Genomic DNA, 72,089 nt, shown 5'->3' with positions numbered 1-72,089 from the left:
TACGTTTGTTAATGGGCCAATGCATGCATTTCACAGCAGGGCTGACCCGAGATCAATGTGTGCATTGTGAACAGGACAGAAGCTTTGCTGTTGTGCTTTGGTTTTGTAACGCCTGCAGAAAATGCCTGTTTTAAGGGCCACAAAGGATTTTATTGGTTGTTTGCGGATTGGTGAATCAAATCAAATCAAATCGTATTTATTTATAAAGCCCTTCTTACGTCAGCTGATATCTCAAAGTGCTGTACAGAAACCCAGCCTAAAACCCCAAACAGCAAGCAATGCAGTTGTAGAAACATGGTGGCTAGGAAAAACTCTCTAGAAAGGCCAGAACTTAGGAAGAAACTGTGAGAGGAATCAGGCTATGAGGGGTGACCAGTCCTCTTCTGGCTGTGCCGAGTGGAGATTATAACAGAACATGGCCAAGATGTTCAAATGTTCATAGATGACCAGCAGGGTCTAATAATAATCACAGTGGTTGTCGAGAGTGCAACAGGTCAGCACCTCAAGAGCAAATGTCAGTTGGCTTTCCATAGCCGACCATCCAGAGCATCTCCACCGCTCCCGCCGTTCCCAGAGAGCTGAAAACAACAGGTCCGGGACAGGCAGTACGTCCGGTGAACAGGCCAGGGCTCCATAGCCGCAGATTGGCCTATATGCAATTATCATAATTCATAAAGGATCTGGAATGTCTATGAGTGATATCTTTTAAGGCCATAGATCTTTATGTACCCCCAGACACAAACAAATCATCATGCTACCCATTTATGACAGAATTGAAATCGAACCAAGTACAATTTGATGATTGCATGGCGTGAAGGTTTTGGGACTTTAGTCCCCAGCTGGTTGCACGAAGTGGACATGGGAGGAGATTCTGGACGGCAAGGGACCCTGGGCACAGGCTGGGGAATATCGCCGCCCCCAAAGTAGAGCTGGATGCAGCGAAAGCTGAGCGGCGGTGGAATGAGGAGGCAGCACGGCAGCGTGGCTGGGACGAGAGGCAGCCCCAAAGTTTTCTTGGGGAGGAACACCGGGAGTGTGGCCAAGTCAGGTAGGAGACCTGAGCCAACTCCCCGTGCTTACCGTGGAGAGAGGTGGACTGGGCAGGCACCGTGTTATGCCGTGAGGCGTACGGTGTCCCCGTTGCGCAAGCACATCCCGGTGCGCAAGCACAGCCCGGTGCGTTATATCGCAGCGCCTCGTATCGGCCGGGCTAGAGTGGGCATCGAGCCAAGTGCCATGAAGCCGGCTCAGCGCATCTGGTCTCCAGTGCGTCTCCTCGGGCCGGGGTACATGGCACCAGCCGTAGGGTTCTCCAGCACAGCCAAGTGAGGTCTATTCCACCTCGCCGCACTGACCTGGCTACGGGGAGTGTCCAGCCATGTAGGGTTGTACAGGCTCGGTGCTCGAGACCTCCAGTGCGCCTCCACGGTCCGGTCTATCCGGTGCCTCCTCCACGCACCAGGCCTCCGGTGGCAGCCCCCCGCACCAGGCTGTCTCTCCGTCTCCTCCCTACAGGTGCTCCCGCCTGTCCTGAGCTGCCAGAGTCTCCCGTCTGTCCTGAGCTGCCAGAGTCGCCCGTCTGTCCTGAGCTGCCAGAGTCTCCCGTCTGTCCTGAGCTGCCAGAGTCTCCTGTCTGTCCTGAGCTGCCAGAGTCTCCCGTCTGTCCTGAGCAGCCAGATTCTCCCGTCTGTCCTGAGCTGCCAGAGCCGTCCCTCGGTCCTGAGCTGCCAGAGCTGCCCGTCTGTCAGGAGCTGCCAGAGCTGCCCGTCTGTCAGGAGCTGCCAGAGCCGCCCGCCAGTCAGGAGCTGCCAGAGCCGCCCGCAAGTCAGGAGCTGCCAGAGCCGCCCGCCAGTCAGGAGCTGCCAGAGCCACCCGCCAGTCAGGAGCTGCCAGAGCCGCCCGCCAATCAGGAGCTGCCAGAGCCGCCCGTTACTCAGGTGCTGCCGGAATCGCCCTTCACTTCGGAGCTGCCGGAGTCTCCCGCCTGTCCGGTGCTGCCGGAATCTCCCGTCCATTCGGGACCCGTTGCTAGGGTCCCCAGTCCGAGGTCGGTGACGAGGGTCACCGCCAGAGTCGCCACCGCGGACAGACACCCACCCAGACCCTCCCCTATAGGTTCAGGTTTTGCGTCCGGAGTCCGCACCTTTGGGGGGGGTACTGTCACGTTCTGACCTTAGTTATTTTGTTATGTCTTTGTTATAGGTTGGTCAGGGTGTGAAATGGGGTGGGTTGTCTATGTTCGTTTTTCTATGTTGTGTTTTGCGTTTGGCCTGGTATGGTTCTCAATCAGAGGCAGGTGTCGTTAGTTGTTTCTGATTGAGAATCATACATACTTAGGTAGCCTTTTCCCACCTGTGTTTCGTGGGTGATTGTTTTCTGTCTTTGTGTATGTCACCAGAGGACTGTTTCGTTATTTTTGTTTTAGTGTTCTGTGTTTAATAAGTTCATCATGAACACATACCATGCTGCGCATTGGTCCTCCGATCCTTCATACTCCTCAGACGAGGACGACGAACGTTACAAGGATGTCTTGCTCCTAGACAGACTAAACAACTTCTTTGCTCGCTTTGAGGACAATACAGTGCCACTGACACGGCCCGCTACCAAAACCTGCGGACCCTCCTTCACTGCAGCCGAAGCAAGGCTGCAGGCCCAGACGGCATCCCCAGCCGCGTCCTCAGAGCATGCGCAGACCAGCTGGCTGGTGTGTTTACGGACATATTCAATCAATCCTTATCCCAGTCTGCTGTTCCCACATGTTTCAAGAGGGCCACCATTGTTCCTGTTCCCAAGAAAGCTAAGGTAGCTGAGCTAAAAGACTACCGCCCCGTAGCACTCACAAACTTCTACAGATGAACAAGCGAGAGCATCCTGTCGGTCTGTATCACCGCCTGGTACGGCAACTGCTCTGCCCACAACCGTAAGGCTCTCCAGGGGGTAGTGAGGTCTGCACAACGCATCACCGGGGGCAAACTACCTGCCCTCCAGGGCACCTACACCACCCAATGTCACAGGAAGGCCATAAAGATCATCAAGGACAACAACCACCCGAGCCACTGCCATGTTCACTCCACTATCATCAAGAAGACGAGGACAGTTCAGGTGCATCAAAGCAGGGACCAAGAGACTGAAAAACAGCTTCTTTCTCAAGGCCATCAGACTGTTAAACAGCCACCATTAACATTGAGTGGCTGCTGTCAACATACTGACTCAACTTCAGCCACTTTAATATTGGAAAAATTGATGTAAAACAATGCCACTTAATATAATGTTTACATACCCTACATTTCTCTTCTCACGTGTATATACTGTACTCTATGCCATTTACTGCATCTTGCCATCTTTATGTAATACATGTATCACTAGCCACTTTAAACAATGCCACTTTTATATGTTTACATACACTACATTACTCATCTCATATGTATATACTGTACTCGATACCATCTACTGCATCTTGCCTATGCTGTTCTGTACCATCACTCATTCATATATCTTTATGTACATATTCTTCATCCCTTTACACTTGGTAGTTGTTGTGAATTGTTAGGTTAGATTACTCGTTGGTTATTACTGCATTGTCGGAACTAGAAGCACAAGTATTTCGCTACACTCGCATTAACATCTGCTAACCATGTGTATGTGACAAATAAAATGTGATTTGATTTGATTTGAAGTTGGCACATCAGCATTGACAACTTCAGACAAGTCTCGTGGGGCTTGTGGGGGTCGTAGAGCAAAACTGAGAACACCATCGTGTTCATGAGAGTCTCATCTTTCCATAGAGTGAATTTTCGGGATGTCTCATGGTCTGTCAAACATCGCTGTAGCTTGGATGCAGTGAATTGAGATGCAGCTCATGCAAATAACCAGATGCTGTATCTCTAGCTTCAACTGACTTCTTTTGAAGGAGAGTTTTTTTTATTGTCTTACTTAGATTGACTTACTGGTACCTCAACAGACTCTTAAGGATAATATGAACTGAATTGACAAAGACTAGGATACCTTATGTGTTGTACATCTTTCCTTCAATGCCAGTTGGTACTTAACAGTAAACGGTATGTGTTCAAACAACAATATTCATGTGTAAATTGACCACCTAAAGGCATCTTTGCACTGAGATGAACCTTACAAAACAGCGTGTTCAGTCTCTGTACCACCTCAACCCCTGATGTGGCACACAGCAATGGACCAACCGTGTAAAGAGAAACCTCTAGACACAGCACCTACTGAAGTGTGTTCTAACAAATATTGCATGTATGAACATTTTCTCAATGCACATTAACTTTCATATTGTAGTGAACCCTATATGGTCTGGAGACAACTATAACCACAGTTTAACTCACCAAATACACTCTCCACCTAACTAAAGCATGCTGCCCTGATGTCCCAGTCCCCCCATGGCACTCGTCAAAATTGGACACATCACCGGTATGACATTCGATCAGATCTATACTTAGCAGTCATAACACAGATTGAGATTTAAAAACATTTGTGCTCCAGCAGGGCCTCTGAGGACCTGACTCCTGCGTCTGAGTACCCAGGGATTCATTGTGATGCTAATCTACTTTTATCCAGCAGGACCCTAAAATAAACCTGCTGCTCTGAATGAGCTTTCATTCCTCTTTGCCTGCATCTCTCTCCTAGAGGCCATGCTGCAGAAGCTTTGGGGCTGACTGAGTCTGTTATGTCACAGCTAAAGCTATAGGGCTAAAGTCATACTAGACAGGGAGAAGGAGGGGAAGAGTGAGAGAGAAATGATGACCCAAAGTACCATAAAAGGGTTCTTATTTTGAAAATGGTTTAAAATTTTGTCTTAGAAACATTGACCATCATGACTTAAATAAAACGAAAATAAAATTATTAATTAGCCATTTAATTATGTTCCTGTCCCACCTTTCCTTGCTACCCAAGAGTAGTAAAGCCCCCTTTACTGGCTCAAATAGCCGACCAATCAGCCTGTTACCAACCCTTAGAAACTTTTGGAAAAAATTGTGTTTGACCAGATACAATGCTATTTTACAGTAAACTAATTGACAACAGACTTTCAGCATGCTTATAGTGTGCACAGCACTTACACAAATGACTGATAAATGGCTGAGAGAAATTGATGATAAAAAGATTGTGGGGGCTGTTTTGTTAGACTTCAGTGTGGCTTTTGACATTATCGATCATAGTCTGGGGCTTGAAAAATGTACGTGTTATGGCTTTACACCCCCTGCTATACTGTGAATAAAGAGTTACCTGTCTAACAGAACACACAGGGTGTTCTTTAATGGAAGCCTCTCCAACATAATCCTGGTAGGATCAGGAATTCTCCTGGGCAGCTGTCTAGGCCCACTACTTTTTTCAATCTTTACTAACGACTTTGAGTAAAGACGGTGTGTATGCGGATGACTCTTAACAAAGAACTGCAGTTAGTTTCATAATGGGTGGCAAGGAATAAGTTATTTCAAAGACCAAAAGCATTGTATTTGGGACAAATCATTCACTAAACCCTAAACCTCAACTAAATCTTGTAATGAATCATGTGGAAATTGAGCAAGTTGAGGTGACTAAACTGCTTGGAGTAACCCTGGATTGTAAATTGGTATGGTCAAAACATATTGATACAATAGTAGCTAAGATGGGGAGAAGTCTGTCCATAATAAAGCACTGCTCTGCCTCATGTTCAGTCATGTGGTCAGGTGCCACAAAGAAGGAAAATTACAACTGGCTCCGAATAGGGCAGCACGGCTGGCCCTTAAAAGTACACGGGGAGCTAACATTAATGATATGCATGTCAATCTCTCATGGCTCAAAGTGGAAGAGAGATGGACTTCATCAGGACTTGTTTTTGTAAGAAGTGTTGACAAGCTGAATGTACTTAGCTGTCTGTTTAAACTACTAGCACTCAGCTCGGACACCCATGCATACCCCACAAGACATGCCTACAGAGGTCTCTTCACGATCCTCAGAACAGACTATGGGAGGCGCATAGGACTACATAGAGCCATGACTACATGGAACTCTATTCCACATCAGGTAACTGATGCAAGCAGTAGAATCAGATTTATAAAACAGGTAAAATACACCTTATGGAACAGCTGGGACTTTGAAGAGACACATACACAGGTATAGCCACACGTATAAGCACACAAGCGCTAACACACGCACTGTACACACACGTGCATTGTAATATTGTTGTACTGTATGGTGGTATTATACATGTTGTATTGTAGATATGTAGTGGTGTAATAATGTTATATGATGTACTGGTTTATCTTTTGTTTTATAGGTAATGTAAGTGCCTTAATGTGTTTGGAACCCAGGAAGAGTAGCTGCTGCCTCAACAGTGGCTAATGGGGATCCCTAAGAAATACAAATACAAATACAAACCTGGCCCTATAGTGCCTGGGCACAAATTGCTCCTTTCCACTTAAAGGAACAATAGCAACAAAACTCCATACATTTGATCAAATCCTGAGCAATTAACTAAATGAGCAGCATCTTTTATCTCATATGACAGCCCCTATGACCATTAGAGGGGATAATTCACGCTGTTGATAGGTGTGTGTGTGTGTGTGTGTGTGTGTGTGTGTGTGTGTGTGTGTGTGTGTGTGTGCGTGCGTGCGTGCGTGCGCGCGCGCGCGTGTGTGTGTGTGTGTGTGTGTGTGTACGTGGGGGATCACTGACACTCTCAGTCACCCTGATCAGGCGAGGCCTACTCTCATTTTCTCACCCATAATTGCGAGCACACATTCGTTAAATACGTCCAACGTAATCTACAAGATGTCAGTAGAGGTGATCCGGGGGCATACATTCGCAATTACAATCCTGCAAAATATTCCCCGTAGCCCTTTGTGTCTTGAGGGCAATTTGTCTCATGTTATCGATTCTTAAGTATGGGAATAGAAAAGCCTCTATGATTAGAAAGATACTGATCATCACATATTGTTCATGTAAAATGTAATATCCTAGCATGTTGCTGGATCATCTTTCACCTATGTCGGCCTATTGACTGCATCATTACTACACTAATGGGTTGTAAAACACTTGAACCGTCACAGATAACCTTGACTATACAGCTCCCAGAGACCTCTTCGAATACACCTCCCCCTCATCTGTTGTCTGCTTCTGGTTTGACCAGGATCTTTGGGTTGAACATGGGCTCCATCCAATAACAAATATTTGGGCTGATCATTCTTGGCAGAGAAACGTGAGTGAACAAGTGAGTTCTTAGAAGGCAAATAGTGAGTTCCTTGAAGACAATCATTTGCAACTGGATCCCCAGGCTCAGACTTGTTCAGTCTGTATGCCCAACCCTGTCATCTTTTTGCATAGTCTTTATAATTTCAGACGTAATGGATATAGTCATTAAGATTGGGAGATTGAGCTTTGGCTTCAGTTTCAACCTGGCCTGTCTAGCTCTTTCTGGAAGGGGCATGCGTGTTCTATACAAACACACCTTTTTAAGCCTTTACAGTGCCTTGCGAAAGTATTCGGCCCCCTTGAACTTTGCGACCTTTTGCCACATTTCAGGCTTCAAACATAAAGATATAAAACTGTATTTTTTTGTGAAGAATCAACAACAAGTGGGACACAATCATGAAGTGGAACGACATTTATTGGATATTTCAAACTTTTTTAACAAATCAAAAACGCAAATATTATTCAGCCCCTTTACTTTCAGTGCAGCAAACTCTCTCCAGAAGTTCAGTGAGGATCTCTGAATGATCCAATGTTGACCTAAATGACTAATGATGATAAATACAATCCACCTGTGTGTAATCAAGTCTCCGTATAAATGCACCTGCACTGTGATAGTCTCAGAGGTCTGTTAAAGCGCAGAGAGCATCATGAAGAACAAGGAACACACCAGGCAGGTCCGAGATACTGTTGTGAAGAAGTTTAAAGCCGGATTTGGATACAAAAAGATTTCCCAAGCTTTAAACATCCCAAGGAGCACTGTGCAAGCGATAATATTGAAATGGAAGGAGTATCTGACCACTGCAAAACTACCAAGACCTGGCCGTCCCTCTAAACTTTCAGCTCATACAAGGAGAAGACTGATCAGAGATGCAGCCAAGAGGCCCATGATCACTCTGGATGAACTGCAGAGATCTACAGCTGAGGTGGGAGACTCTGTCCATAGGACAACAATCAGTCGTATATTGCACAAATCTGGCCTTTATGGAAGAGTGGCAAGAAGAAAGCCATTTCTTAAAGATATCCATAAAAAGTGTTGTTTAAAGTTTGCCACAAGCCACCTGGGAGACACACCAAACATGTGGAAGAAGGTGCTCTGGTCAGATGAAACCAAAATTGAACTTTTTGGCAACAATGCAAAACGTTATGTTTGGCGTAAAAGCAACACAGCTGAACACACCATCCCCACTGTCAAACATGGTGGTGGCAGCATCATGGTTTGGGCCTGCTTTTCTTCAGCAGGGACAGGGAAGATGGTTAAAATTGATGGGAAGATGGATGGAGCCAAATACAGGACCATTCTGGAAGAAAACCTGATGAAGTCTGCAAAAGACCTGAGACTGGGACGGAGATTTGTCTTCCAACAAGACAATGATCCATAACATAAAGCAAAATCTACAATGGAATGGTTCAAAAATAAACATATCCAGGTGTTAGAATGGCCAAGTCAAAGTCCAGACCTGAATCCAATCGAGAATCTGTGGAAAGAACTGAAAACTGCTGTTCACAAATGCTCTCCATCCAACCTCACTGAGCTCGAGCTGTTTTGCAAGGAGGAATGGGAAAAAATGTCAGTCTCTCGATGTGCAAAACTGATAGAGACATATCCCAAGCGACTTACAGCTGTAATCGCAGCAAAAGGTGGCGCTACAAAGTATTAACTTAAGGGGGCTGAATAATTTTGCACGGCCAATTTTTCAGTTTTTGATTTGTTAAAAAAGTTTGAAATATCCAATAAATGGCGGTCCACTTCATGATTGTGTCCCACTTGTTGTTGATTCTTCACAAAAAAATACAGTTTTCTATCTTTATGTTTGAAGCCTGAAATGTGGCAAAAGGTGGCAAAGTTCAAGGGGGCCGAATACTTTCGCAAGGCACTGTAGGGCCTTCACATGAACAATTCAGTTCAAAAAACGATGAGATAAAGCATGAAATGGAGCATCCCCTGTATGTATTTTTTCTATGACAATTCTCTTACAGTAGTGTGGAAAGTGTGGAAGCACTGTGACAAGCCTGTGTCAGATGATTTAGATATGTCGGGCCACAGTGTCAGGGTCTCTGCACTGTCAAAGTACAGCCAATTCAAATATAACACAGACATTATAACAAACTCTTGGGAAAAGATTTCCTTGAAAAACGGGATTAATAGCAATCCAATTGGTACCACTGAGGCTAAATAGCATGGTGAATGTAAACAGGTTCCCTCCGGATGTACTCTAACCTTTGCACAATGTGGACTAATACCATGTGGAAATGTGAAACTATTTCTTCATTGCCTATTTGATTCAATAGGGTAGGCCTAAATAACGAAAGTCAAATAGGACTAATAAAGGGAATATGTATCTGGTAATACATAGCGTTGATGAATTTGCATACAGAGTAGTTCACCACCAATGAGAATGTCATCACTAATTTGTTTTTATGCAGTACGGAAATTGCATTTTTTTCATAATTACATTTATATATACACATGCTAATACATTCGTTATTAAATGACTCATATGACATGGGAAAATAGAACAAAATACCAGATGCGGAAACTGGGCTTTCTGAAAAAGCACCACACTTAGGTTGGTTATGTCATGAATTATATTACAACCTTAGGAACAGCTTGTCTATCATTTTGGCAGCTATTTAAAAATGACATAAAGCTGAGCAAACATTGACTGGAACAATGCACAGCAATGACGCTTCCATTAAACATTTTGAATTTTGGATCACACCCAAAGTATATATTATGTTATATAACATCTTGGGGAGTAAGCAACGTGACTTTCAGAGTGAGTCAACCTCTATGGGGCCTCTGAGAGTGATCTGAGTATAACCTTATGGAGGTTGCCACACACATACACTTTGTTTTGGGGAATATTGGACAGATCTGAAACGACACCTTATTCCCCTTATAGTGCACTACTTTTGACCATTGTATTTGACCTTTATTTTGACAGGAAGTCAATGCTGAGACCAAGGTCTCTTTTCCAGATGAGCCCTGCATAGCACCACAATACACATCAACATAAAATAAACACATCAAACTACACATTCATATGCACATTAAAATACACTTTATCATACACAACAATACACGAAAAGCTAAACACAATGATAAAAAACAGACACATTCTTCAGTAAAAAGGTCCCCTAACAACCATCTGAAATGCCCTAGAGGCTCCAATTCCTCCAATTTTAAAGTGCATTGTAGATCATTCCACATGTAAGAGTGCTACTAAACTAACATATGGAATTGTTTGAAGATGGTCCTACCATGGATTATTTAGCTATTTGGTTTAGAATTTTAGGACCCTTTTAGGTATATATATATATTTCATATATATATATAAAATATATTTAGAAATTATTTGATAAAATATTGAATTTGGCCTGTAATATTTACTATAGCCCATAGAAACACATTGAATAACACATTCATAAATGGCTAAAAAGACAGTAAAATATATACATCATACGGAATAAGTTTTGGAAGTGTCTGTCCTATATCTCGGAGATATACACCCCCAAAGCCTATTCCTCTATTGGCCGCCTTTCCTTCCAGCTCTCTGCTGCCAATGACTGGAACGAACTGCAAAAATCACTGAAGCTGGAGACTCATATCTCCCTCACTAACTTTAAGCACCAGCTGTCAGAGCAGCTCACAGATCACTGCACCTGTACATAGCCCATCTGTAAATAGCCCATCCAACTCCATCATCACCATACTGTTATTTATTTTGCTCCTTTGCACCCCAGTATCTCTACTTGCACATTCATCTTCTGCACATCTATCACTCCAGTGTTTACTTGCTATATTGTAATTATTTCACCACTACGGTCTATTTATTACCTTACCTCCCTTATCCTACCTCATTTGCACACACTGTATATAGACTTTTTCTATTTTATTATTGACTGTATGTTTGTTTATTCCAAGTGTAACTCTGTGTTGTTGTTTATGTTGCGCTGCTTTGCTTTATCTTGGCCAGGTTGCAGTTGTAAATGAGAACTTGTTCTCAACTAGCCTACCTGGTTAAATAAAGGTGAAATAAAAAATAAAATAAAAGATATATACATATATATTGATATGCACTACTGTTCAAAAGTTTGGGGTCGCTTAGAAATGTCCTTGTCTTTGAAAGAAAAGCTATTTTTTTGTCCATTAAAATAACATCAAAATGTATCAGAAATACAGTGGATACATTGTTAATGTTGTAAATTACTATTGTAGCTGGAAACGGCTGATTTCTTATGGAATATCACCATAGGCGTACAGAGGCCCATTATCAGCAACCATCACTCCAGTACACGCAAAGCCTAATTGATCATTGACCCTTTTGCAATTATGTTAGCACAGCTGAAAATTGTTCTTCTGCTTAAAGAATCAATAAAACTGGCTTTCTTTAGACTAATTGAGTATCTGGAGCATCAGCATTTGTGGGTTCGATTACAGGCTCAAAATGGCCAGAAACAAAGAACTTTCTTCTGAAACTCATGTCTATTCTTGTTCAGAGAAATGAAGGCCATTCCATGCTAGGAATTGCCAAGAAACTGAAGATCTTGTACAACGCTGTTTACTACTCCCTTCACAGAACAGCGCAAACTGGCCCTAACCAGAATAGAAAAAGGAGTGGAAGGACACGGTGCACAACTGAGCAAAAGGACAAGTACATTAGAGTGTCTAGTTTGAGAAACAGATGCCTCACAAGTCTTCAACTGGCAGCTTCTTTAAATAGTACCCGTAAAGCACCAGTCTCAATGTCAACAGTGAAGAGGCGACTCCGGGATGCTAGCCTTCTAGGCAGAGTTCATCTGTCCAGTGTCTGTATTCTTCTGCCCATCTTAATCTTTTTATTATTATTGGCCAGTCTGAGATATGGATTTTTCTTTGCAACTCTGCCTAGAAGGCCAGCATTCCAGAGTCGCCTCTTCAAATTATTATTATTATATACTCAACACTTGTCGACATGAACCCAGCTGCTCTCAGTCAGATTCCACCAAAGATACAAAGAAAGCTGTTGGAACTTGTCTAGTGTGAGAGAATTGAAATGTCCTTGGCAAAGAACTGACCTTCCGAGGAATGAATGGCATCCACCAGTACCCAGAATCTGGACCAAAAATAGGATGTGATGAAGGCTCATATCCAACTGTAGAATTATTGACATACAGTACATTATCCATTAAATATCCATTAATTTGTCAACTAACATGCCGGTATTTGGTCTACTGAACTTGTTGACCCTATTTATCTGTGACCATAGAGATGTTCTATTTCATTATGTTGTTACCTAAATACATACATTCTCCAAGATCGCATAGCAGTTCAGACGTCTTTTGTCCTCGTCTTGTCATGTCCTGTATATATATATATTTACAACTTTTTTCACATACATTTTATTTTTATTTTCCATCAACTCATCTTCTAAACACTCTCCTGCAACACTCTCCTGCAACCAGCCTCACCAATTTATATTTATAAAAAAGTATTATTTACCTCAGATCTGTAATCCTCCAAGAAGCTAGCCAGAAACTAGCCAGAAGCTAGCCAGGAGCTAGCCCAGAAGCTAATCCAGAAGCTAATCAGAAGCTAGTTAGCTTCTTTACTGGCAAATCGTTAGTATCCAGCTAACCACGGTGTGTGGTCATCAGCTATCCTTTAGCTCGAAAATCTATCGAAAATCTATCGGCAGTTTTGTACGGCGCAGCGCGGCTCGGAACGGAACATACCGGACCAATTTTTCTCTCCATGTCCCTGGATTTCAACTGCTCTCTGGACATTCATACCCGGATCTCACAGCTAGCTAGCTGCTATCCGTGTGACAGTCGGCTTTCGTCGATTCCGGAGCAAACATCGATTGTTCCGGTGCTAGCCAGCTCTGTCAATCACTCCTGAGTTCCATCATTCACTCCTGGGCTGAAGTCACCTATCTGGACCCGTTTCACTGCCTACGCGGAGCCCCACCGGGCCTTCACAACTGGACTGCCGACGTTATCTACCTGAATGAGATCCGGCTGGCTCCTCTGTCGCGACGTTACCTGAACGCCCATCTGCGGCCCGCTAACCGTTAGCTGTCTTACCGGCTGCTATCTGAATAGACAATCGGACAATTTATTTATTTTTATTATTATTATGTTTTCTTCTCGGGCCTCTATAACTATATCTATTGTTCTTATTTTTGTTGTTGTTGTGTGATTTGGATTAATCCCCTCTACCACACGGAACCCCACTAATCTACTGACCGAACGCAAGAGGTGGCTAACAACAGACTCCATCCTATGCTAGCTTGCTACCGGTTGGCCTGGCTAGCTGTCTAAATCGCCGTGACCCTCAACCAACCTCTCCACTCACTGGACCCTTTTGATCACTCGACTAAGCATGCCTCTCCTTAATGTCAATATGTCTTGTCCATTGCTGTTCTGGTTAGTGTTTATTGGCTTATTTCACTGTAGAGCCTCTAGTCCTGCTCACTATACCTTATCCAACCTATTAGTTCCACCACCCACACATGCAATGACATCTCCTGGTTTCAATGATGTTTCTAGAGACAATATCTCTCTCTTCATCACTCAATACCTAGGTTTACCTCCACTGTATTCACATCCTACCTTACCTTTGTCTGTACATTATACCTTGATGCTATTTTATCGCCCCCAGAAACCTCCTTTTACTCTCTGTTCCAGACGTTCTAGACGACCAATTCTTATTGCTTTTAGCCGCACCCTTATTCTACTCCTCCTATGTTCCTCTGGCGATGTAGAGGTGAATCCAGGCCCTGCAGTGCCTAGCTCCACTCCTATTCCCCAGGCGCTCTCTTTTGACGACTTCTGTAACCGTAATAGCCTTGGTTTCATGCATGTTAACATTAGAAGCCTCCTCCCTAAGTTTGTTCTATTCACTGCTTTAGCACACTCTGCCAACCCGGATGTTCTAGCTGTGTCTGAATCCTGGCTTAGGAAGACCACCAAAAACTCAGACATTTTAATTCCAAACTACAACATTTTCAGACAAGATAGAACTGCCAAAGGGGGCGGTGTTGCAATCTACTGCAAAGATAGCCTGCAGAGTTCTGTCCTACTATCCAGGTCTGTACCCAAACAATTTGAACTTCTACTTTTAAAAATCCACCTCTCTAAAAACAAGTCTCTCACCGTTGCCGCCTGCTATAGACCACCCTCTGCCCCCAGCTGTGCTCTGGACACCATATGTGAACTGATTGCCCCCCATCTATCTTCAGAGCTCGTGCTGCTAGGCGACCTAAACTGGAACATGCTTAACACCCCAGCCATCCTACAATCTAAACTTGATGCCCTCAATCTCACACAAATTATCAATGAACCTACCAGGTACCCCCCCAAAGCCTTAAACACGGGCACCCTCATAGATATCATCCTAACCAACTTCCCCTCTAAATACGCCTCTGCTGTCTTCAACCAAGATCTCAGCGATCACTGCCTCATTGCCTGCATCCGTAATGGGTCAGCGGTCAAACGACCTCCTCTCATCACTGTAAAACGCTCCCTGAAACACTTCAGCGAGCAGGCCTTTCTAATCGACCTGGCCGGGGTATCCTGGAAGGATAATGACCTCATCCCGTCAGTAGAGGATGCCTGGATATTTTTTAAAAATGCCTTCTTAACCATCTTAAATAAACATGCCCCATTCAAGAAATTTAGAACCAGGAACAGATATAGCCCTTGGTTCTCCCCAGACCTGACTGCCCTTAACCAACACAAAAACATCCTATGGCGTTCTGCATTAGCATCGAACAGCCCCCGTGATATGCAGCTGTTCAGGGAAGCTAGAAACCATTATACACAGGCAGTTAGAAAAGCCAAGGCTAGCTTTTTCAAGCAGAAATTTGCTTCTTGCAACACTAACTCAAAAAAGTTCTGGGACACTGTAAAGTCCACGGAGAATAAGAACACCTCCTCCCAGCTGCCCACTGCACTGAAGATAGGAAACACTGTCACCACTGATAAATCCACCATAATTGAAAATTTCAATAAGCATTTTTCTACTGCTGGCCATGCTTTCCACCTGGCTACTCCTACCCCTGTCAACAGCACTGCACCCCCAACAGCAACTCGCCCAAGCCTTCCCCATTTCTCCTTCTCCCAAATCCATTCAGCTGATGTTCTGAAAGAGCTGCAAAATCTGGACCCCTACAAATCAGCCGGGCTAGACAATCTGGACCCTTTCTTTCTAAAATTATCTGCCGAAATTGTTGCCACCCCTATTACTAGCCTGTTCAACCTCTCTTTCGTGTCGTCTGAGATTCCCATAGATTGGAAAGCAGCTGCGGTCATCCCCCTCTTCAAAGGGGGGGACACTCTTGACCCAAACTGCTACAGACCTATATCTATCCTACCATGCCTTTCTAAGGTCTTCGAAAGCCAAGTCAACAAACAGATTACCGACCATTTTGAATCTCACCATACCTTCTCTGCTATGCAATCTGGTTTCAGAGCTGGTCATGGGTGCACCTCTGCCACGCTCAAGGTCCTAAACGATATCTTAACCGCCATCGATAAGAAACATTACTGTGCAGCCGTATTCATTGATCTGGCCAAGGCTTTCGACTCTGTCAATCACCACATCCTCATCGGCAGACTCAACAGCCTTGGTTTCTCAAATGATTCCCTCGCCTGGTTCACCAACTACTTCTCTGATAGAGTTCAGTGTGTCAAATCGGAGGGTCTGTTGTCCGGACCTCTGGCAGTCTCTATGGGGGTGCCACAGGGTTCAATTCTTGGACCGACTCTCTTCTCTGTATACATCAATGAGGTCGCTCTTGCTGCTGGTGAGTCTCTGATCCACCTCTACGCAGACGACACCATTCTGTATACTTCCGGCCCTTCTTTGGACACTGTGTTAACAACCCTCCAGGCAAGCTTCAATGCCATACAACTCTCCTTCCGTGGCCTCCAATTGCTCTTAAATACAAGTAAAACTAAATGCATGCTCTTCAACCGATCGCTACCTGCACCTACCCGCCTGTCCAACATCACTACTCTGGACGGCTCTGACTTAGAATACGTGGACAACTACAAATACTTAGGTGTCTGGTTAGACTGTAAACTCTCCTTCCAGACCCATATCAAACATCTCCAATCCAAAGTTAAATCTAGAATTGGCTTCCTATTTCGCAACAAAGCATCCTTCACTCATGCTGCCAAACATACCCTTGTAAAACTGACCATCCTACCAATCCTCGACTTTGGCGATGTAATTTACAAAATAGCCTCCAATACCCTACTCAACAAATTGGATGCAGTCTATCACAGTGCAATCCGTTTTGTCACCAAAGCCCCATATACTACCCACCATTGCGACCTGTACGCTCTCGTTGGCTGGCCCTCGCTTCATACTCGTCGCCAAACCCACTGGCTCCATGTCATCTACAAGACCCTGCTAGGTAAAGTCCCCCCTTATCTCAGCTCGCTGGTCACCATAGCATCTCCCACCTGTAGCACGCGCTCCAGCAGAGAGCCACTCTCTAGTCACCCCCAAAACCAATTCTTTCTTTGGCCGCCTCTCTTTCCAGTTCTCTGCTGCCAATGACTGGAACGAACTACAAAAATCTCTGAAACTGGAAACACTTATCTCCCTCACTAGCTTTAAGCACCAACTGTCAGAGCAGCTCACAGATTACTGCACCTGTACATAGCCCACCTATAATTTAGCCCTATCAACTACCTCTTTCCCAACTGTATTTAATTTATTTATTTATTTTGCTCCTTTGCACCCCATTATTTTTATTTCTACTTTGCACATTCTTCCATTGCAAAACTACCATTCCAGTGTTTTACTTGCTATATTGTATTTACCTTGCCACCAAGGCCTTTTTTGCCTTTACCTCCCTTCTCACCTCATTTGCTCACATTGTATATAGACTTGTTTATACTTTATTATTGACTGTATGTTTGTTTTACTCCATGTGTAACTCTGTGTTGTTGTATCTGTCGAACTGCTTTGCTTTATCTTGGCCAGGTCGCAATTGTAAATGAGAACTTGTTCTCAACTTGCCTACCTGGTTAAATAAAGGTAAAATAAATAAATAAAAAACATGTGTGTGACAATGTATGATATATGTGTCTAACTGTTCATGTCTGTTCATTATGTTGCGTAATAATATTTTTGTTCTATTCTAATGTGTATTTGCCGATGGGGTGGGAGGTAACTATGCATTGCCCTATAAATTAAATGGACAATAATGTATTCAGTACATGTAGTCATGTAAAGTCTCTATAAGATGTCCCAGTGGAAATCTCCTGCAACCCAAGTTCATATGTTATGAATACAGACAGATTAAATAAGAATTTCCTTAAACCCCTCAAGTAGGATTTGAAATCATCAATCAAAACACTGCAATACAGTACATTTAATGTAATGGATTAAAAAGGCAGACAAATAAACTTGATCAAAAAGCTGAGTTCATCCAGGCCTAGTTATGAAATATTATTGTTCTGTATTACTGTTTAGTAATATTATCATCCAATCATGGCATTACCGAAAGGGAATGCTTGCCTGTGTGCTGGATGTTAGTTTGTGTGCTACATGTACATGGTATATGATGAATGCTCACAATATCAACCAGGGACTTTTCAGTAAACACAGCCTTATAGTCTTTGCAACTATTTCACACCATGTTTTTATTCACCTACATTACTGTCATAAATTGATACCTGCGTCAGATGTATTATTTTTATTCTGTATGGGTCAACATGAAAGTGACCGGGGCTACTGTTATGTGGTTTTTCAAATTAAGTCATGGGCCTTTAAGCCTTTAACATGAGGAGATAGGGATACATGAGTGATTCTTCTGACTTGACCTGTAGAACCACATGATCCCAGACCAGGCTGGCTCCCCTAGCTATCTATCTGCTGCTCTACATTCTTCACTGCTTTCACATGTCCCCCTTACCAAAATATCCATATTATCACTCTGTAGGTACATGACACCACAGCATATTTAATCATTTTGATTTGACCTTACTTTTTTATTGTTTACCCTAGATTACAAAAAGACAACATTAAAGAGCCACTTTTACAGAAGTAGTCTAGTAAGTTGATGTGTATTATTGTTTGTTGAATACTTGAGCTATTTTAGGCCTATTTTATAATGAGTATTTCTGTTTTTGAATTTGGCGCTCTGCTATTTCACTGGATGTTGGCCAGGTGGGACGCTAGTGTCCCACGTACCCTAGTGAGGTTAATATGCTCTCAATCTGTGTGACGCATACTGATGAGTACTTTTCTCATGATTAAGGCATGAACACATGAACACTCAACACTGCCATCTGCTGTTGAAGGGAAACTTTTAAGTAAAGAAACAGGTATGTTTGACATTGGCAGCAAGAAAAATGCTGACACCTTTTAACAAAGTATATTTTATTGTATTGAGGGTTTCATATAGACATCTGTTTTTTATTCAGTTGAAAAAAATGTCAGGCATAATTTAAACCGGTATTCAATGATGTCAGTGGTTAAAATCACTACCATAATCTTCTCAATAATAGTTTTCCTGCTTTGTTGTATTTGTGGACATACTGTTAATGAATTCCAATAGGTTTAAATAATATAAAATGACATTTGAAATATCAATCACTCAATATGAAACAAATGATACCCAGTTTAGTCAGTCCTGCCCTCAGGTCTGTACAAGGAAACTATTTTTTTTGTATTTTTTTCATTCATCCCCCTTTGATCCAGTCCCAAAATGTTTTGCAGGCCGCAGGCAAGGTTCCAAGACATTGGACTTTCAAGAGGCAAAGTGTCATTTGTCACATCATCATATGATGCGTTTTACATCATTATGCTGATGTGGCAAGTGACACTTTGCTTCTTGAAAGTCCAGTATCTTGAAAACGTATCTGCTGACATGCAAAACATTGTAGGACTGTATCAACAGTGGACAAAAATATCATTTTTGATTGGAATTTTCCTTTAACCTCGATAGCTTTATTTCCCCGTCCCTCAACGTCTGGGGAGACTGAGGGGTGTGGCATAAAGCCACGTTATTATTTCCATGTGCCTAGTTGAAAAGCTTAACGGTGCTCATACAGTTTTTTTAATCAACAGCCAGAAAGAGAACGTAACAGTGTGGGAGAATAGAACAGAAGAGCGAGAGTGAAACTTACAGTAGGACTCTTTTTACCCTCACCATAAAAATAAGTGTAACCGAAATCTCCATTCATTGTTTCACATTTCATAATCAAACTGCCTTATTCTTAATTGGCATATTCAAATATCTTTGTACATAATATAAGGAGCCATATTTGGCTTGAGCATTCTCCAATGAACGCAAAGAATAAAACAAATCAAACACACAAAAGTGCCTATTCTGACCATTCCAAACCCTCCACCACATATCTTCACAATATAACCATGTACAGGTATTAAGTCTATGATCTTTTCCGTCGGCTTTCAACGTTTCTGAAGTTGACGGGTCTAATCTTCATCTCGACGAACTGGATTGAATGCTCGTGTCCCTTCCAGTGGAACCAGTTGATACCCTGAAAAAAAGGATACTTTTTTTTAACATGTTTACATTTTACACGCCGCAGTATTTCAAAATATGTGTGTATATGTAATAAATAATAAATGTAATAATCTTGTTTCATACTCTGACAAGAATATAATATACGCACACGTACAAACACACACATACACACACACACTTTGTGATAGCAGAAAGGAAGTCAATACATTGTAGGCCACACTTTCTGTACCTTGCTGTGACTATTGTCACCATATTTTCCCATGAGGTTGACACGATGGCAGTTCTTGTACCAGAAGGCACCCTTATAGGACAGTGCACAGTTGGTTACTGCAATGTCGTTGTCATTGTCGTACGTGGAGAAGGGTCGACCATGGTGATAGGTCATAGAGTCACCTAGGAAACAAGAGAAACACATTGACTGGTGAGAAGAAATATGGATAGTTCAATCACAGTTATATTGTGTCTTTTATTGTAACTTTTTTTTACTGTAAAGTGTATTGGTATATTTCAATGGAATTTTAATCAAGTTAGATCTGACTAGATTTTCTATGCAGGAGCACTAATAAACACAGCTATTATTATAATTGTCCTTACCTGCTGTGCCACTATATTTTCCTACGTATATCTTGTAGCGGCTACGTGGCTCTGCGATGGTGAACTTGTCATACTGAGCGTAGACCGACTTCCCGTTGTCCCTCAGGTCCACACGCAGCTCGTACTGGCCTGATGCCGTCATCTTGTGGAGGTTGGACAGACCTGAAAAGACAGGAAATGACATCACAGTGCCATTCCTGTTTCCTATGGCTCAATTGGTTGGAGCATGGTAATGTAACCCCGTGATTGTGGTTTGACTTCCGCATTGGCCACAAATACTGAATAAAGGGAGAAAATAAAATACAAATAAAGGAAGGGTGGAGAGATGTGGACTCACCAAACCAGAATTCATCATTCATGTCCCCAAAGCCACCGGTGTAATTCTTCCAGTTCCTGAAGAACTCCAGATTTCCATTCTGGCGCCTCAGGAACACCTGTAAAGAGAGTTGACAGAACCTGTCATATACAAGCCCTGATGTCAGTGGTTTGGCTTCAGTGTTATCACAAACATGTAAAGGTCAAGCCAATCAAACCTGGAGTTTAGACTTTGTGTGTGTGTGTGTGTGTGTGTGTGTGTGTGTGTGTGTGTGTGTGTGTGTGTGTGTGTGTGTGTGTGTGTGTGTTCTTCACCATCCATCCTCCTCCGTCCGTGGTCATGTCACAGTAGACCTGGATGGGCTGGCTCTCGTCCCCTCCCAGGTAGATGTTGTAGGTGCCAGAGATCGTGTCTCCATTCAGCAGAGCCTGCGAGCAGTCCTTAGGGTATCTGTATAATCCTCCAACTACACACACGCACACACACACACACACACACACACACACACACACACACACACACACACACACACACACACACACACACACACACACACACACACACACACACACACACACATCAAGAACAGTGCACTACATAGTACATAGGAAATAGAGCATCACTTGAGATCTGCCCATTGTAAAGCTGTGATGGGAAGGAGGTGGTGTGTGTAGCAGTCTACTTACTGGTGGTGAAGACATTGGTGACGTGGCGGCTCCGCTGGGCTCCAGCGATGGCCTGTAGCCTGACGCTGTACTCTGAAGAGCCACTCAGCTCACTCATGCTGTACGATGTGGCTGTCGGGCTCAGGACAACTTCCTGTATTCAAATCAAATCAATCTTTATTCATAATGTAAAGCACTTTGGAAAATGTAGCTGTAAAATAGCCATTGATGATCGATAGTGGGGGCCAGTGTGCGGACTCATAAACCCGTACCCGGACTGTGCCGTCGGGTGAGGTGAAGGTGAGAATGTATCCGGTGATGGCGGCACGCGGAGGCTTCCAGGTGAGAGTGGCACCGTCTGTCTGGACATTAGTGGCCGCCAGGTCACGAGGAGAATCCACATCTACAGACACAAACAGGAAAGTGTAAGGATCACATGTTAAATGTGTTAAATAATGATATCACAGGTCCTCCCGGGTGGCGCAGTGGTTAAGGGCGCTGTACTGCAGCGCCAGCTGTGCCACCAGAGACTCTGGGTTCGCGTTCTGTCGCAACCGGCCGCGACCGGGAGGTCCGTGGGGTTGGCCGGTAGGTATATCCTTGACTCATCACGCACCAGCGACTCCTGTGGCGGGCTGGGCGCAGTGCACGCTAACCAAGGTTGTCAGGTGCACGGTGTTTCCTCCGACACATTGGTGCGGCTGGCTTCCGGGTTGGATGCGTGCTGTGATAAGAAGCAGTGCAGCTTGGTTGGGTTGTGTATCGGAGGACGCATGACACTTTCAACCTTCGTCTCTCCCGAGCCCGTACCACGAAATTGGCGAGAAAAAGGGGTAAAATTCAACAACAAAAAAACAAATAATAATAATGATATCACAGATGTCTTAATATTGAATTCATGGACAATACAATACTGCACTTCATTGAATTTATGAACAATAAAATATTACACAGTTTGATTGTTGTTTGAAAATCAGACCCAATACTCCTATATGAAGCATCTGATTGGAGAGCTACCCGTTGTGAATTCAGTGGTGATGGTGCCACTCTTCTGTGCCTCCCTCATGGCGTACACCCCTACTGTGTAGTGTGTGGCAGGGACCAGGGAGCCCATCTCAAACTCCACCGTGTTCCCAGAAACGTGCTCCATCACTGGGGACACTGCAGACAGCAGAGGAAAGAGACAATATCACCACCCGGTTACCACCACCAACAGTCCTATTGTGCTGTGTCTCTTTGGCTAGTGATGAGGGATACCATTGATACAAATACATCATGTACATAAATACATGTCAGCTCCTGGCAATCTGTGCCTTGGGCCTCTTGTGAAACACACACAAACCTGAATCTGCGCTGTAGGTGATGACGTAGCCATCGACAGTGGCCTGAGCTGGTTGCCATAGCAGCAGGGCGGTTGTGTCAGTGACGTTGACAGCAGAAAGAGCTTGAGGCCTGTCCAGAGCTAAGGAGGAGGAAAATACACAGCTTTGTTACACACATAGGCCTGTAGCCACAACAGCTTCAGAAAACAAACACCTGTACTGACAATATTATGACCTGCAAACAACCCAATGCAATGATGTCATACTTTTTCCAGGAATAATTGACTGGGGTGGACAGAGTAGAGGAGTACCATATGTGCTGTTGAGTATGAATGTATGAAGCTAATGATTTATGAAATGCTCATAATGCCTATGCATGACACAGAGACTTCTGCCTATCCTCCTCATAGCACTGAAGCACTTGAATGCAAATGTGTTATATCATTTCATGTATTTAGTAAAAGGTCAAAAGTGTAAATGTATGCTAAAGAGTAGTCGGACACCTGTGGTGATGTTCTCTGTCCCCGGGTCACTCTCCTCCAGGCCCTTCCCAGCAAAGATGGTGACCTGATAGGTCACTCCTGGCAACATGTTAGGCAACATGGCCTGGGTCTCAGTCCCATCTGCTAGCACTGTCATTGGGCTGCCTGTTGATGAGAGAAAATATTGCATTTATGCTACTTTACGTTCTTCAATTCTGAAGTAAATAAATGTTGAATGGTGCTGTTAAATCGTACTGCTAAATCCACTTTAAGGAACTGGTTTCCTTTCCTTCCTTGGTAGCAGCTGCAGATATTCACAGTTCTACACTAGTGTAAATTATTGTGTGAAGAAACCGTGTGATTACTCTATATTCCACTAGAGAGAGTGCTTTGTCCAATTTGAAAAATACTGGAGGAGAGGAAATTCCTCCCCCCATGCCACATGAAGCCCTTTTGAGGCCTAAAGTACTACATAAACGCAGTCCAATATCCTTATTATAATGGGTAGACTTTACTGCCACTATAAGATATGAGGCTCCAAGGAGCACTCACCTCCTTGGAGAGGCACATAGATGATGCGGTAGTTATCCACTCTGGCACGAGGCATGATCCAGTGTACTATGGCCGAGGACTCAGTCACTTCAGAGAAGCGGATGCCTCTTGGAGCACCCAGGCCTGGCACAGCGATGGGGTCAGGGTTAAAAAGGCAAGCAAAAAATGAGAAAAGTTAGATTGATCTGTTTGAGTTTGATTTTTGATCAGGAATCGATTTTTACTGAGATCAGTTTATTCAACGGAATAGGCCTATTGCCCTATGGTGTGTCAATATACACACTGAAAGGCACGCAAAGACACACAAAATTCCAGTGAGAAAACATATTTGCTGAAAACCAACAAAGGCCCACCACAATCACCCCAGCCAGAGTAAGATTGAAACCCACTGCAATCTACAGATCAACTGGGGTGCATCAGTATCACACTTCCCAAAAGGCTAAAAAGTGTGCTCTTTAGGGAGCACATTTCAATGCATGAACCAAACCATTAAACTTTTGTCAAACATGCTACAAAAAAATGTAACCAGTTTAGTAACCACAATTTAACCAGTTTAGTGGCCAGTAAAATGTATAGGCTATGAAAATTGGTCTATAATGGGCATCAGAACACATGGACTTTGAGCTGCATTTAAATCCAAGCATAAGAAGCAGCACATCTAATGCAAAAACATGTGTCTCCATATTCCTGAAAAGGATATCAAATGGGGAAAAAGAGACATGCAAAACCAACTTTTTAAATGTAACCTTTATTTAACTAGGCAAGTCAGTTAAGAACAAATTCTTATTTACAATGACGGCCTACACCAGCCAAACCCAGACAACGCTAGCCCAATTGTGCGCCACCCTATGGGACTCCCAATCCCAGCCGGTTGTGATACAGCCTGGATTAGAACCAGGGCGTCTGTGGTGACACTTCAAGCATTGAGATGCAGTGCCTTAGACCGCTGCACCACTCAGGAGCCACTTGTTTGGTCCCTTGATGCTCACAGGCCTAGATCTATTAATACATAAAATAATTATCAGTGGCAATTTAGATATATCCCTGAAGGCATACCCCTTGGAAAAGGAAACCAGTAAAAACAAAAGGTATTATTACAAAAGCCAGTCAAAACAAAGATCAGTATTGCATCTTGTAATCAAGACACCTGTTTCCAGAGAAACCAGACGAGAGATGTGCGATGCAGACCACATTGTGCTTTGGCATTTACTGATAGTTCAGATTGTCAGAAAATAGGCCCTTTCTTTAAATACCTGTTCGAGCAACACCGGTAATTGGTTGGGAGCGCTGTTCCAAAGTGACACCGTACAGCTCGATTTCGTACTCGGTGCCGCCGGTGAGTCCCGTTAAAATCTTGGTTCGCTCGTCACCAAGGACGTTGACTTCTTGTGGATGCGCAAACTTTGTGGAGTCCTTAATTTTGATCACAAATCTATCAAACATGTCTTCATCTGCGGTCCAGGCCAGGCGGAAACTGTCTGAAGTGATGTCCGAGACAAACATGTGCTCCACTTCTGGCTCAGCCTCTGGTTGGAAAGAGAATTCAATTCGACGTATTTGTCGAGAAACATTCACCCAATTACTAGAAAACAAATTTGACGACGGCAACTTTCGGCGACTAGATGGAAAAGGTGAGAGAGTAGGATTCCTAGTTTTTGGTTAAATTCTCATGAACTTGCTACCACCACTCTGACATGCTTTCAAATCGTCAAGGTGCTTTGCATTCCTTTGTTATTTTATTGAGAAATAGACACGTTCATGGTTGTGGAGACATTTATTGACGTCAATTAGCAAGTCAACATCCACAATTACTATTCTCCGTGATTGTTGCATCAAGCCAAGGATTTGGCCAAAACAATCCATCCACACCGCATGCATCCTCAATGCCAGCCCTGCATTCAGTGCATTCAAAGGTAAATAAGAAAACGAGTGGTTAGGTCAACTGACATTTCATGCTGAAAATGCCATGTTGATTTGTCTGTGTTTTCCTACTTATAGGCTAGGCCTACTATCCAATCAATGGTCCATAACCATCCTCAGACATTTTCAACTGGAAATAAAGACTGTTTTTTAAACACCTTATCAGTCTAATATTTACAGGTGAAACTTAGATATTGCTTGCTTAGCCTACCTCAAACCATTCTTAGTGACAGTGATATGTGTCCACTGAAAATGACATCCTTTACACCGTAACGTTCACAGGGTTATGAGAAATCTGAGGGGAAAACACAGTTTAAAATATGAAAACATATTTTCATATTTTGGAGAGAGGAAAAAGCAGAGCACCACACACTTCTTCGCTGTAACAATTAAGCTTCAAACTGAAAAAACAGGCAAGACCTCCATGATGCTTCAAACATGAAGAGGATGAAGAAAACGTTAAGAGTAATCAGATTGCTCTGGAAAAGTAAGTGAGATGTTGGAGGAGGTAGTAAGGTTGTGTGTTGAGGCTTCCCCACCAAAGTAAAGCATTGATGGCATTAATATTTCATCCTTTCTCAGAAGATTACAGTGGAAAGGCCTACTAGTTTTTTGTGATACAGTAAAAGTACAAGTTGGGAATCAATCACCCCTTGAGTAAGTAAAGTAAACCTGTGTTTTCACTTCGACTGAATAGTGACCAATCCCTCAAGCTGTCCCAAGTGACACCTCACTGTGATGGAGAAGCCTCTTTGTACAAGGCCGAATCCTAACTCCAATTTACTTGTGTGCATCTTATAATTTCAGCCTACAGTGTGTGTAGTGTGGCCAGAGGCATCATGCACCTTATTTTTTGAGGGGGCACTGATGATCGAATTCAATGTATTTCAATGAATTGTGAGAAAAATCATCTATATCTTGTATACCTTTTATCCTACAAATTGATCAAATTGGTAGGGGGCTCATGCCCCCTCATTTTCAACAGCCATGACGCCTCTGTGGGTGGTACCTGTCACAGCCACTGTGGTCAGTGGGCGGGAGACCAGCCCAGTACTGGATACCCCAGTCAGCCTGACCTCATAGCCTATGCCAGTGATCAGGCCCCAGATGTCCAAGAAGCTCTGGTTGCCAGGGACAATGAACTCCTGAGGTTCCAGTAGCCAGCCTGAGTCTGACACCACTATGTGAAAGTGGCCGAAGCCACCAGTAGAGGGAGCCCCTTCCTGTTGTTGAGGATGATGCGCCCTCCAGGACACGCGGAAGCCGAATGGGGTGATCTCAGAAATGGTCAAGTTTTCCACTTTGGGTAATGATGCTGGAGGGAGCGGGAGTTTTTTGGGGTGAGGGGGGATTAGGGTTGGGTAGAGGAGGGGTAAGACGTGGTGAGAATACATATGGTAGTTGATGTGGCAATGATTGCAAAAGTACTTGCTGTCTTCGGCGCAGTTGGCCCTATGACTTGTAGAGCCCCAATTCAATTAGGAGAATCTAGTCATGCACATAGCCTAAATAGATTGATATCATGTTTATAAATGGGTGACAAACTCCTAATTAAAAACGGTGGACATGTCATGTAGATAAAAGGTTGTGTTGAAACACTAAAGTAAAGATCCTCATCCAAGAATACTGTATCCATCACGCCTCACTATTCAAAGCATGCAAATTTGTCCCGCTTAAACCTGGGTGGGTCCCTGGAGAGGTCATGTGTAATTCTTTGGCAACTGGGACACACATTTCCACCCTGTCAGTGTTTCAATACAAGTGGTAAGATTTGAGTAAATTACATAGTACCTGTGACGGCATGGGCTAAAACGGAAGGGGTGCGGCGCCCATGAGAAATACCGTACAGTTCAATGTCATAGTCAGTGGCGTCCACTAGGCCAGTGACTGTAATGTTACGGACCTCGCCAGACGGCGTGAACTCCAGTGTATCAAACAGCTGTTCAGGGTCACCGACCCGGATGACAAAGCCATCAAAGTGACCAGCCACTGTGCCCCAGGACAGGGTGAAGTTATCGGGGCTAGATTTGGACACAGCTATTGAGCCCAACTGTGGGACTGCCTCTGGACAAAAGAGAACAGTGATTTTGAATTAGGGGAGATGAGGAGTGTGATATAAAAATTAGACGTTATCTGTTTGACAGTCTAGGACTATGGCTGGAACTATAAAGTTATGATTATTTTCATAGTCGGGGTTTGACTACTCATGAGCTAGTTAAGAGTAATAGCTTTTGAATTCGGAATTATAATATGTTATAATGTAACATATGGAGAAAAAATACATGCGATGCAATACCTGTGGTGACTACAGCGAATAGGGGCTGTGTATTCTGTCCAGCGGAGCTAGCGTACAGTTTGATGTCGTAGGTTGTACTCCCTTTGAGGCCAGTCATAACTGTGGCGCGAGCCACTCCAGGCAGGGTGCGGCCCATGGCCTGCGAGGGCAAAGCAGACTCTCTGACTTCTACTATAAAGTTATCAAAAGCCTTCTCCCCCCTCCTCCATGACAGTGAAAGTCTGTCTGAGGTAACGTTAGATACAACTAGTCTGGACAAGTCAGGCTCTGCAGCTACAAAGGAGAGAAAAGTCAGCATTCATTCATTTTTTTAAGGGTGGCACACTGTTACTATCCTTTTGTCCCCTCAATGAACTGTTTTCCATTTAATCCAGTGTCAAAAACTTCAAGTGACCCAGATTATAATGAAGTCAATGGGTAGTCACTAAAAATGTGTATTTTATATAATAAGTATGTGTGCTCAAGAAAAATGATCAGAAAAGCATTGCAAACTTCAATATGGAGCAAAGTGATCATGCGCTCGTTCTGGCTTTAGAAATAAACAAAACAAACAAAATGGAAATACCTGTTGATGCAATAATACTGACGGCATGGGTTCGTGATCCCTTGACAATCCCAGTGAGGTAGGCTATATAGTCAGTGCTGGGCCTTAGCCCTGTGATGTCATGAGACATTGCATTCTGGGATATGTTATATTCCTTTGGCTCCTTCAGCCAATCTGAATCAATAATCTCCAGGACATAACCGTCAAACTCTCCCTCAGTGCCATTCCAGGAGATGGAGAAACTCTCTGACGTTAAATTAGATACATACAGATTGCCAACCATTGGCTCGCTCACTAAAGGAAGAAACAGTTATTGGATTTTTAAATAAGCTAAAATGTTAAAAGCAATATGCCTATTGCCTATGAAATCACTCGTTTGGCTGCTACATATTAAATTATTTATCTAAGGGGATGATAATAGATTGTAGATGATTTTGTTTATCAAAGATAAATGAGAATAATAAGTGCAATTTCACATGGCACTCACCTCACACCTGCCATTCTCGATAGTCTTTGAATATAATGAAAAATGAATGACATGCACATTTTAATTCTGACAATACAATGGCAAGCTTTTGGGGATGTGGTGAAGACTAAAGAAAGGTAAAAATATATTGCAGTGTAACACATCAGTACTCATCATAATGTGTCACATGAATAATAATAGCATTTGTGCCATATAAAGTGTAAGTGATATCATCATTATTCCAATTTAAGCCAGGTCAGGACTAGCTCTTATTCTAAAAATAGATGTGCATGTTTTGTTCAGTGTTTGTTCAGACAAGACAGAGTAAGACACTGACATAGACACAAACAGGGATAGTGACAGATAGCCAAGGTGCCGGAGAGAGAAAGAAAGTCAACAGGACAGGATATCCATGAAAATAAAAGGTGGCTTCAGATTTGCTAGACTTGACAAGTATGCTTTTTGACAGAAGTGTATGGTGGAATTTAGTGTCAGAATGTGACTTAAGGCAGGGGTCTCCAACTCCGGTGCTGGAGAGCTACTGGGTGTGTAATGTAAGGTTTTGTTCCAGCCCAGCACTAACTCACCTGTTTTAAATAGTAAACAATTGTAGCCTGTAGTTAGTGCTGGGCTGGAACAAAAGCATGGATACTCAGTAGCTCTGCAGGACAGGTGTTGGAGAACCCTGGGCTAGAAGACAGTGGACATGTTGTTGGTGAGATAGTACATTGCCAAACCCAAGCAGGAGAGCCATTCACTTATGATGTTAATAATATGGATGGGTGATGATGTTAAAAACAATCCATGCCTTTGGAAGAGTTTGTTGACAAGGGAAAGGGAAAACACTTATGTGCAAGAGACATTCACAAACAAGTTCAAATCATGCACACACATTACATTGAGTAGGACAATAAGTTGCCGTTTTTGTTGCACTACAGTTGGAATAAACAATGTTTCACAAATATAATATCTAAAAGAGGAGTTAATGTTGTTACAACACGCACACAGTACATAGTATTCATTGTCACAGGAGGTTGGTGGCACCTTAATTGGGGAGAAACAGGCTCATGGTAATGACTGGAGCAGTATCAAATACATCAAACACATGGTTTCCAGGTGTTTGATGCCATTTCATTTGCTCCTTTCCAGCCAGCTGTTTTCCCCTCAGCAGCCTCCATTGTTCATTGTATACTATTAGGCCTACATTTCCAGTCTCTCTCGTACTGAAACCAATACATAGGCCTCTAATGTCACTCAGCCGTTCTGGCCACTCAGTTAAAGCATGACTCCAACAGGCAAACAAGCTATTGGTTAATTACTCAGTCTGTGAGGATGGGGGGGGGGGGGGGGGGGTTGATGGAATGATGGCGAATGGACACTGTTTAATGTGGATGGGGGGAGGAGGTGTTGTTTGGTTTTCTTTTGCAATCGTTGCAGCACATCAAAACTCACCACGATGCATGTAATGGCAGGGGGAGGGCTTCATGCACTCAGGCCATGGGATGGAATGTGAAGAGGGGGCGAGACAGGGTGAGGTTGGTCACTTGCGGGCAGCTTGCTTGTTTCAGTTATAAGGTAAGGGTTTGTGTGGGTGATGCCCAGCACCCTGCCCTGTGGTGAAAGACTGACACAGTGGCTGGAGGGTAAGAATGACACATGGCATGGTGTTGTTAGAATGAAACATTGTCATTGGTAAAAAAGGCTACATTGAAGGGTTACGTCAGTGATCTTGCTTGCTACGTGCAGTGCTGTGGATGCTTGCATGTGAATGGAAACAGGCAGGTGTGTGTGTATGCTGTTCACCACAGATCCCAACTGGAATAGAGAGAAATTGCTCAAAAGGCACAGTGAAGAAAAAGTAAGAAAGAGAGGGATAAGAACAGAACCTTGGGGGACACCTCCATTCATAGGTACCTGTAGTGGCTTCAGTATACACCGGCTCCTGGAAGGAGCCCTGGTGGAGCCCGTACAGGCCAATCCTATACAAAGTGTTAGGACTCAGGCCAGAAATGCCCAGGTTGAAGGCATCAGCCGACAGGGTGAGGTTCTCACTCTCTGGACCTCCCTCTAAGTTTGTCACCTCAATGACAAAGCTCTCAAACTCCCCGTCCTCGGGAGTCCAGTACACATTGAAGCTGTCCCATGTCACGTCAGAGACTGTGAGGTTGGCCACCACAGGCCTCAGCTCCTCTAGCAGACAAACAGATCATAGTACAGTCAATAAAATATACACTATATGAAATATATCATAAATCGATATTTCACATCATATTATGTTTTATATCCCATAATCAGGGATCATCAACTAGATTCAGCCAAGGGTCGATTTCTTTCTTGAGCGGATGGTTAGGGGGCCGTAACATAATTACAAATAATTTGTATACTGCAAATTGACCGCAAGAAGCCCAAACAAATTTCAAACCTTGGTTACATTTGTATACGATCACATGTATCTCTTTATTATGTGTGGGAATACTTTGGAATACATTTCCAAAATTGAAATCACTTGGAGTTGATTTGCTGGAGGTTTTAGTCTTTTATGTCCGACAATAAAAAATAAAATGCAACAACAAATAAAATCACCCGCGGGCCGCAAATTAGGGAACCCTGCTTTATATATTCCATATATTTCACATCAACTATACAATATATTGCAGGGATTAAACTGTGATGTGTTTCAGAAGCACTTTCTTAGTCAGTTATGATGACACAGAACACACGAATACAAAGACAGATGGATGAACGGGAGGATGTATGACATGTATAAGGATAGGATGGAGAGAGGGATGGAGAGAAAGATGACCGATGGTTATGGATGTCTATGGCAAAGAATCACTGCTCCATGTACCTGTATTGGCAAAAGCATGAAGAGGCAGAGACTGCTCCCCCTCCACCTTCCCATACAACGAAACCTCATAACGTGTCCCAGGGGACAAGCCTTCTACAAGGGTCTTCCTGGCGCTTCCTGGTACCGTGGTCACATGAGCTTGTGCCATCCCTGACAGAGCATTCACCTCCACCAAAAAGCTATCAAAGGCTTCATCTGGGGCTGACCAGGCTAGCCTCACGCTAGTGGGGCTCACGTCTGTGACATTGAGGTCCCCTAGCGTCTCCAGGCTGGAGCCCTCTGGTTCAGATACAGCCCCAGAGGGGATGTCCCCCGTGGGGTACAGAGATGTAGATGTAGGCCCCTCTGTGATCAGAGGAGCCAGGGGAAGGACTGTTGGATGAACAGCTCCTGTGTCAGGAGACTGTGTCGTCTGAGCACTTTTGACACTCAGAGCGACTACATCAGTAGAGGTAGACTTGGGTGCTAAATGAAAGTACATTCAAAAGGATTAAATGTGTAACCTGTAACCTCTAAAGGAGCAGAAGAAAAACAAAAAGAGTGGTTAACCTGTGGGAAGAAGATCTGGTTAGAATAAATAACTGGTAGAGTAAAAGATGAACATAAGTACCCACAAAAGCATAATGATTGATTACAGTAACAAAAGGTATATTGTCTTTTGTCTAACTTTCTCCCATTGAGGTTTGGAAGGAATAATTCTGCATTCATCACCATTTTCTCTCTATGGTGCTGTGCAGGTTTTCTTGTTGTCAGGGACCATAAACTTCCACATGCATCGGAGACGTACATTTACACTGAGCAGCTCATGCATTAATGGCCCTTTTACGAGGGCCATTAATTGTTGAAGGTTCCGAATAGTCCACCGTAGTGACAGTACCCAGTACACTTCAAATGGATGAAGAAGCCATGCACTGCCAAAGTTATCCTACAACTTTGTTTATGTTCCAATATCCATATTAGGTCACCACTAGTGTACTATGCAAGCATGGATATTGGAACAGAACCCTGGTGGAACACTTTAGAGTTTGATTCATGTCTTGTTGTTTTAAGATGCATAATATGCTATTTTAACATTGTCCTTTGCAAGCAATACTGTAAACATTTCAGAATGAAAATGCAATGTGAATGGGATCGCAAGCAATGACAGTGAAGTGGATGAGTTTGTTGGCACAGACATACAGAGAACAAATTGGGTGCTTTTAAAAACTCCAATGAAGGAGGAAATTGGTGTGCAAATGTAGTCTAATTGACTTTTCTGGATGTCATGCCGATCTGCAGGGAAACAGTGGAGACATTGTAACCTCTCTGAATTGCCATTCCATGGAATTCACTGATTTTCTTAATGCTTTATCTCTTCAGCTAGAAGGTATCAACTTTTCTGATAACAAACCTATTTGGGGGAGGGGGGGGGGGGTTCCACAACGTGTTTTTAAACAACCAATAGATAGTATTGTTGCTGACAGAAAGCCGCAAATTATGCCCTGCAAATGACAGCATTTACAGTCCCAGTATCCATTGCTATATTTGCTATGACCAATTTTAGTAATGTCCTTCATCTGAATTTCTCTGGAATAGAGAAGGCATGGATTCCTCTTCATAGTTTGAAATCAACACTTTCCGTTTTAGGACTGCCGTCCTCAGCATGCAAGAAGTGACTGGATGGGATGAAGCCAAATGGCCATTTTGTAAAGATGGTATTATCTCAAACCTCTAATATCATGCCATGCGTACTGATGCACTGCAGTTGAAAATCACAATACCATCATGCAAAACGTGAAAGGTTTGGTTTTGAATTCCTCAACTCCTTTGTTCAAATCCTGACTTTGCTATCCAGGTAGACTTAAAATGAGAAATGTTCAACAACAAAGGGATTGTACTGAAGGCATGCAGCCCAAAAGTAAAGCATATACCTGTAACTGTGACTGCTTCAAGCGGAGAGGATCTTTGGCTATTGCTTACTCCGTAAAGCTTTACTCGATATTCTGTGGATTCCCTCAGGCCTTGAAATCTAGAACCTTTGGCATCTCCATGGAGATGGACCTCTTTTACATCCCATAATCCCAGAGTGTCTCTACATTCTAAAATATAACTATCATAGACAACATGTGCCTTTGGTTCCCACGAAAGTTCAAATCCTTCGGACGTTACAACTGAGACAGTCAGCTCTCCCAGCTTATCCTCGAGCTCAAGCCCCATCCCTGAGATCTGTAGGTCTGGGTCAGAGGGGTCTAACGACACAAAACTAATGATATTGTCCTCCGAGCCTATGGGAGTGGTAAGCTCAGGGGCAGGGTTGGCTATGTAAAACGTGAAAGAGGCTACAAGAGAAACACAAAGGCACAAATTCAGATAAAGAAGACATTTAGAGATTGTGTGTCTTTCTGCACTGTTACTGTTGGCCTCAGTGTTGTCTATTTTTGTCCCACTAATAAAGTAAGTTACAGCCTACAACTACCGGACCCTTGCCCTTAGTAATTCCACATTCTTCTGTCAAGTATTGGTATGTATATGAGGAAATGATTTCACTCCCAAGAGCTTGTGTTGTGAAATATGTTTGGATTGGTAAAGCTGTTACAGATGTCTTTATCTCTTAGGATTATAAAATGCAATTCAAAACTGTTAGCAGTACAATAGGATCCATACGTTTAGCACTTGCTGAATGTTTCCCACAAGAGACTATGTTTTTACCCAGACCTGAAACCAAATCTATGACTTCAAATTGGCAAAATATTATTGTATACTGGAAAATTGCTATTTGCAGAAAGCAGAACTGAAACTACTTTCTTAAAGGATCAACCACACATATTTGTGCCTTGCAATACGAGGGTGGAGTCAGTTGTGAAGATTCTGTTTCAACCCTCACCTGTAGATGCGGACAGGGTGGCAGGTGTGCTCTTCTTTGAGCCCCTCTCAGCAACCAGGGTGATGGTGTACATCATGCCGGGGGTCAGGTTGTTTAGGTTGTAGGAGGTGGCTGTTCCAGGGACCTCCACCTCCTCCCTCCGGCCATCCTTGGAGATGTACACCAGCCGGTAGATGGGGATCTTGGCTCGGGGTCTCTTCCACACCAGCGTCATGCTGGTCTCTGTGGACTCGCTCACTTCCAAGTCCTTGGGCCCATCAAGGTCTGTGGAGGAAAGTGGTATTAAGCTTTCAATCAGTGATTATCAAGCCTTAGGTACAATTCATAGGGTAGTGAAAGTACAAACATAATTCTTCTGTTTTAACAATGGATAATATAGTGCTTTCATATTTCATTCTGTTCTATGATAGTTCTGAGGTTTGAAGATTGTTTCCCAAACCACTTAGAAACATCAGAACCTCATAACGCACCTATGTTTGCCTCATATTGTTCCCTAATAATCTGTTGCATTGAAAGTTATTTATAAATATATATATATACGACTGCAGAGTGTCTGTGGTCACTTATGGTGGTGGATATTTGGACTGCTGTTGAACAGTGGCTATCCTATGAAAACGTGTCAACGTATGCTCTCACTGGTTGCTGCATTTGTGGTGGCAGGCAGGCTCTCCCTCTCGTTCTTCATGGCGGTCACACCAATTCCGTACTCTGTACCCGGCTTCAATCCTGTAATGGAGAAGAACAGAGATGAATTGAGTACCTGATTAACTTCAGTCCTGCAATCGAGCAGAACAGAGAAGGATTTGAGTACCTGATTGAATTGACATCAAGAGTAACAAAGTCATAGCGAATCCTATCTTGAAAAAAGCCCTTATACCTTCTACTGGCATAATTGCATGTTGGGATTTGGTCATGGTTGACCCTCACCAGTGATAGTTGCCTGAGTGTTGCCTCCTGACCCACGGGGGAACACCTCTTCGCCATGGGAACCCCCAGAGATAGGGCTGTACTTCACCCTGTAGCTGTCAACGTCTGCCCGGCTGTTTCTCCACTCCAGTGTGACGCTGTTGTCTGTCTGGCCCAGTGGCTGCAGGTCCTTAGGAGCGTCCAGGTCTGTAACAATGCAAGAAGAAGAAAGGAATATAATAAAGACTGTTGACAGTGAACTCTTGATCAATCCAAGTGTACCTGTTATCAGGTACACTTAAAAGAATGGACTGGACATGGAATTGAATTGGGACTGTAAAATTGTAGTGTGCTCAAACACAGTTTGCACTTATCAGGAGTGCACTTATCAGAAGTGGATAAAATAAAACCCCAACCTGTGGTGAATATCTCAGTGACTGGATCGCTGGTGCTGTTTCCCCTCCTGGAGACCAGGGACACCTGGTACTCAGTGTCTGGGCTGAGGCTGTCAATGCTGTACTGTTTGTCTGAGGTGGACAGGTCCACGCTGGTCCTCCCTGTGGGGTCGGAGCTGGGGCCATAGGACACGGTGACACCATCCACCTGAGCCACGGGATGGAACCAGGTGACCAAGCCTGAGCTGTCTGTCACATCACGCATCTCTACCTGCCTGGGCCCATCAATCCCTGGGGGAAAGGGACCCAAGGAATACAATATGTTAAGGATGACTATTGCAGGCTCATTCACCCACCCTCCTCTCCCCTGTAACTATTCCTCAGGTTGTTGCTGTAAATGAGAATGTGTTCTCAGTCAATTTACCTGCTAAAATAAGGATTAAATCACAAGGAATTAAAAGGGTGAAAGTATGTGCTGTTTGTTATGGACAATGATCACACACATGTTTTAAGTCCTCCCTTTGGGCTACAGACACAAGGACACAAGGAGTATTGGTTTTACTTTAACTACATTTTAAGACCTGCATAACACTGCTACAATTATGGCATAACAAATGTAATTAACAGTTTGGTTACTCTGACTGTTTGGTATGTGATTTCACTGATCTGTGTTCTGACAGGACCTCTGGTAAGTTCCTGTGTTCAGGAGAAGTTTCTCAACTCCATGCTGTGGTGACTTCACCGGGTGAAATAGGCCATAGGTTCGTTCACACTGTATAAATCACCTACTTCTTCATTCCTCATTCTTGAAAGCTGTGCTGAACTTAAGCCTGTATAAATAAATTATGCACAAGTCAGGAGAAGATATGTTTATAGGCTCCATCAACAAGGAATTTTTAATGAAATGACTTTTCCATAGACGAGGTAGCATAGTTCACGCTAGAAACCCATTTGACCTTAATGTATGGACTAAACAGTTGGCAGTAAAAGATTATGGCAGGGCTCCTTGAAAGATACAAATGCTCTCTATTGTAATATGCAGGCTGGGCTGAGACTCAGCATTGTTCTCTTTTGCAAAAAAAGACTGTTAAACTGGACTGTGTGAAACGACAATGGGGGTTTAGCCACTTTTTCCATCTAATCCTCATGCCATAATTGACAGTTAAATTGGTCTGTTCAGTTGTTCCTCTGTCTGCTTGTGTGATTTGTGAGGTGTAGGCATTTTCCTTATCCTCCCCATGGGATGTGGGTGGTCGCCAGGATGAGTGGGTTAGATTCATTCATGCATGGCATGACAATGTCAGAAGAGTTGGCTTCCCAGTTTGCACATACAGATCTGCATTTGACTAGGGGGAACAAACATTACATAAGCTTACTGGTAGTGATGATTTTAGTAGACTGAGGTCCCCTGGTATTGTTCTTGATGACGCCCACTGAAACCTCGTACTCCTGACCAGGACCTAGCCCCGTCTGCTCATACAAGGTCTGGGAGGATGGAAGGGTGGTAAGGGTTTTCCCACTCTCCTCTTTCTGAAAGGACAAATACATACTGTTTTTAATATACATTTCCTGGATTCATACATGCTACATAGCCTACTTACATATCCAACAGGCTAACTGAGGTAAGCCACGTCAATTTGTCCTTTGGATCAACAAAATCAATATTTCACACAGTTAATGTGGAGTTAAACAATAACAATTGCTACAATATAAACATTTCTCATGGTTATTTTAGCAGGTATTACCTCAGATAAGAATGCTGCAAACAAAGCCCATTTGGCCCATAGTAACAGGGATGAAGTGCTGATCATGGATTACAGGTCCTTACATTTTATGTATGGGGCAATAAAGCCCAAGCGCTGAGGAGAATGGGATTAGCAATAAACAGTGCTGAGCATGTCCTGGCTACTGGCTGCTGTTATAATGAGGATGCAGCCCTTTGTGAAAATGAACTTGGGAACAATATGAAGGGTATTATGGGTTATGGCTGCCCAGACCTTTGCCATTAGCAGCTGAGCAGAAAACGTGCCAGTAATAATAAGCCCCCAGATTTGTGATCTGAGGCAATGCAGTTATTTTCCACGTACCGGTTCACATCAGCGTCATTCTTTAAAGTGTAAAGTACAGCATGCTTCAATAGTGTAATAGCAATTTGTGGTTTATTGTGTATGTTTAATTTTTAACCTTGTTATTTTGAGTTGTCTTAATTGAAAACTGAACTGACCCCAACCCTGATAGTTATTGCTACTTCATTGGACATGATAAATAGTCAAGTATTTCAAGATCTCCTCACTAAAAGAACAAAGCCAGCTTGTGAAAATCTGTCATCTTGTCCCTGCTGTTTAGTGGAATTCTAGGCAAGACCCAGCAGACATCACTTGCAGAGAGGTGGATAGATTGCAAAGAGACATAGACAGACTGACCGTGTTGCGGATGTAGAGCTCCCAGGCATCAAAAGGAATGTCCAGCTGATCCCACAGCACCTCTACTGAGGTCTCCCTCACCGATTTAAACTTCAAGCCTTCTGGTTCTGGCAGATCTGGCAGGACAGAGCGAGAGACAATAATGTGTTATGCCTGATGACAAGATGTTGTGCATCGAGACAGTGTGTGGTTTCAAAACTTGTTAAGCATCAGTCAAATCTAGTGGTTGTGTTGGAATCACCTATTCTTAAAAAGAAAGCCTTGTGTAAACATTGTGCTGTGAAATTTTCTCCACTGGACTGAATAGCATTCTGATTACAGTTAATATGCACATTTTTTTGTAATTTTTTTTTCTAAAGTGGATCACATTCCCATGAACCCAGACTGCTCAGAGAACCAAGTTCTCACATCTTAGGCAAGATGTCTTATTACGCAAGCCTAGTTAAACGGGCATGACCTACATGTGGCCACCCTGGCGCTGATTGGGATGCTCTTTTTGTTGCTGAGGATGGCATAGACGTTGATCAGGTACTCGATGCCAGGCTCCAGCTCGCTGACAGTGGCAGCAGTCTTGTCTCCGCCCACTGTGAACTCCTGATACAGACCCCCAGGACCATTTGGCACGTAAGTGATCAGATACTCTGTCACCAGCATCTCATTATTCCAGGTCAGGTCCACTGTCTCAGTGGTGACCTCTGTTACGGTCAGGCCCTTTGGAGGTGAAACTAAAGAGAACGAGAAAGAAAGAAAAAAGAGGGACAGAAAATAGTTATATTTTTGTCAGAGATTTTTACTATCTCAGACACTAAGTTTCCCATGCCCTCAATATAATAATATATAATATACTGTATATATGCCATTTAGCAGACACTTTTATCCAAAGCCACTCAGCCACTAACAATCCTCCACACAAAGCTAATGCTTTCCCCAGACTCACATCTGGTAGTGGTTTGGACCGCCAAAGATCTTTGAGACAGAAGTACAGACAACTGAAATGCACAGCTTTTGGCATCAGAGGAAATCATAGATGGAAGTTTTAATCCTTTTTGCAAAACCCCTTTGAAATTAATTCAAATGGTATTTGGGGATTTTATTATGTTTTGAGTATAAAACATAACGGATAAATAAGTAATTGGATTTAATGTGGCATTCAACCAGCACATGAAAGTGTGCAATGTTAACAAATTAACTAAACCCAATTATTCCGTTATTTTTTTTCTCTCAAATCAGTGGGTCAGTTGAATGAAACCATTCTTACCTTCTGAGCAGTCTTCTCCGATGTATCCCTCTTCACAGAGACATTGTCCATTCACACAGCGGCCTTTGTCCTGGCAGTTGTTGAGGCAGCTCAGCTCTCCGCAGTTGTCTCCCACGTATCCCTCCTCACAAATGCATTTCCCATTAACACAGAGCCCCCTGTTATTGCAGTTATCAGGGCAGGTGAGTCCAGAGCAGTCGTCACCCGCATAGCTGTCCTGGCAGACACATTTTCCATCCACACAGTATCCCTGGCCCAGGCAGTCATTGGGACAGCGCTTCTCACTGCAGTCTTCCCCTGTGAGGCCCTCATCACAGACACACTGCCCGTCAACGCAGCGTCCGCGGTTCAGGCAGTTGTTGGGGCAGCTCAGCTCGCTGCAGTCCTCACCAGTGAAGCCAGCATAGCAGACACATTGGCCGTCCACACAGTCTCCACGGCCATAGCAGTCCGAGGGGCAGGTTGTAATACTGCAGTCCTCTCCACCAAAGCCTTCATCGCATACACACTGTCCGTTGACACAGCGGCCCCGGTTGAGGCAGTTATTGGGGCAGGAGAGCTCAGAGCAGTCCTCTCCCTGGTAGCCTACGTCGCAGTGGCACTGCCCATTGACACACTGCCCCCTGTTATGGCAGTTGTTGAGGCAAGCCAGCTGACTACAGTCTTCTCCTTGGTAGCCAGCATCGCAGATACACATGCCATTGAAGCAGGTACCTCTATCGTTGCAATCACTGGGGCAGGTGAGCTTGGAACAGTCCTCTCCGGTGTAGCCAGCGCTGCAGACACACTGGCCGTTCACACAGAAACCATGACTCATGCAGTCGCTGGGGCAGGTTGTCTCCCCACAGTCCTCCCCGGTGAAACCTTCTTCGCAGTAGCAGGTTCCATTGACGCAGTGTCCACGGTCATAGCAGTCGTTGGGGCAGATGAGTTCCGAGCAGTCAGAACCCGTCCAGGGCTCTTCACACACACACTCCTCATCTACACACTTTCCACGGCCTAGGCAGTTGTTCAGGCAGTCCGTCTGAGAACAGTCCTCTCCAATGAAACCCTCGGCACAGATGCAGACCCCGCCAGTGCATTGTCCGTTCTCACCACAGTCCACTTTGCAAACCTCAAGCAAACAGTCGTTCCCGCCAAAGCCCTCGAAGCAGATACATTTCCCGTCTATGCATCGACCTTGGTCCTGGCAGTCATTGGGGCATTCAGACTCAGTGCAGTTGGGTCCCTTCCAGCCAGGCTTGCAAATACAGCCACAGGTGTCAGCACTGTAGTTGCCACGGCCATTGCAGTAAGGCTTGGTCCCCACTTCACCTAAAGGAGCAGAGTTAAGTGATTACAACCCTCTGAATCATAATCCTGCCCCTCACCCTCCCAATCTACTTCTCTAACAAATGTAATTTCGAAATATATATATCAAGTATTATCTATAATTATCATTATAGACCAGAGACATTTGAAACCCCAATTATGTCCTGAATAACAATCTTCTAATCAGCACGGAGTATGTCCATGCTTCGATGTTCATTCCATTTTCAAGAGCACTTTTCCCTGTAAAAGAGAAAGCACTGCTAAGCCCAACCCCACATTCAATTCCAGTGAAGCTTCCCAGAGGTTGAGTAAAACAGATGTCCCTCTGAAGGAAGGGGAGGTGATGAGGTGACAGTCATCCTAAGCATGCTATAATATACCAGGATTTCTCAACCCTTTAACCTTCAAAACACCATAAACTTGTCCCAATTATATTATTTGCAGTATCCTAACTGTTGTGTTGTGTTTCCTAACCATTTATTTACCAGGTAAGTTAAGTGAGAGCACATGATAATTTACAGTGATGACCAGGGGAGAGGAGAGGGGTTGAATGAGCCAATCAGAAGCTGGAGGTGATTAGGTTGACGAGTATACAGTACAGTACCTGTGACTGGCTGAGCGCTGCAGAAGCCAGAGTCTCCAGTAGTGCACTGATCTCTCAGCGTGGACAGCTCTCCCTCCAGAATCTCCAACCTGCTCAGGAGGTCCTTCAAATCCGGGAACCCTTCGGTGCATGCACACGCCTGCTGAGGAATGTTAATGCGGTGGGTAAAAACAATCTGGTTCTGCCCATCCATGGTATGTTCGGTGGTGTGGAGGCCTGATGGCGGAACTGCGTCCTGGGGCTCAAGGCTGGTACTTCCTGGCGCATCCAGGTCCACTGAGCACAAGGAGCTAGCAGGGACGTTGATGTTGTAGACATGGTTGAAGACCACTGGCTGGTCAGCACTGGGGAGGGTTATGTTGTCTCCTCCCGTGGCTGTCAGAGTTGCCCGTTTATGCCTAAGTATTTTTCTCACCAGCCCAGATTGGCAGAGGCTGAAAAGTAGAGTCAGGAAGAGGCAGCCTAGAATGCTTTTAGTACTCATGTTTGGCTCTCTTAACTGGACTCAGCTTTAGGAATATCGGGACAAAGACTGGCCAAATCTGGAAAAACAGTGTAGGGGCCCTGGAAGGTAAACGAAAAACATTAAGTCAAAGATAGCCTCAATAACGCACATGGATAACTACATTTTCACAGGGTCACTCTGACTGTAAAACTTGTAAAGGCAGACAATAACCTGTGCACTCCGTGAACTACAAGACGGTAAAAATAGATCAACGAGCAGTCAACATAACTTTTTTGTCCAGACTAATGGAGGTTGTTACACTTGAACACCTGCACATCCCAACTGCATTCTGTCTATTATACCCTAGATAACAGCACCAGTAAAACTGACAATGCTAAATCTAAAGGCCATAACATTCCAGAGGGATGAAGTTTGAGATGTAGCGGCATCCCGTGTGTATGTCATTAACCCCTCTAATCAATGGGTTTCACTCAGATGTAAATGAGAAAAGATTCAAATATCTCTTTTTTTTTTCTCTCTTTATTTTCATATTCTCACAGGGTGAACACTGTCTATATAAGTTGTGAGTGATTGACACCTAACCCTTTAGTGTATTTTCCCGCTGAGGAAAGCGACCACTGACTACCGACACGTAGCTCTCACGTCTGTAGCCATGAAATGCTTTGAAAGGCTGGTCATGGCTTACATCAACACTATTATCCCAGAAACCCACTCCAATTTGCATACCGCACCAACAGATTCACAGATGATGCAATCTCTATTGCACTCCACACTGCCCTTTAACACCTGGACAAAATGTGTTAATGCTATTCATTGACTACAGCTCAGCTTTCAACACCATAGTGCCCTCAAAGCTCATCACTAAGCAAAGGACCCTGCGACTAAACACCTCCCTCTGCAACTGGATCCTGGACCTCCTGACGGGCGGGTGGTAAGGGTCGGTAACAACACATCCGCCATGCTGATCCTCAACACGGGGGCCCCTCAGGGGTGCGTGCTCAGCCCCCCTACTGTACTCCCTGTTCCCTCATGACTGCACGGCCATGCACGACTCCAACACCATCATTAAGTTTGCTGATGACACAACAGTGGTAGGCTTGATCACCAACAACAATGAGACAACCTATAGGGAGGAGGTCAGAGACCTGAACTTGTGGTGCAAGGACAACAACCTCTCCCTCAACGTGATCAAGACAAAGGAGATGATTGTGGACTACAAGAAAATGAGGACCGAGCACGCACCCATTCTCATCAACGGGGCTGTAGCTAATCAAATGGCTACCCAGACTATTTGTATCCCCCCTCTTCTGAAACCCGTCAGTCTATTCTTGTTCAGAGAAATGAAGGCCATTCCATGCGAGAAATTGCCTACAAACTGAAGATCTCATACAACTCTGTGTACTACTCCCTTCACAGAACAGCGCAAACTGGCTCTAACCAGAATAGAAAGAGGAGTGGGAGGCCCCGGTGCACAACTGAGCAAGTACATTAGAGTGTCTAGTTTGAGAAACAGATGCCTTAAATCCTCAACTGGCAGATTCATTAAATAGTATCCACAAAACACCAGTCTCAACGTCAACAGTGAAGAGGCGACTCCGTGATGCTAGCCTTCCAGGCAGATTTCCTCTGTCCAGTGTCTGTATTCTTTTGCCCATCTTAATCTTTTCTTTTTATTGGCGAGTTTGAGATATGGATTTTTCTTTGCAACTCTGCCAAATGTAATATTTTATTAAGGTAAAATAATGTGAATAAATTATGGTTAATAAGTGATAAGCAGTAATGGGCAGTCACTACCGTCATGGGGCTTTTATTAATTGTTTCATGTGTTACAGCATTCAATCCACATAATGCATAGTGCATTTAATGTTACCATTTTTTATCATAGACAAAATCGAAAACCATGATTATTTTTCAATAATCGAACCGACGTCAAAAAACACTAATCGCTCAGCACTACCATGCGGTAAATTAGTTAATAGACCAATAAGATTGAGTCTAAACCTCTCTGCCAATAACAGCTAGTTTTCAGTTTTCCCCACCCCACTCAGGCAACTCCCAGACAGTCCTAGCAAAATTCTTGTTTGAGAAATTGTCATTTTAGTTACTTTTTGACCATTTTAATTTAAAACAATCTCAGTAAGTGTCACGCTCGTCATATAGAGGAGACCAAGGCGTGATATGAATACATTCTTCTTTTAATAAAGAACACTAAACAAACAAAACGACCTTGACGCTATATAGACCGAGTGCTGACATGCAACTACACATAGACAATAACCCACAAAAACCAAAATGGAAAATGGCAACCTAAATAGGATCCCCAATCAGAGACAATGATAAACAGCTGCCTCTGATTGGGAACCAATTCAGGCCACCATAAACCTACATTACCTAGACATACAAAAACCCTATAGATATACAAAAACCGTAGACAGGACAAAAACACACATACCAACCTGACCAAAATAATAAATAAAACATAGATAACTAAGGTCAGGGCGTGACAGTAAGGTTCTTAATTGTTACCCAGAAATCATTTGATATCGAGATAAAAACGGCTGCATTGGACCTGTAAGATATGTGTTTAAAATAGTTTATTGATACGCCCATGCATCAATCTAAGTTACATAATAACATTTTTTTTTGCATGAGCTACGTCTCAATCCACTGTATCCGCCTATGGCCGAGCTTCTGCAGTGTTTGTCAGACCCGAGACAACCCAAAATGGGTCTTCTCACAAAAATGCCTGTGGCCTACAAACCACTACAAACCAGGGGAGACTCTCACGAAAAATGATGGTGTTTTTCGTTTTTCTCTGTCGTGATACTCTTCTCAAGGTAACCCAAACAAATGAATGGAAGTGTGTAGTAGTTTTGTGCTAACAAAAATAAAGGGTTAAATATGTGTCCAAAAATATATTTTTCTCCTAAGCTTTCTTATATACATATAGGACAGACACCTCAATCTTTATGATTCATTTTTTGGTATAGGTATATCTTTTTGGGGTACCAAAAGTGTCACGCCCTGATCTGTTTCACCTGTCCTTGTGATTGTCTGCACCCCCTGCAGGTGTTGCTGATTTTCCCCAGTGTATTTAGCCCTGTGTTTCCTGTCTCTCTGTGCCAGTTCGTCTTGTATGTTTTTCCAAGTCAACCAGCGGTTTTCCCGTTCGCCTGCTTTTTGCTATTCTCCTTTTTCTAGTCCTCCCGGGTTTGACCCTTGCCTGTTTCTGGACTTTGTCCCTGCCTGCCTGACCATTCTGTCTGCCTTGACCACAAGCCTGGTTGCCACTCTGTACCTCCTGGACTCTGATCTGGTTTTGACCTTTTGCCGGTCCACAACCATTCTCTTGCCTACTCCTTTTGGATTAATAAACATTGTAAGACTCCAACCATCTGCCTCCTGTGTCTGCATCTGGGTCTCACCTTGTGTCATGATAAAAAGGGGTCCTAAAATTCTAAATCAAATAGCAAAATAAATTAAAATAATTACATATGTTAGCGTAGTAGAAGACCCCCCCCCCCCCCAACAGCTTTTAGAGATTAACATGTGCACCCTGAGACCTGAAATAACTTCCCCCTCGGAGCCAAAGACCCAGGGAGTGAACATTTACTGAGCAACGGACATGGAACAGGACAGGACAGCATCTGGACATAAACACATAACATTAATGCAGACACAGGGAACACACGGGGAAGCAGACAGAAATAGGGAAGGCAATCAACAAAGGGAAGAAGTCCAGGTGAGTCCAATGAGCGCTGCTGCGCGTAATGAAGGTGACAGGTGTGCAGCCTGGCGCCCTCGAGCTCCAGAGAGGGAGAGCAGGCATGACACCCTGCCTATTTCTAGTTTCATGTTGCACCTCTGTACCCATCAAAAGTGAATATGGATGTAGGATTTTTACTGTATCACCCTGTTGTTGCAGGAAATGCAAACATCTAGCGTATTTGAAGTCTACAAAGGCTTCTAAAGTTTGTAATTTCCACTTAAAAATGTCAGACTTGATTTATGCATCAACCCCTACAAAAATGTAAATGAATTGAAATCCACACAATAATTGACATTTCCTGTTGCTGCAGGATTATTTGCCTGCTGTGAGAAAATGCTCAAAAGAAGATCCTATCAGTATGTACCGGGCATGTTCACAGCAAATGGTCATGAGGGAGGACTTTTGATCTACAAACAATCCCATCCCTGTTTTTCTCTTTGAGCGACCTGTCACAGCGCTCGGTGATGAATCTTCCTGGGTATTTTACCCCAGTTCCTCTGACACCACGATCATTCTAGTGTCAATAAGCAGTTTGGATGGAAAATTGTGTTCCATAGGATTTATTTAACTCCACACTGTAAATGTTGGTCTTACCAGCTGTTTCATGCATTAAACTGGGGATGCACACCCACACACAGGGCCAGATCCTAGCTTGAGAACTGAACATGTAAACTGAATTTGCATTAATTATGCTTTAGGAAGATGGTCAAAGACTGCAAGAAGTGGAGATCTTCTGATCCTTTGTTGCTGGTCTATGCACCAGCTGTCATGATGGATATGAGTGGTGCATTTGGGGCAACAGTTTGAGTTACTTGTACATATCTCATGTTAGGATTCAGCCAATAGTCTATATTCCCACCGGACACTGCAGATCACTCTGATGACTTCATATGCTGGACACTGTAGTCCTGTAATTTGTGGGAGACGGATTGGAAGAAACATCAAACGGTTCTTCTCCCTCAGCATGGGAAAACAGTGAGGGATGACTGAGTTTAGGGTTTCCAAAGGTTGGGTGGGTGTGAGGGGAGACACTACTGTAGCAAGACCCTGGTTGATCCATTGAAGGTATGCCAATCCACAGGTCTGGTAGGATTGATCATGCCCAGCCCTATTTTCTAGTTCACAATAGACTGCAAATTCAGCAGTTGGCACAGAGAGTTACTCTCCCCCACTGATTTCCACTTGAACATAATAAATACTACTTGACTACTGGTTATGTTACAGCCCACATGCTTTCACGTCATACCTGATCTAAGACAGTTTTATGTTGTACGTAATATAACAAGCCCCCAGATGAGGCAAAATAAGCCTGACTGATCAATCAATATTATTGTGGCTATCAACCCCTTTCAGGTTTTAAAATAATTGAAAAGAAAACATATCCTTTTTTTTGCATATGCCATCAGTGATATGTTTCACAGTAGACTCTGCAAAGTTGACAGCTCAAACGGCAAGGGCACGAGGTTTCACGCAGAGTGGAAAGGTGGCACGCCAGACCTGTAGAGATGAGCCAACCCATGACAGCTCACTATAGACTCTGTCAGCTCTATTGAGCATCTATTTTGCTACTCTCTGGTTTCAGTGGAAATAATGTTATAGCAAGCCCATGGCTCAGTCGGTAGTACACCTGTGATGGCAATTCCAGCGCTCCTTTTCCATTCCCACCCTATCTGCCTCTCAAATTTCTTTCTTCCACTGTCTTGCAATGAGTGAGGCATTTCTCCCCACCCAGTAATTGGAGGACTCATTGTTTGGGTTATGTTATAGTGGATGCTCTGTCTACTGTTTCAGCATAGTGTTTAGTATACACACATCACAAATTGACCCCATAAGTTATTTACCACATTTGTAGGTAAATGCTTCACCAGAGATTGTGAAACCAATGACCTCTGTGTCACATCTGCTCCTGCCAGGCCCTCTAGTGCTCATCTGGTGTCTCCTTGACCTGCCGCCACTCCCCCAGTGCTCTCTCCCTCTCTCTGTGTGTGTATGTGAGATTGTGTGGCCGGAGACAGGTGTGCTGGAGTCAGAGCAGATCCCCACCAGCTGCAACCTGTTCCATAATCAAGACCTCTACAAATACTCAGTCCTGCCACATCCACACTGGCAGATTGTAATCGCTGCCAGTCAGTCCATGTTTCTAGCCATTTGTTCCTGTTGTGGCTGTTTTTCCTTGCCTGATGCTGTTTTCCTCTCTGCTACAGTTCTGCCCACTCTGGTCCCTGTCTCCAGTTAGACTTCTTGTCAGTCCTGCTACTCTGTCCTGGATTCCCCACTCTACGCTCCCTTGGATTCCCCTCAGGACCTGCTTACCCTGTCACCACACCTCTCGCTCCAGCCTCAGCCTCGGCACCTGGTTTCCAGCAACGTGCCCGAGCTTCCCCTGGCCTGCACTCAATCTTCCCCCCGTTTCAATAAATGCCATGGTTACCTCATCCCAGTCTCCTCATCTGAGTCTGCTCTTGGGTTCACCTGTTCCGCTCCACGTGACACTCTGCATCAATATGGAGTCTGTATTTGTCAGTTTATAACTCAAACGTGCAGTTAATCTGTTATAGGCTGATTACAAGGACCCCATTATTCCCTGGAGGCAAGGATACACTACAGAAACTTGTATTTGAGGTTTAAAAAAGCTTCTGAAGTTTAATTTTCACTTAGAAATGTCAGATTTTCCCTTACAAAAAATGTATCAACCCCTACAAAAATGTCTTAATTATAATCCACATAATTCACAACTGGCTCAAATTAAGATCCTACACAAGTATTGTTGGATCTAAGACTCTTGATTTACGGCCTCTGTGGATGATGAGTACCACATGTACGTACTTTTCTTAGTTAGCAATACCCAGAAATCCCAGAGTTTAGCAACTGACATATTTTAGATTAATTGTAACCTAAATTGCTTGCTTTTCTTGAAAGGGTTAGAAGTTTGTGTTGGCTGATCTCTTCCCTGGTGAGGGCAATATTGGTAGAAAGGGTAGTATACAGCAAATTTGTATATAGATATGTATATATTTTTTACACCACCTTAGTGTGTATGTCACCCACCTTGCATTAAACTAACACTTTTCAAAGTGTTGATAAACTAACACTCCAAGGGTGTTGGGTCCCTAACACCATGGGTGTTGAAATTTCAGAGTTAAATTAACACTTTATAAGAGCTGCTGCTGTAACACTTTCTCAGTGTTAGGGAATCAACACCTGTGGTGTTACAGTGTTGTTTTAGCGCTGTAGGGTTTACAGCCTTATTTGCATATTTATTTCTGAGGGTGCCTTTCGAGTGAATTTTAGATGTACCTGTACCACCCATGACTGTGTTTGCTAGTGCTTGTGAAATAGTTAATTAATGGTTACACAGAGCATCTGCACTGACCCTGTCTTGCACTGAGTCTATGCATACTCACATGACTATACAGTACACACTATACATACACACACACCCACACACTACACTGACACTCAAAACCCACACACGTTCATATACACTACATACGCACACACACACACACGCATACCGAAAACACACACACAAACACACGCATTTCATGATTAAATCTACCGCCTTTGCATTTGGAGCATGTGACAAATAAAATCTGATTTATATCATTCCTATTGGAATCGAGACAGAGTTAGGATATCCAACAACTGGAACTTTTACTCACCCGCAACCTGCAGATAGAATGACTGTCAAGGTAGGGAAGATTGATGAACGAGACTACCTCAACCAACTAAACAGGAACAACCATCTCAATAACAAGTGAAATAAGTCCAACCACTTAAAGATTGGATTAGTTTAGAAACATTTGTTATTTATCTTTGTGTAGTATAAGACAAATGAATCAATCAATGTGCATATATATATATATATATTTATATATTTAACAAACTCATCTAAAAAGCAACCTGCAACAAAACATGCTGGGAAATATGGCAATGATACCCCTCCCATATCATTTTTACTCAATGTTACCGGTAATTAACTCAATTCAGTTGAGTTACAACAACACCACCTGGTGTTGATTCCACTGTGATTCAAATAACACTTTATTTATTCACCGCAGGTGGCGTCAATTTCAATCCCACTGATGTTAACCCCACTAGAATCAACACTCAGATATAACACAACACATTTGACCTCAACACCGAGATTTTAACATCTGCAAATGTGCTGTGTAATGATGAAACAGGGAAGTCCAAATTATGGGATTTCATTCATTCATGAGTTGTATCAGAAGTGTATGGTTTTGCTGTGTTTGTGTATGAAATTGAGAGCAGCAGGGAGGTTTTCCCTATCTTTAGTCCTAATCTCTTGTAGATTATCGGAGGATGAGTTAAAAAGGCAGTAAGTTTAAGTGTGTGTGTGTGTGTGTGTGTGTGTGTGTGTGTGTGTGTGTGTGTGTGTGTGTGTGTGTGTTTTTGGGTTGGAAGTGTCTGCAGAGATAAAGATGTAACAGATTCCATTTCTATCTGCTAGGAAAGAATCTCAGTGGGTTTAAAGTGAACTGCAAGAGATGGTCAGAAATATTGATGATATTCACACCTATTAAAAATCCCAGAACAAATTATAATTATTAGTTTGAGTTATATATTTTGGACACCCTGCGATTTCAGGGACACATAATTCAGATTCAGAATGGGGTTGATCAAGGACATCCCCTTTCACCATGGGACTTAGGGAGACGTTTGTCAGAAAGAAAAAATAAATAAATATCAGTGTTTTCTTTAAAACAGAATTACTGGAGCCTTATAACTCTTCTCCCATCCTGGCGTGGAACTGTGAACTTTCCCACATGGAAAACAGGGATGAGGAATGTTGGCCCTAGATCCAGGACATCTGTTTTGCCTTGTCCAAGACCAAGGCATTAACACACGAGTCATACTGTATGTCCAGACTGGGGCAGCCTTTATGCTCTGACACTTTAGCAATTAGTTAAATTCCCCCTGAAGCTTAAGACAAGCTTTCCTGCAGGTCCAGGGTTACTTATATCACAGATGTATCACCTTTCTGAGAAATGGGCAGCCTGGCTGCTCAATTCAGAGCATTATGGTCGGTCCCATATGGGGTGTCACAGGCGGAGAGAGAAATAAAAACTGTTAAAACCCCCTAAGGTCGATTCCCGCACCCACGCGGAAATGTAATTTGTATAATTGAAAAATCCCCATGAAAATCTGTCAGTTTAAGCTAGATATATCTGTTTTTTTCATTGCATGTGTCTCAATCCACAGCATCCACCTACAGTATGTAACACTTTCACAGTGAAAGGTGACATAGCTAGAGCAGTGTTTGTCAGACCATGAGACATACCAAAAATCAGACTTCTTACAAAATAGTCTTCAGCCTACAAACTATTATGACCCCTCTATGGAAAGATGAGACTCCTTTTTGCTCTACGACCCCCACAAGCGTCTTGGAATTCGTCTGAAGTCCGAACTGTTTGGGCTACACACTAATATGACCCCTCTGTGGAAAGATGAGACTCTCACAAACACGTACATGTCAGTTGTTTTGCTCACACAAGACTCCTCTGTAGGTCGTCAGTATCGTTGTAAAAATACCCCCCCCACGCCCCTCATTAATATGCTGTTGAGTTTCTTTGTCTCAGACAGTAAATATTATTTTGTTGAGCAAATTAAACCAAATGTGTAGTCTTGCAGCACAATCCCTTTACAAACAAAGACATAGTCCCGTAGGCACTGTAACCATGGTTAGTCTGTTGTATCTCTAACTCAACAATTCATTGATTCCATTGGAAGCTGAGAGAGCAACGTTCTCTTCACCACTATCACTCATCACTACCACCTACACACAGACACAGTGAGTAGGATCTGGTGTCTATGGAGTCTTTAGTTCTCGCTCTGTATTTCATAACACCATATCCATGGGAACGGTTGGAGTGAAGCGCGGCAAGGTGTACCTCTTATGGAAAACAGTCTCTAAACTCTTGTCTCAGCGGCGTTAACAGCATGTCAGGACTTCCCGGTTTGTGCCAGACACAGCCGTCGATCATGCACATCTGCTTGTTTGCTCATTTCGTTTTTCCCTTGGGATTTTTTATTTTCCGTTAATGGGAACAGGAAGGGCTGATTGACCAAGCTGCTGGAACAGCTGGGGAATCTTTCCACTTAGTGGGTGAGAGTGTAGTGAGTGCAATACCTGAGGTCATGAGGTGACTTGTTGGTTCATACAAACACATACATACACAAATTCACACACACACATGTAACGGATGTGAAACGGCTAGCTTAGTTAGCGTGGGCGCTAAATAGCGTTTCAATCAGTGACGTCACTTGCTCTGAGACCTTGAAGTAGTAGTTCCCCTTGCTCTGCAAGGGCCGCGGCTTTTGTGGAGCGATGGGTAACGACGCTTCGTAGGTGTCAGTTGTTGATGTGTGCAGAAGGTCCCTGGTTCGCGCCCGGGTATGGGCGAGGGGACGGTCTAAACTTGTACTGTTACATTGATGCTGTTGACCCGGATTACTGGTTGCTGCGGAAAAAGGAGGAAGGTCAAAAGGGGGGTGAGTGTAACGGATGTGAAACGGCTAGCTTAGTTAGCGTGGGCGCTAAATAGCGTTTCAATCAGTGACGTCACTTGCTCTGAGACCTTGAAGTAGTAGTTCCCCTTGCTCTGCAAGGGCCGCGTCTTTTGTGGAGCTTTTGTGGAGCGATGGGTAACGACGCTTCGAGGGTGACTGTTGATGTGTGCAGAAGGTCCCTGGTTCGCGCCCGGGTATGGGCGAGGGGACGGTTTAAATTTGTACTGTTACACACACACAGACACATGTGATCATGCAGTTGCATGCACACACACAGATCTCTCCCTCATGTGAACCATAACCCATACACACATACACAAACACCTTATTTTCATTAGACAGCGCATCCCTCCATCTGCATACAGATGAACGTAGGTATTACTAAATGGTTGTGCCTGGTTTTGCTGTTGTAAAAAATTATTGAGATGCCAATAAGTAGTAGTAAACTCTGCCTCGCCCTGAGTTTGAGATATGGAATGCATTGCAGGGTCATATGTTTCCGATCTGATCTGTATTGTTACATTATGTTCCCAGCGCCTGCTGCACAATGAAATAGAAAGTCTTCACTCCACCTCTGAATTGTATCAATTATCATTATCCACAAGATAATGCTACAAACAAGTGACAAAATAAAATATAGAAGCTCGACAGTAGTTGACAATAATTAGGATGTCATTGAATAATCACATTGCCTCATACGTTTTGTTTAAGTAGCGTGTGGGGTTTTATGCTTGGCAGGATATCGCAGCAGATTTACTACTGCTTCATTGGCAGATCCCCAAGAAAGTGAGAGCAGTGAATAAAAAAGCTGAACATTTTCACAGGCCGTTTGGAGCCATCTGCACCCCAAGTCCCACACGCAACTTGTTACACACCCCGTCTAGACGCCCCAGCAGATTTATAGTGCCAGGCCCTGATATCAAAGTCTGTATGCGCTCCTTGACACAGATCTTGCATATGTAGGCAATAACCCGTGCCCCATACATGGCCATGTGTATTCTAAGATGATCAAATAAAATCAAGAATTACATCATCAGTCGATCAATCCACATGAGTATTGCAGTCATGTTTTTCCATACAGTGATGTCATTATTTTATTCAATAGGATGTGGATCGAAGGTTCTGGGTTAGTTCTCTGGTAAAGCTACAGCAGATAAAGAGTAGAGAAGGGTCAGATTAATTCAAAATGGGTTTTCTTTACCTGAATTGTGTTCACCTGAAACTACATGTTGAAAGATAGTTTGATAGGGTACATACAGTTGGACTAGACATGATTCCACATGAACAAAAACATTTTTGGGGTCATGTAACAGAAAGATTTACATTTCTATCTGATCGGTAAAGATAACTAGAGAGAAACTGCATATTTGAGGCGTCACACTCTCTACTGAGTGGAGGTCAAAATGAGAGGGAAATACCATCTCCAAAAGCAGGACAGGCCCTGAGGCAAAGGCCTTAAGGGGGCCACTATACCACCAGTCTCCCCCCTCCCCCTGCACACTTGCACGCCCATGACAGAGGCCTGTCCAGCCACACATCCCCCACACCAACAGAGGCCTGTCGCTTTCTCTCTGTTAAGCAGCCCCATAGCAGAGGACCCATAAAGCATCTGCCCCCTCTACCTCATGACCCTGACTGGGGCCAAGTAGTAACAGATGTCCCATTCAAAATTCTCCACGTGTATGAGGTGACCTCTTCTTTGAGTTCTGGGGGAAGTGTGACTCCACAGATAACAGTTTTTCTCAGGTTGACAGCAATGATGATTTAAATGCCCGAAGTAGCTAACTTATTTTACTTATAGTAAGATTAGTTAAGAATACTGCCGACAACAGTTACTGTGTAAGTTGTCTCGCGTTCTGATACCTCCAAAATCACTTCGTTTTCACGCCTCCCTTGGAGGTCTGGAGAATTGTGTATTGGAAAAGCGGTTTGACTGGTCTCCCAGCAGCAATATTTTAATTGGATGTTACATTTCAAGAACCCTCCCCCCACACACTTGATGAAGGGGGTGGTACATTTTATGCTCGACACTGTTTTCCGACCAGGTAGGATGGAGTGATGGAGTCCAGGTGGGCCTAATGGTGAAGTGCAGGTGTAGATGATGATGAATGCCAGGGGCGCGTAATGATGAATGCCAGGGGCACGTAATGATGAATGCCAGGACCGGTGGTTAGTAAACTGGCGAAGTTGAACACCGGAGGGGAGGAGCGGAAGTAGACATGACAGTTGGACCTTTTCTTAAAATGTCACTCCTTTAAATTAACACAAAGGCCACACTTGAGCTTTAACATGACAATTTTGTCATTGAACCAGTATTTTTTATTATGACAGCTAATGCATATTTTCTTGTTTTTATCCCATTTCCTATAAAAGGGTAAGTGACAGGGGAAGGAGGCTGCTTTTCGGAAGTGGTGTGGAACGGTTCGGGCTGCGGTCTCTCCTACCAGTTCCAATTTCTGTATTGAAGTGGTGTGGAATGGTTGGTGAGCTGCGGTCACTCATACCAGTTCCAGTTTCTGTATTGAAGTGGTGTGGAATGGTTGGCCAGCTGCGGTCACTCATACCAGTTCCAGGTTCTGTATTTAAGTGGTATGGAATGGTTGGCCAGCTGTGGTCACTCATACCAGTTCCAGGTTCTGTATTGAAGTGGTGTGGAATGGTTGGCCAGCTGTGGTCACTCATACCAGTTCCAGGTTCTGTATTGAAGTGGTGTGGAATTGTTGGCCAGCTGTGGTCACTCATACCAGTTCCAGGTTCTGTATTGAAGTGGTGTGGAATGGTTGGCCAGCTGTGGTCACTCCTACCAGTTCCTGTATTGGCCGTCACAGCTACAGCTTCCAAGGCTACAAGGAAGATCATAATGAAGCACCTGGGTATGCAGCAATGAGTTGCGGTGGTGAAATGTCCTGACAGGGACAACATCCGACTGGCAGGGTAGAAGGTGTCTTCTGACCCTGTAGAGACGTTTTCAAGGACCGTCATATTCTGTGAGAGAATTTAAGACTGACTTTTGCTGTACAAGGTTTTTCACCAGTTCCTTGGGGAGAAATCTGTGCATTCAGCAGGAGCAGAGGACACACTAGGAAATAGGCTTTTGGACATGTACCCCTCAGAGACACCCAAGCACATAAAACTGCACATTATCTCAGCCTTGAAAGATTAGTAATCTAATCTCAGAGTTGTGATGGCTACTTCACCACTGGGAATGGGGATAGACTTTAAGGGTGTCCATCATGTAGTCAACTACGGACCACCTCAAGAACTTGAGTCCTACGTACAGCCATATGGAAGAGCGGGTAGGAACGGCACAAGATAACATTCCTTTATCCAATACCATGGAAGACAGCTTGTTGCACTTTCAGATAAGATGAGACAGTATGTGTCAAACAGTACCAGCTACAGGCAGGTGAAACTGTTACAGCTCCTTGACGATAAGGTCACAAAACCAATATCACCAAACATGACTGCTGTCACAATTGTGCTACCTCATCCATCTGCAAGGGTGTATGTGAGGGCAATTCAAGTCCTTTGGAGAGGCATGCAGGACAACAATTACAACCAAGCAGTGGCGATTTTAGCATGTAAATCTTGGTGGGGCCAAAAAAAAGTGGGATGCCTGCCAGCAATGCCGCTACACAACACAACACTAAACAATACATTAATTGCACTATCATGGTCACAAATGGTGCCGACAAACTGTTAGGGCCTACATAAAGCTGTCCCAACAGCAGTCCCAACTTACCACTGCTACACCTGGCTATCAGCGGAGCCTTGTCTGGCAGCGAAACAGTTCATTCAGCCTCATTTACTGCCTTTAAAAAAACACAGCTGATATGGCTGACTTGTTTAAACAAATGTGGTTTCTAATGACAATTGAGATATGCAAACTATGGCATAAGGGGACGACAAGTGGATAAGAGGCAATCCGACGGACGTATTCAGTATATCTATTCGTTTAGAAATGTACAATGACATAATTCAGAACATGGGCCGCTCGTCGTCCCCTTATGCCATAGTTTGTACAAATATCAGGTATTTCTTTAAAAGGCAGTAAATGAGGCTGAATGAACTGTTTTGCTGCCAGACAAGGCTCCAATGATGCCAGGTGTAGTAGTGGTAAGGTGTTGGAACTGCTGTTGGGACTTTTGTAGGCCCTAATAGTTTGTTGGGACCGTTTGTCACTGTTATATTGCAATTAATGTATTGTTTAGTGTTGTGTAGTTGCTTTGATGGCATGCATCTAAGAAAATGTTGGGGAGTTTGCCCCACCAAAATTGACATGCTAAAATCTCCACTACAAAAGAGAGGACAGTTTGTTCTTCTCACGGTGGTCAGTTTGTGGTTCCTGATCCACAACACTAGTTCCTCATAGTCCAATTTGTGCAACAGGTTTATTTGTAAGTTCTGGAAGTTTGGGTAGAACCTGCCAGGTGTCAAAGCAAACACCTTCTGATCAAGATGCACACTTACTATGGTTGATGTCTTCAGATCTACTTGAGACTGAGTGCTTTCCAGACCCTGTCTTCAGACCACAGTCTTTATCTGTGCATGAGGTCCGTCTGCTCTCCAATGGTCCTGCTGACTTTCTGTGCAATGTCAAACTGGACTTGATGTTGATGTTGGATGAGGTCTTTTGTGAGGCGCACATGGGGTTCGAGGTTCTTGCATCTAACACTTTGGTATTGCTCTGGGCCAACATATACCAGTTCTTTCCAAAGGACCTCTACAGTGCCTTGCGAAAGTATTCGGCCCCCTTGAACTTTGCGACCTTTTGCCACATTTCAGGCTTCAAACATAAAGATAAACTGATAAAACTGTATTTTTTTGTGAAGAATCAACAACAAGTGGGACACAATCATGAAGTGGAACGACATTTATTGGATATTTCAAACTTTTTTAACAAATCAAAAACTGAAAAATTGGGCGTGCAAACTCTCTCCAGAAGTTCAGTGAGGATCTCTGAATGATCCAATGTTGACCTAAATGACTAATGATGATAAATACAATCCACCTGTGTGTAATCAAGTCTCCGTATAAATGCACCTGCACTGTGATAGTCTCAGAGGTCCGTCAAAAGCGCAGAGAGCATCATGAAGAACAAGGAACACACCAGGCAGGTCCGAGATACTGTTGTGAAGAAGTTTAAAGCCGGATTTGGATACAAAAAGATTTCCCAAGCTTTAAACATCCCAAGGAGCACTGTGCAAGCGATAATATTGAAATGGAAGGAGTATCAGACCACTGCAAATCTACCAAGACCTGGCCGTCCCTCTAAACTTTCAGCTCATACAAGGAGAAGACTGATCAGAGATGCAGCCAAGAGGCCCATGATCACTCTGGATGAACTGCAGAGATCTACAGCTGAGGTGGGAGACTCTGTCCATAGGACAACAATCAGTTGTATATTGCACAAATCTGGCCTTTATGGAAGAGTGGCAAGAAGAAAGCCATTTCTTAAAGATATCCATAAAAAGTGTCATTTAAAGTTTGCCACAAGCCACCTGGGAGACACACCAAACATGTGGAAGAAGGTGCTCTGGTCAGATGAAACCAAAATTGAACTTTTTGGCAACAATGCAAAACGTTATGTTTGGCGTAAAAGCAACACAGCTCATCACCCTGAACACACCATCCCCACTGTCAAACATGGTGGTGGCAGCATCATGGTTTGGGCCTGCTTTTCTTCAGCAGGGACAGGGAAGATGGTTACAATTGATGGGAAGATGGATGGAGCCAAATACAGGACCATTCTGGAAGAAAACCTGATGGAGTCTGCAAAAGACCTGAGACTGGGACGGAGATTTGTCTTCCAACAAGACAATGATCCAAAACATAAAGCAAAATCTACAATGGAATGGTTCAAAAATAAACATATCCAGGTGTTAGAATGGCCAAGTCAAAGTCCAGACCTGAATCCAATCGAGAATCTGTGGAAAGAACTGAAAACTGCTGTTCACAAATGCTCTCCATCCAACCTCACTGAGCTCGAGCTGTTTTGCAAGGAGGAATGGGAAAAAAATTCAGTCTCTCGATGTGCAAAACTGATAGAGACATACCCCAAGCGACTTACAGCTGTAATCGCAGAAAAAGGTGGCGCTACAAAGTATTAACTTAAGGGGGCCGAATACTTTCGCAAGGCACTGTAAGTATCTGTGACTTTGTACCAGAAGTAGTTGTAACATTGACCTTATGTAACGTCCTTCGTTAAAGGAAGACCAAGGTGCGGCGTGGTAGGCGTACATTTTCTTTAATTATAAATGTTCCAACAATAAACAACTCAACGAACGTAAAGGGAGGAGTGCAACATATGCAACACAAAAAGACAAGATCCCACAACTGAAGGTGGGAAAAAGGGCTGCCTAAGTATGATCCCCAATCATAGACAACGATAGACAGCTGCCTCTGATTGGGAACCATACTTGGCCAACAAAGAAAAAGAAAACATAGATATATAAAAAGTAGAGTACCCACCCTAGTCACACCGTGATCTAACCAAAATATAGAGAATAAACAGGGATCTCTAAGGTCAGGGCGTGACACCTTTTAAATAAAAGCAAAATACGATTTTAATATCTGAGACTGACATCGTGCATTATACTACATATTTGCAATGATAAACTTTGTGGATAAACTTTGTGTACTGTATGTGCCACATAAAATGGTCTTTATCAGTTAATTCATTGTCAAGGAAAACTAACTACACTACACAAAAAGGGTTCCAAAAGGGTTCTTCAACTGTCCCCATAGGAGAACCCTTTTGGGTTCCATGTAGAACCCTATGTGGAGTTCTACCTGGAACTAAAAAGGGTTCTTTAAAGGGTTTCCCTATGGGGACAGCCGAAGAACCCTTTTAGGTTGTAGATAGCACCTTTTTTTTCAATAGGGGGGGAATGTAAATTAATTAAGCTACAATTGTCCATATGATCAACTGAAAATATTACAAATGTGAGCCTGTAGGACGTGTGCAACAGTGTTTTCGACCTATATGATAAGTCTATGAAGAGTGTAATGATTAACACTGGGTTAATAAACAAACAAACAAAAGTTCACCTGTAGCTCACACACTGTTGCACCTACGACCCTAATCTAGTGAGCACCTCCGCCCAAGCAAGGCATTTGAGTGTTGTGTTGTGAGGCGTCACTGATTTACACCGGGTTCCCAACACTTTTTTAGCTGACTTTGTGCCATGGATTTCCCCAGGCTTCCTGTTTAGAGAAGCCTGGTTCTCCACTAGGCTACTGTGTAAATTACACACAGGCTTAAAGCACTGTCCATCAGGACCACAGAGTGCGAACCTTATGAAAATCATCCACTCACACAGCATGCGGTGAGATTTCAATTAAGCGGAGCAAATGGATTTAGAAATAAATGGACATGCAGTGTGCCTGTTTTATCTCATGACTCACACTGGAAAAGGCTGCATCAACGGCTGCTTCTCCTGCTGTGTAATCTCCTTAATAGAAAGCTCATATAAAACAAGACCATAATTGCGTCGCCCACAGACAAACGATTATTCACCAGACCGCAAAAGACTTCCAGAAACCTGGGGGGGACACTTCCTGAATAACCCACACACACACACATTTCTGCATGTCTCACACACAGACATACACACACACACCACTGCACCTTTCACAGACATAAGAATGCACATATACACAGACACGCACACACACACTTTCCTATTTTCTAAAGCACATTGTCCAGTCAGTTCACTGATCTAGAGTCTGGAAAAATGTTTTTGGCTCTATGCCATTCATACATCATACATGGGCTCTAAGCCCTGTAGCCCCAGGTGACCAAAGAGGTGGATGACTCCTCCACATGTTCTATTACTCATCAGTTATTCAACCCAGCTAATGCTCTCCTTGCTCTGTCTGTCTCCCAATCCTCCATCTCTATCACACAGACCCAGCCTTGGGTCAAACTGGCAAACCCAGAAGTTTCAGCATGCTTGAAGTATGTTAATATTCATTCCCTATAAACCATAATTGGTTCCCTTTAGCGAGTCAGCAAAGCTGAGCAATGAGAGCCATCTGTCGCTAAATAAAGAACGAAGCCTGGCAGAGGGAGAACAATGAAGCCACAGTTGTTGGATAAGTATTATGACAGCATTGTATTCTGATTGAGATCATCCTGCTTCTTTCCCATTTATTTCAAACGTACATTGGCTTCATAGAAGTCATTCATTCATTTGGTTTGATAAACGTATTATTCCACATTCTCTTATTCATATTTCATAAACACTTTATTCAATTACCTGGATGTCAAATTGAATTAGGCAATTGAATTGAGTATGTTTTCAAGGGTTTGACCTTAATAACCAAAATGTTTACAATAAAAAAATATATACATCTATAAATATCTCCAAAATGATCAGGAACAACTAAACACAATAAATGTAAGTGTCACAAGGTTTGATCACGTCATCAATAATCTCAATTGACTGTCAAGAAGACTTATATATTTATAAATATGGACACAGTAATCAATTATCTAAATAACAGCAACAACTCATTCAAAGATCCAAGATCAGTTTCATCCAGGTAAAAATAAATGAATCTCTCATTCTTACCTTTAGCAGACCAGACAGTTTAGAGCTACGCCACCACAGCCTTCAGCACCAGCTCACACAAATTGCCTCGTTGGAACCCAGCACATTAAATAAAGGGGAATGAAAGGATGTCCACTTTGAAGACTGTTCCGGAACCTCTCTCCTTGTGCTCGAACCTGATGACACTTCTGTTCCGAAAAGCCCCTCTGCCACTGATAGCTCAGGCGCCTGCTCTTCTCACCTAGACCCTACAGAGGATCCGAGCTAGAGACAGAGTGGGAAAGAAAGAGAGAGGAGGATAAAAGGCCTTTTAAACTGAGAGAGAAGCATTCTGGTCAGACCCCCATTCCTCAGCTACAGCCCTTAAATAGCTGTCCCTTTCCCTCCCTCCTCTCCTTTCTCTCCCCCTCCCTCCCTCTTTCTTACTGTTGGAGTTAGCTGGGCTGCTGCATTGAAGTGGTATGTTGTTGTTCTTACTGGCAACCGGTGGTGGAAAAAGTACCCAATATTCATACTTGTGTAAAAGTAAAGTTATGTCAATAGAAAAGGACTCAAGTAAAAGTGAAAGTCACCCAGTAAAATATTACTTAAGTAAAAGTATAAAAGTATTTGGTTTTAAATATACTAAAGTATCAAAAGTAAATGTAATTGCTAAAAATATAGTTAAGTATCAAAAGTACACTCCAACACTCAGACATAATTTACAAACAAAGAATTTGTGTTTAGTGAGTCTGCCAGATGAGATGTGGTAGGGATGACCAGGGCTTTTCTCTTGATAGGTGTGCGAATTGGACCAGTTTCGTGTCCTGCTAAGCATTCCTAATATAACGAGTACCCTTGGGCATCAGTGAAAATGTATGGAGTAAAAATTACATTATTGTATTTAGGAATGTAGTGGAGTAAAAGTAAAAGTAGTCAAAAATATGAATAGATAAGTAAAGTACAGATACCCAAAAAATGACTTAAGTGGTACTTTAAAGTATTTTTAATTAAGTACTTTAAATGACTGCTGGCAACTCAGGACAAAGAGTGAAAGAGAGGGCGAGAGTGACTGTATGTGAGAGAGAAAAATAGAGGGAGAAGACAGAGGATGGAAAAAAATAGGGAGAACAGTCACAGTAAAGCAGTAGAGTGGTACTGAATGAGCCAAGTTAATCCAAATTAAACCTGGTATCAAACACATAAGGGGCTAAAAGAATCAGCTCTCACGTGTCTGATTAAAATCAAATACACAAAGCAACACATCTATGAATACATGATGGACTTCCATTCAATAGGTTGAGACTCCCGTAGCGAGTCCCTACACATGACCCACCAACTGCCCCAAAGCAGGGCATTCAATAGGTTGAGACTCCCGTAGAGAGTCCCTACACATGACCCACCAACTGCCCCAAAGCAGGGCATTCAGTGGCGCCATGGCAACTGTTGCCCATTCGTTACTGACCACAGGTCTCGACTATAGCCCTGTGATAACTAAGTCCCTTCAGTCATCTGTTGCCCATCTTAATCCAGGTTCCCCGGACAAAATACACTTGGAGTGAGATATCCAGCCTCCCTGCCATCCATCACTCTCCTTATCTCCCTACACAGACAAATCCTTAGACACAAAGACAGACAGAGGGACAGAGAGACCGAGAGAGGGAGAGACACACCCACATGCATGCACATCAGGCGGGAGACAAGGCGGATTCTCCCACTGATAATACACACACAGCTCATCTTCTCCATCCACAACCTCTGTTATACAGTAAAGTACTGGGTGGCTGCAGTCAGCTGAAGGGACATTCTTAAAAGTTGCATTTAGCTTACTAGATAAGAGTTAATGAACTTCAAAGTTGAAATAATGCAGAAATGCTGCAGGATGGCTAGATACCTGATTCTGGGTATGTCCCCCACCAAATTAGAGAAAAATGCATGTGGGTGTATTGAGTATTGAGTTGCATTTTCATTCAAGACAACTGTATATGACTCATTCCATTTATGCACGTCCCAAATAATGACAAAAGCATATGGTGAGTAGCTGCCACTTATAAAACAACCCAAATCTATCAGAGGACAAAATGATGGGGGATTTTCTCCCCTCGTCATCTCTAGTCCTGACCGATGAGTTTTATCTCTGACAGAGATACACTTTCATTTGTTTAACAGATGCTGTGAGGCTGAAAAAGGCAGGAAACAGACACATTTTTTGCCGTTGTGTCGAAGCATCGGGGAATGGGGAAAAAGCGGATTTTATGGGAACATGAGTAGTGTTTTGTGTCGGTGATTTGAGCTGTAAAATACAACCCCGCAAACCCCATATACTGTAAAAGTCCACATCCGATGGACACAGTTAGTAGGCATGTAAATGCTGATGAGATCACATTCCTTAAGGACAGTATAGTATTTTAACTGTAGACTTGCCTTAGGGGAGGTCACCTTTGTTAATTTATACCATATGTTTATGAAGTCCTCAGAAGGGAGGCAGAAGGAAAAAGGAGGATGAAATACTTGTACTTTTACATTGAGGGGACACCTCTCATCATTATCCACTCTTATAGGTCTATACTGTAATTATAATTATGGCTATTTTCTGCTCTTGAACAGTAATGGTGAATGTACAATGATTCACTTTTTTATATGGTTAAAAACAGCTGTCTCAAATTGACATGCTTGTTGACAGAGGGTTCCAAACAAATGCTACCCCTGGTGCTGGTCTCTACCACCTATTTGTAATCGCTTCACTGGTCTCAATTACGCAATTACAGCTCAACTGAGCACATATCACCTAAACAGACTAACTGTGCTCTGCGTGGAAGCCAAGCCAAGCGCAAATGCCCCATTAATTTCCAAGAGGAGCCAAATTCAACACTTTGTTTTATATTGAACACTTCCTCTCCATCATTAATATATCATAGCTGGGAGCGGAACACATCCCTGGAGATATCCTTTCTGTTTCTTGTCGAAAATATATTTCCTAACTGATTGATTTTTCCCTCAGTTTCCCTCAGGTTCATCTGATGATCGTATTACCCAAAAAGATTGCGATTCAGTTATTTAATCAAGAACACCTTGTAGGTCGTAAATGCTGTTGTAATTGATTATGACATAGCCTGAACAAGTACTTGGCCCCTCAACCTGCTAATGATAACTGACTGATGCACAGACAGAAAAAAAGCACATCTTCATAGGTCTCTAATATCCATTGTCATAAACTTGGATTCTCTATTTAGATATTATACAGTTTATGCTATTTAGCACACGCTTTTATCCAAAATGACTTAGTCATGCGTGCATACATTTTACATATGGGTGGTCCCAGGAATTGAACCCAATACGCTGGCACTGCAAGTGCCATGCTTTACCAACTGAGATACAAGGGACTATATGAAGACAGTTTGACGATATTTCAATAGACACAGACCGAAGCTTATTAATTACTTAAAAATCATACAATGTGATTTTCTGGATTTTGTTTTAGATTCTGTCTCTCACAGTTGAAGTGTACCTATGATAAAAATTACAGACCTCTACATGCTTTGTAAGTAGGAAAACCTGCAAAATCGGCAGTGTATCAAATACTTGTTCTCCCCACTGTACATACTCATTGAAATAAGTCAGTTCTCAGTGAACTCATACTGTACCTATAGAGTTCAATTTCAAATTGAGGCATTACAAAGAAAACCTTATCAAGTAGACATGAATCGGTTATGGTGATTTATATACCATTCAAATGATCCCAAATGCACCACTATGTTTCGCACAACTTCCTTCACACTGTAGAGGGCACGACAATAGAAAGGGGTCATCAATTATCTTTAACACCGATCCAAGTTCTACCATCCACATAAGGAATAGGTCATAGGAGTAATGTTGTAGCAATCAAGACTTCCAACATGTCACTTCCTGCTCATCACAAACAGTTACGCTAGTTAGTGCAGTCTGTTGACAAATGTAAACATTTACACACATACTCGTGCTCACTGTTTTTATCTTAACCCTAAAACATATACACTAGGCATTCATGTACTGTAAACACACACTATAACATTAGCCATTTTAAGTGCTACCATTAACTCAGACTTCTCTCTCAAAAATAAAAGTATTTCAAGTCTTTGGGGATGACTTCATCCTCAGTCATTTAATGGATCTTCCATAAACACACTGTCACTATGTAAACACAAACAGAGTTAAATCAGACACATTGCTTCTCTCTGCTCCCAACGACCCTCTTCTCTGGAAGTGGAGTCATTGGATTGTGTATCTAAACACAATCACAACAATGGAAACGGAAGCTTAACCCAAGACCACAGAGGATGCGGACACATTTAATCTTAGTTTTGCTCAATACCAACTGTAGAAAAACACAGGGGCATTGGGCTCACGACGTTCTTTTCTTTTGTGTCCATCCAGGATTTGTCTGTACTTATTGTAGCTCGCATTCCAGAAGAGGTGATCATTTGACATTGGGCCGTTATAAATATTTACATATCATAAACAAACACTAATGAATGGCTCGTGAAGTCACATAAATTATATCTCCCTTGGCTGCCTGAGCAAAATGAGGAGACAGTCTATTGGAGTGCACTAGAGAGGGGGACAGTCCCTGTAGACATGGGACGTTTATTTGGTGGTGAGGTGAGAGGGTTACCCTGTTGTCTCTTTTTATTGAACGGAGGTGAAGGCTTCACATGTGTTTGACACGTATACCGTGACCTCTCTGAAGGGTAGCGTGTCTTGTTTGTATGTAAGCCACCTCCAACTTGCAAGTCATCACTGTAGGTAATGTAACCAAAAGGTTGACTTCACAACAGTCAGGACCCTCGTAGTATGTCACCAAGCACTTGATAAGTTGATGTGTAAGTGTTGGGCTAAAACAAAAATGTGCACACTGTGGGGGTCCCTCAAAAATGGATTTAGAACACATGATGCGTACTGTATAAAGTAAAGGTGTGATACAAGGGCCTACTGTAGGACAAAAGGTTGAAACAGGCTAGTGCCCAGACACATTCACAAGCTAAATCTGCCAAACAGATGGCAAGACTAATAAACAAATCAAAAGTATCTTTTAAACAACACAGGTGTTCTTGTGTCTGAGTCATAAGTAAACCTTGCAGATACAGTACATCCTGCTGAAGTCAAACACGGATGTCCATTCAAGATGAAGGGCCTAACAACTCCCTGTCACAGTCAAAAGGAGACTTGAGCTGGATTAGCGGGTAGATCATGGTATTAGAGAGGACAAGGGAGTTAGGAGAGGGATGTACACCTTCAGGTATTTGGTTATGGTTTACATTAAATTGCACAGATACAGTGGGAAGAAAAAGTTTGTGAACCCTTTAGAATTACCTGGATTACTGCATAAATTGGTCATAAAATGTTATCTGATCTTCATCTAAGTCACAACAATAGACAAAAACAGTCTGCTTAAACTAATAACACACAAACAATTATATTTTTTATTGAACACACCGTGTAAACATTCACAGTGCAGGTTGGAAAAAGTATGTGAACCCTTGGATTTAATAACAGGTTGACCCTCCTTTAGCAGCAATAACCTCAACCAAACGTTTTCTGTAGTTGCGGATCAGACCTGCACAATGATCAAGAGGAATTTACGAAACTATTGCAGTTCCACAATATTCGTAGGATGTCTGGTCTGAACTGCTCTCTTGAGGTCATGCCACAGCATCTCATTCGGGTTGAGGTCAGGACTGACTGGGCCACTCCAGAAGACGTATTTTCTTCTGTTCAAGCCATTCTGTTGTTGATTTACTTCTGTCTGTCTTTATTTATTTATTTTATTTAACCTATATTAAACTAGGCAAGTCAGTTAAGAACAAATTCTTATTAACAATGGCGGCCTACCAAAAGGCAAAAGACCTCCTGCGGGGACGGGGGCTGGGATTAAAAATAAATAAATAACATATAAATTTAGGACAAAACACACATCACGAGAAGAGAGACAACACTACATAAAGAGAGACCTAAGACAACAACATAGCAAGACAGCAACACATGACAACACAGCATGGTAGCAACACAACATGACAACAACATGGTAGCAAAACAACATGGTACCAGCACAAAACATGGTACAAACATTATTGTGCACAGACAACAGCACAAAGGGAAAGAAGGTAGAAACAACAATACATCACACAAAGCAGCCACAGCTGTCAGTAAGAGTGTCCGTGATTGTGTCTTTGAATGAAGAGATTGAGATAAAACTGTCCAGTTTGAGTGTTTGTTGCTGCTCGTTCCAGTCGCTAGCTGCAGAGAACTGAAAAGACAAGTGACAAAGGGATGTGTGTGCTTTGGGGACCTTTAACAATGTGACTGGCAGAATGGGTGTTGTATGTGGAGGACGAGGGCTGCAGTAGATATCTCAGATAAGGGACATAAGAGGGTTTTATTAATAAGCATCAACCAGTGGGTCTTGCGACGGGTATACAGAGATGACCAGTTTACAGAGGAGTATAGAGTGCAGTGATGTGTCCTATAAGGAGCATTGGTGGCAAATCTGATGGCCGAATGGTAAAGAACACCTTACATGCCGATCTATAAATTATGTCTCCGTAATCTAGCATGGGTAGGATGGTTACCTGAATCAGGGTTAGGTTGGCAGCTGGGGTGAAAGAGGAGCTATTACGATAGAGGAAACCAAGTCTAGATTTTACTTTAGCCTGCAGCTTTGATATGTGCTGAGAGAAGGACAGTGTCTAGCCATACTCCCAAGTACTTGTATGATGTGACTACCTCAAGCTCTAAACCCTCAGAGTTACTGATCACACCTGTGGGGAGAGGGGCATTTTCTTACCAAACCATATGACCTTTGTTTTGGAGCTGTTCAGAACAAGGTTAAGGGTAGAGAAAGCTTGTTGGACACTAAGAAAGCTTTGTTGTGGAGGATTTAACACAAAATCTGGGGAGGGGCCAGCTGAGTGTAAGACTATCATCTGCATATAAATGGATGAGAGAGCTTCCTACTGCCTGAGCTATGTTGTTGATGTAAATTAAGAAGAGTGTGGTGCCTAGGATTGAGCCTTGGGGTACTCCCTTGGTGACAGGCAGTGGCTGAGACAGCAGATTTTCTGACTTTATAACCTGCACTCTTTGAGAGAGGAAGTTAGCAAACCAGGCCAAAGACCTATCGGAGACACCAATACTCCTTAGCCGGCCCACAAGAATGGAATGGTCTACCGTATCAAAAGCTTTGGCCAAGTCAATAAAAATAGCAGCACAACATTGCTTAGAATCAAGGGCAATGGTGACATCATTGAGGACCTTTAAGGTTGCAGTGACACATCCATTACCTGAGCGGAAACCAGATTGCATACCAGAGAGAATACTATAGACATAAAGAAAGACAGTCAGTTGATTATTGACAAGTTTTTCCAAAATGTTTGATAAACAGGGCAAAATAGAAAAAGGCCTTTAACAGTTAGGATCAGCTTGATCTCCCCCTTTAAATAAAGGATGAACCATGGCTGCCTTCCAATCCATGGGATCCTCCCTAGAAAGGAGAGACAGGTTCAAAAGGTCGGAGATAGGCTTGGCAATGATAGGAGCAGCAATCTTAAAGAAGAAAGGGTCTAAACCATCTGACCCAGATGTTTTTTTGCGGTTAAGTTTCAGGAGCTCCTCTAGCACCTCGGACTCATTGACTGCCTGCAGGGAGAAACTTTGTAGTGGGTCAGGGGGAAAATAGGGAGAAGCATTGGGGATAGTCGCATTAGAAGGGGTGGGAGATGAGGAAATGTTGGACGGGCAAGGAGGCATGGCTGAGTCAAATAGGAATCCTGACTTAATGAAGTGGTGATTAAAGAGCTCAGCTATGTGCTTCTTGTCAGTAACAACCACATCATCAACATTAAGGGACATTGGCAGCTGTGAGGAGGATGGTTTATTCTCCAAGTCTTGAACAGTTTTCCAGAACTTCTTGGGGTTAGACCCACAGAGAGAGAACTGCTCCTTAAAGTAACTAACTTTGGCATTCCGGATAGCCTAAGTGCACTTATTTGCCTGAAAGATAGCCTGAGTCAGCTTGAGTATGCGTGTGCTGAGCCTTTTGCCAAATGCAATTCTTGAGGTGGAGTAACTCTGTAAGATCACGTTCGAACCAGGGGCTGAACCTTTTTTTAATTCTCATTTTCTTTATGGGGGCGTGTTTGTTAACAAAACCACTGAAAATATTAAAAAAGAAGGTCCAAGCGTCTTTGACAGAAGGGAACAAGCTGATTCTACACCATTTTACAGAGGCCAGTTCATGAAGGAAGGCATGATCATTAAAGTTTTTTAGCAAACATCTATGACAAATCAGGACATGTTGTTTCACTGAGCAGCCATTACAAACACAGGCTGTAAAACAGTGATCACTAAGGTCATTACAGAAAACACCAGACTGATACCTATCAGGATTATTTGTGAGGATAAAATCAAGAAAAGCTGCCTTTTCTGGATGTTTGGAGTGCTTTGGGACTTGGTCAGGTGGTTTAAGCATGTTCCACTTTAGGTCACCTAGCAGGACAAATTTAGACTTGGTGTAAGGGGCCAGGACAGAGCTTAGGGCAGGTAGGGTACAGGCCGGTGCTGTTGGAGGACGATAGCACCCAGCAACAGTCAACAAAGAGATATTTGAAAGTTTAGTACTTAAAACCAGCAAATCAAATTGTTTGGGGACAGACTTGGTGAAGACAACCGAGTACTGAAGGTGATCCTTGGTAAAGATTGCCACTCCCCCACCTTTGGGAGATTTGTCTTGCCGAAAAAGGTTATAACCAGAAAGGTTAACATCAGTATTCAAAACACTCTTCATTAACCACGTTTCAGTAATGACCAACACATCTGGATTGGAGCTGTGAACCCACACTTTCAACTGATCCAGAGAGAGACCAGACAGGGGGAGACAGGCCAGGGCAGACAATGTACAGATCGCCAGGTGGAATCCAAGCAGCAGTGCAGCAGGCGATGGGAGTAGGTGTCACCCACTTGGAGGAAGCTTTTATTTATGGAGGCAGATTTCTTGAATAAAATGCCAGTGGACGGTCTTTGAACAGCAGGAGGGGGCTTCAAGGCCTCTGGATCTGGGTGGGGTAGCCTGCCATTTGTTGGGCTCAAAGGCTTCGACACCTCTCGCTTCACAAGGTGCGCTAATTGAAGTTGTAACTCTTTGTCCTAGCAAAGCTTGGTAGCCTCAGCTTTCAGTCCTTATCCTCTTTGGGCTAGGGGACAGTATTTTCACGTCAGGATGAAGTGTACCCAAAGTAAACTGCCTGTTACTCAGGCCCAGAAGCTAGGATATGCATATCATTGGTAGATTTGGATAGAAAACACTCTAAAGTTTCTAAAACCTAAAATAATGTCTGTGAGTATAACAGGACTGATATGGCAGGCGAAACCCCGAGGACAAACCATCCCCAAAAAATAAAAAAATCAGCCTACCACTGTTTTCAATGGCTGTCACTTTTATTATAAGGCGAAATCCTCCCAGATTGCAGTTCCTATGGCTTCCACTAGATGTCAACAGTCTTTAGAAAGAGTTTCAGGATGTTTTTTTGAAAAATTTGTTAGAAGTTGTAGTTTTCCTAAGTGGCTCCCATTTTGGCTGTAGTGTTTCCATGTAGGTGGATGGAAGCGCGTTCTTTGTTATTTATCTCCGGTAATGAACATACTATTCTCCGTCTTAAATTGTATCATTTATTTACATATTAGGGTACCTGCGGTTTGTTTATAAACATTGTTTGACTTGTTTGGAAAAGTTTATTAGTAACGTTTGGGATTAATTTTGTATGCATTTTGATGGAGGGAAACCGATGGATTATTGACTGAAGTGCGCAGGTAAAGAAGGACTTTATCGAACAAAAATACAATTTGTGATGTAACTGGGACCTTTTGGAGTGCCAACAGAAGAAGATCTTCAAATGTAAGTGTCACGTTCTGACCATCGTTCGTGTGTGTTTTCCTTGTTTTAGTGTTGGTCAGGACGTGAACTGGGTGGGCATTCTATGTTGGATGTCTTGTTTGTCTATTTCTATGTCTGGCCTGATATGGTTCTCAATCAGAGGCAGGTGTTAGTCATTGTCTCTGATTGGGAACCATATTTAGGTAGCCTGGGTTTCACTGTGTGTTTGTGGGTGATTGTCCTTAGTGTCCTGATGTCATTGTTCTGTGTTAGGTTACACAAGTATAGGCTGTTTCGGTTTTCGTTAAGTTTATTGTTTTGGTAGTGTTTGTGTTTAGTGTATTTCTTCATTAAACATGGATTGCAATAGACACGCTGCATTTTGGTCCGACTCTCCTCCTCATACGGAAAACCGTTACAGAATCACCCACCACAAAAGGACCAAGCAGCGTGTCAACAGGCAGGAGCAGCGCGAGGAGATGCGCAATAAGGATTTCTGGACATGGGAGGAAATCCTCGACGGGAGAGGACCCTGGGCTAAACCAGGGGAGTGTAGCCGCCCAAAGGTGCAGCAGGAGAAGAGGCAATAGGAGCAGCCCAAAGAGGAGGTATGGACATGGGAGGACGAATTAGAAGGAAGAGGACCCTAGGCTCAGCCAGGAGAATATCGCCGCCCCAAAGAAGAACTGGAGGCGGCGAAAGCGGAGAGGCGCTGGTATGAGGAGGCAGCACGGCGACGCGGATGGAAGCCTGAGAGCCAGCCCCAAAAATTTCTTGGGGGGGGGCTAACAGGGAGTATGGCTACGCCAGGTAGGAGACCTGCGCAAACTCCCTGTGCTTACCGGGGGGCTAGAGAGACCGGACAGGCACCGTGTTATGCAGTGGTGCGCACGGTGTCTCCAGTGCGGGTTCATAGCCCGGTGCGGTATATTCCAGCTCCGCGTGTCGGCCGGGCTAGATTGAGCGTCGAGCCTAATGCCATGAAGCCGGCTCTATGCAGCTGGTCCCCAGTGCGTCTCCTTGGGCCGGCTTACATGGCACCAGCCTTGCGCTCGGTGTCTCCGGTTCGCCTGCATAGCCCAGTGCGGGCTATTCCACCTCGCCGCACTGGCAGGGCGACCGTGAGCATTCAACCAGGTAAGGTTGGACAGGCTCGGTGCTCAAGAGCTCCAGTACGCCTGCACGGTCCGGTCTTTCCAGTACCACCTCCACACCCCAGCCCTCCGGTAGCAGCTCCCCGCACCAGGCTTCCTGTGCGTGTCCTCGGCCCAGTACCACCAGTGCCAGCACCACGCATCAGGCCTACAGTGCGCCTCGCCTGTCCAGCGCTGTCGGAGCCCTCCTCCTCTCCAGCGCTGTCGGAGTCTCCCGCCTGTTTAGCGCTGTTAGAGCCTTCCTTCTCTACAGCGCTGCCGGAGTCTCCCGCCTGTTCAGA

General features: G+C 43.4%; 1 protein-coding gene across 7 annotated transcripts; it reads right to left on the bottom strand.

The window, feature by feature from the left end:
• Positions 1 to 18,554: 18,554 nt before the first annotated feature.
• Positions 18,555 to 61,112, bottom strand: LOC139408550 (tenascin Ca). Of its 7 annotated transcripts, XM_071152567.1 has the most exons (29): positions 60,793 to 61,112; positions 41,448 to 42,011; positions 39,533 to 40,846; positions 38,736 to 38,999; positions 38,275 to 38,390; positions 37,228 to 37,381; positions 35,873 to 36,142; positions 35,478 to 35,663; positions 35,187 to 35,276; positions 34,551 to 34,814; positions 33,598 to 34,005; positions 31,688 to 32,152; positions 30,754 to 31,029; positions 28,395 to 28,667; positions 27,830 to 28,102; positions 27,325 to 27,597; positions 26,543 to 26,848; positions 24,867 to 25,139; positions 23,614 to 23,736; positions 23,083 to 23,226; positions 22,600 to 22,719; positions 22,275 to 22,418; positions 21,530 to 21,660; positions 21,279 to 21,411; positions 20,907 to 21,058; positions 20,614 to 20,710; positions 20,277 to 20,438; positions 19,912 to 20,075; positions 18,555 to 19,695 (listed from the first exon to the last, which is right to left on the bottom strand). In XM_071152567.1, the coding sequence occupies exons 2-29, from the start codon at positions 41,929 to 41,931 to the stop codon at positions 19,585 to 19,587; spliced, it is 7,170 nt and encodes a 2,389-aa protein (XP_071008668.1). In that variant the 5' UTR covers positions 41,932 to 42,011; positions 60,793 to 61,112; the 3' UTR covers positions 18,555 to 19,584. The 7 variants fall into 7 exon arrangements, with proteins under 7 accessions (XP_071008668.1, XP_071008669.1, XP_071008670.1 ...); XM_071152568.1 differs by lacking the exon at positions 33,598 to 34,005; XM_071152569.1 differs by lacking the exons at positions 31,688 to 32,152; positions 33,598 to 34,005.
• Positions 61,113 to 72,089: the final 10,977 nt, after the last annotated feature.

The sequence above is a fragment of the Oncorhynchus clarkii genome, chromosome 5 (assembly GCF_045791955.1).
Source record: "Oncorhynchus clarkii lewisi isolate Uvic-CL-2024 chromosome 5, UVic_Ocla_1.0, whole genome shotgun sequence".
In the NCBI taxonomy this organism is placed as follows: domain Eukaryota; kingdom Metazoa; phylum Chordata; class Actinopteri; order Salmoniformes; family Salmonidae; genus Oncorhynchus; species Oncorhynchus clarkii.
The sequence above is the reverse complement of the archived record's forward strand: the minus strand, read 5'-3'. Positions and strand labels throughout refer to the sequence as shown.

What these genes read in the sequence shown, in the direction of transcription:
- LOC139408550 (XM_071152567.1), bottom strand. Translation starts at nt 41,931, where the DNA reads ATGAGTACTAAAAGCATTCTAGGCTGCCTCTTCCTGACTCTACTTTTC. An exon ending in CAGCGCTCAGCCAGTCACAG is followed by an intron (nt 40,847 to 41,447) that starts GTACTGTACTGT and finishes CTGCTCCTTTAG; the next exon opens with GTGAAGTGGGGACCAAGCCT. An exon ending in CACTCAGGCAACTATCACTG is followed by an intron (nt 35,277 to 35,477) that starts GTGAGGGTCAAC and finishes TCTCCATTACAG; the next exon opens with GATTGAAGCCGGGTACAGAG.